General features: G+C 39.0%; 1 protein-coding gene across 1 annotated transcript; it reads right to left on the reverse strand.

Moving 5' to 3' along the window:
- Positions 1–9,221: 9,221 nt before the first annotated feature.
- CCDC6 (coiled-coil domain containing 6) lies at positions 9,222–60,469 on the reverse strand. The gene is made up of 9 exons (XM_062001546.1): positions 60,161–60,469; positions 39,604–39,753; positions 31,261–31,389; positions 28,441–28,544; positions 27,163–27,323; positions 24,762–24,918; positions 21,391–21,491; positions 16,935–17,059; positions 9,222–14,627 (listed from the first exon to the last, which is right to left on the reverse strand). The coding sequence occupies exons 1-9, from the start codon at positions 60,467–60,469 to the stop codon at positions 14,436–14,438; spliced, it is 1,428 nt and encodes a 475-aa protein (XP_061857530.1). The 3' UTR covers positions 9,222–14,435.
- Positions 60,470–60,948: the final 479 nt, after the last annotated feature.

The raw sequence follows: 60,948 nt of genomic DNA on the forward strand, positions 1-60,948 counted from the left end.
AGACTACCTCTCGCATCTAAGACACAGAGTGAAGCTTCTGCTTTGAATTCAGAAGGATTTGGAGATATTCTTTTCCCCCCTGAAGCAAACTCATATATTAAAGATAAAGAACGTTCACTTTCAGCAGGAATCTAAAATGCTTTCTGAAAGAAGGAAGCAGTTCTATCTTGAACTGTGGGATTGCACAAGTCAGACCCATGACTATGACATGAGACTGAGGGCCAAGCCAAAGTTCTGCAGTGGGTGCAATTTAGGTAGGAGTAGGCTGGGTTTCGAGCAAGCTCTTCAGATTCTCCAATACCATTAGAGGTGAGTCTTGCCTCAGAGAAAGGTTATTTCTCTATTGATTCATGTAACTTCAAGGTTACGAGAAGTCTCTCAGAAGAGGCATAATATCTGCAAGGATGTTAAAAGGATTTGAATCAGACAAAGGAAAAAGTGTTCATGTGATCAAATAAAACCCCACAGTATTCTTATCCAGCTATAATTTTTACATATATATATATATATATATATGAAATAATAGAGACATTGGAGAAAGTTTGTTTTAAATATCTCTAGACAGGCTTTGAATTTAACACACAAACCATTCCCATACGAGATGTGCAAACCAACACATGAATTTCCTCTTTCATTTTCCTCCTCATCACTGTTCCCTCCACCCTGTGTAGCCATTAGAAAAAGTCTCTATAATTTGCAGAGGAGGGCAATTGTCGCAGACTTCATATACAACTACACAACATCTTAAACACAGGGCCAGAGTCTTTGTAGACAATGCCATTGCTTCAAGTTGCAAAAATATTACTTTTTTTTACAGTATTATTTTCTATATCCACCATTAAGGAGAATAATCTTAGAGGGGATTTACCTTTCTTAAAAGAGTTGAAGTAAAGCAGGTAAGAGAGATTAATATTAAATCTGAATAGGTCAACAGTGAATTAAAGCTGCATTTGCAGAAAATCATTATTGTCCTTAAATGGAAGTTTTCTGCTTTAGGTTAGGCTGACAAACCACCTTAAGTTTCGCCAGTCTAGAGATGGAAAACATCCTTAATGGCTTCCTTTAACATATCTTTGAAGTCCTGCAGTAATTATGTAAGTGCTCTGGAAGCAGAAGGGGCATAGCCAGGATCCCCAGCCTCTGAGCAGAATGCTTGGGAGAGAAAAACAAACAAAAAACTTTGCTGAATCCCTGTTCTTTGCTAAGACTTCCCCCCACCTCAGCCTAAGGCCAATTTGGATGGGAGAGCTGCAGCAAGTGTCAGGCCTTTATTGTGAGCTCTATTTTTGGGCATTTGTTGTGCAGCAAAAAAGTGAAGACTCAGCATTATGTGGCCAACTTTAATATAAGGGCGTAAATGCCAAGACAGCAGTGCCCTCTCTCCTCTTGCCCCTGTGGTAATAATGTTGCTGTGCCTTTCATTGAACTCTGAGATCTGAGGCTTGGAGGAAGCATTCAGTCCAGAAACCACTGTAAAATTCTCAGGAAGGTACAGAAGACATCAAAACAATTTTAAAACTCACTCGTCCATTTGGAACTTGCGATCAAACTCAGTTCTCACATCTGATTGTCTAAGTTCAAAATAATCTCTGTTTATTTCACCAGAACAAGAGCAACAGTTGACCCACAATATCTAGGTAAGTGCTAATTTCAGCCTACAACAAATCCAAGTATTTTGGGGAATCGATCAAAAATTCACTGATTTTGTTGATCTATAAACGATTTTTTGCATTAACACATTTAAAATAAGATCAGGTGCCAATCTGTAAATTAAGTGACAGTGCTGGAAAAAAAAACCAAAACCACAATCCCCCCCCAAAAAGCATTAAAAACTCTTTATTCCAGAATAGGAGTTTGGCACATAGCAAGTAAGTGAAAAGCATGTGAGAATATGGAAGTTGTACTCTCAGCAGCAGGTGAGACTACTACAACAGTTAAGCTTAGCAGGTTCATTGGCATCTGTAAATTATAGGCTATTTGTGTCATTAAATTAACAAAAAAATGCTCAAAAATATTTCTGCAGTTGGTGAAGAAAAGCTGCCCCAACTATTAGAGGAGATTGCTAAAATGCAGTATGGACCCAAGAGCAAGATTTGTAAGAGAAACAAGTAGCAGACAAATAAACCTGGTAGCACGTTAATCAAAAATACCAAAACCAAACAACAACAAAATAATTCAAACCCAAACAATGAAGTCAAAAGGTTTAAATATGTTTTCATTATGCTGCATAAACACACAAAAGAACCAGCCTACAATTCTGCCAGCTTGTGCCAGTATAAACTAGTCAAGATGTGAATTTTGTAGCCTGAAAGATTATCTCTGTCAGAACCGGTTTTAACAGTGTACAGTTACTTCAACATTTAATGGTCTGACCTAGTAAATCTTTAGCAAATCTTAAGCAATTTTTTTTTTTGTTGTCATGAGGCATCCTGACTCTGACCAATTAAACATTATGACTCTGGGAAAGAAACTAGCTTACTTTTATGGTTTTCTTCAAAGAGGTAATGGGGGAAATGGAGACACTTTCTTATACACAATAAAAGCCTGAAACAAAAAAAAAGTTTAAGAATCAGAATACTCCAAATACTTCAAAACAACTGAGATCTGTAAAGATTGAGTAAAGTGACAGTATTTGGAAAAAACAGGCTATTCGATTCCATCAAAAGTACCAAAACGTGTCTGTTTCCTGTTGGTAAAGTTGGATGTCTCCCTCAGTCAATAGGCAATATAAAGGCAAGATTTCTGTTCACACTGTGCCCTCTGCTCTTGTTATTTCCCTGGTGCATCCAAACTGGCTTTATGTATTACTCACAATGATTTGTTTCATTACTCAAATCAACATTCTGTAAAACACCAGAACAGAAGCAAAGTCTTTGTTTCCTTGCCTGACAGTCCTGCCCTGGAAACTGTGCTCCATGTCAAATGTTAGAAGTTCAAAGTGTAAAAACCCTTCACGGCTTCTCGCTCTCAGCAGAGGGAGTTGGCATTCACAGAGCCCTCAGGAGCCACAGGAGCTGGTATTCACAGGGGCCCATCACTTCCAGCATGTTTTTCTTTCCGTTTTCCCTCCGTACGTCTCTCCCCTCGGACCCTTTGCACACAAAGGCAGGAACAAGTCTGAACCAGTTTCAAGCTGAAATGAGAGTAGTCTCCATGCTGGGCTCCAGCCTCCCCGATGCAGCACTAAAAATGTGCTGTAGTATTCAATCTAAAACGAGTGTGGTTTTGCCTTTCTCTTACAGATCAGGCAGATGGGTAGGGCTGAGATAGGTGGCAAAACCAGCAGGATGCTAATGGTATTTCTAACCATGTGTGCTCGTGCATGGAGGTTTCCTTAGCAACACCTCTCTCCAGGAAAAAACCTCAAAACATTACATTCCAGTGAAGCTTAGCAGTGTTATTTCTGTCAAGAGACCATGTTTTCCCAGGAATCTAGGTTAAGACTTAGGCTGAAATTATAGTTAACACAAATTTTAGTGCAAAGGCCTATTCTTTCAGTTAGGTGGATTCCTAAAACATACCATAAAATAAAAGTCAAAGCTTTACTGTGCAATCTTGACTCATGTGGATTGTTATTGCAAGGCATCATCCCTTAAATCAGGGAGACTGATGGAAAAAAGGGCACAGCCTTTCCAGACCATCTCTGGGAAGCTCTTGGGGTGTTTCAACTAAAAAGAGAGGTTCCACTCTTAATTCAGATATTCATTTCAGTTACACAGAGCCAATGTATACAAACTTAACGGTAGGAGATGCTTTAGTCTACCCATAAGTGGTTTTTTTAAAGAAACTTAATGACTTTTCACAATATGAAATGGTTAACTTGAAAATCCTTAATTATCTTCAGGAATAAACAGCATTAAAACCATTCTTAACTAAACACTCAAGATAACAGCCAGACTTACCCTAGGGTTCCTTAATAGCATGAGGAATGCAGTAAGTTTTAACAGGTTTAATTCCTTAGTACGTTGTCATAGCTAACTCTTGTTTTGTAAAGAAAACCCAGGAAAACATATTTGAGTAAGAATTAGGACAGTTCCTGTTCACTAACCCTGCTGCAAAAACCTCTGTGCAGAAAAAATAAATAGATTATTTAAAAATGATATAGAAATATTTCCTCACAAGCTAAAGCAACACAGGAGTATATTCAGTTTAAAACCCTTAGTAATTTTAATCACTCAGCCACAGAAAATATTTTCCAGCTCCAGCTTCTCTGAAAGTTAAGATTTTGATGATATCTTACACTGCAGCTATGGATCTGACAGTATTTAGGAATTTTGAATTCTGTGATGTCAAAGGTATGCTGTATTTTTTGAGGGCCTAGATAACTGATAAGATTAGCTCTAGAGGTAGATCTAGATCTACTAAACATGCAATAGCAGGAGAGTGACCTCAAAACTCACTGTCAGTATCTTCCTCCTCCATTTGCTCAAGTACTTACCAACAGGTAAATTAAACTATAATCTCTATCTCAGGCAAAGAAGGGTTCTTCATTGCCAAGGGTTATATGCAGCCTTTTAAACATCCCAGAAACTATGCCCTGGCTCCTGTCCCACCGTTCCCAAGAGCTCAGAGTCCTTTGGGGTATCTGAGCATCCCAGTAGCTTCCACAGGGCTCCTTCCCTCCCTTTCCCTGCTGGTAAGTACTTCTACACTCCTCTGCCCAGCATTGCCCTCCTCTCTCCTATCTGCCTCCAGCTTTCCAGCAAGATAAGTCTCTCCAAAGTTCATCCGGCTCTCACTTCTCTGATCCAACTGGCGTTTGCTTTGCTATTTTCCGTTTACACAGCACAGCTGTGTAAGAGAAACTCTATGGTCAGTAAGAGAAACTCTATGGTCATTGTTCGGATTAGGGCTGTTCACAGCCAGTAGAGAGTTGGTTTTGTAGTCCCAGCTAGGCAGAGAGAAAAAGGCTAGTTAAAAGATATTTGAATACCCATCCTACTTTTTCTCAGCCCATTAGCCTCCAACACCACTCCTCCCTTTCAAACCAGGTCCATCAGTTCTCCCTCTGCTCATCACGGCAGCACAACATTCTAATATCCTCCTTCAGTCACTTATGAGCACCACACACCTGTATTGGACACACTTTTAGATATAGGATTGGGTCTAAAGCCATTTTCAAATCACCACGTACTTTCTTTGCCCATGATGGCATTTTGGTTTGTTCTTAGATTTCTAGGATGACCAGACAAGTCTGTGCTGTGGCACAGAGCTGCAGAGCACAGCCCATGGGGAAGGGCTGCTGAGCTGGCCTCTTATCTGCAAATTGCTACTGTTTCAGGTTCTGCAGATAGAGCGCTGCCAAGAGCTGGGGAAGTGGGAGGCTCTAACCTTCACAGAATCACAGAATCTTAAGGGTTGGAGGGACCTTGAAGTCTTAGAAGGTCCTGAGGACAACAGCCCACCTTGCAGTAACTAAGCATGGTGCATCTGTCCCTGGGCAGGCAGGGCACAGAAAGAGGAACAGCAACACTTGGAGATCAGTTACTTTTTTCAACTATTAAGATAAATAAATACTAAAAAAAAAGTAGCCATTCATGCCTTTTCCCATCACGACTGCAAAAATTCACATACAACTGATCTGAGACAATTTGCTTCATTTGGTGCTGCAGATCAGCAAATCTGCATATTCCAAAGAAAGTCAGGTACCAGCCTTAGATGAACTTTCAAAATTACTGTCAAATTACTTCATATTATTAACCTTGTGTCATGGTTTGACATGCTGCTGTTTCTGACAAGGGGGAAGGGGCTGTAAAGATGGCTCCTGTAAGAAGTAGCTCAAAACTCTCCCCAGCTCTGAGCCAGACCCACTTCTGGGGCTGAGCCAATTAGACATCTCCATGACCACTTTTTAAGAATTAGCCAGAAGAGGAAGCTTCTTCCTGTTTCTTCTTTCTTGTCTTTTCTTCTTTTCCAGCTGCTGGTGGTGCGAGCCCTCCCTGCCCTTGTCTTAATCCACAACAACCTTGCTTATCTTTTTCCTCCCATTTTGCTGGGGCCTCTGCCATCCTAATGAGGGTGGGGGGGAATGGGAGGGCACCGAGCGAGAGGCTGTTGTGGTGCTTCATTGCTGGCTGGGCAAAACCACACCACCTCCTCTCTTTCCCTTGCTAGAAAATAAGCAAAAGTAAAGAGCCTGTGCTGAAAAGCCAGGGAAAAATTAGGACTATTTTTAGGAAGCATGAAAAAAGGCCACACCAGATCACAAATTCCAGTCTCCAGGCAGAAAGACAAAGTACTCATTATTGACCTCTTCTCAGTTTATTTTTCACTGTTGACAGCCAGGACAGCGTTAAGATTCACTATGGAGTTACAACCTGTTTCGTTTAGCAGTAACAGTCAAAATGCACTCTGATCCAGACTGGCTAGAGCCCGTTGGCAACGCTGCTTCTGCATGCTGGGACCTTTAGTTACAGGAGAAAAGCCAGAGAGTGACTGTAGCACTGAAGAAGAAAGGAGGGAGGTGTACTTCTGAAGTTCAGCCCCAAAATCACTCCACGTGATTACTGGGCAAAATAAAACTCCAAGTAATGTACTATAAAGGGTATTTCAAGCTATAGAAGTGCTCTCTACCATTCTGTGATCCCTGAACACAGCTGGCTATACCCAGATACTCCAGGAGGTTCCAGTAATTTCTCCATCTCATCTCTAGTATGACAAAGAAAGGCATTCATGCTGTGAAGTTTAAATCAGCCCCACTAGACATCAGTATTTCCCTCCTCATTAGGAAGGATAGAGATACAACAGATACTTGACACTCCCACAGATCATTGTCCTGGTTCCATTAAATTCACAGACTAGATTATCTTCAAGTCTTAGAGAGAAAAAAAAAAGTGGAGTATACTGTACAGCATTTTCACTAACACAAAGAGTTTGGAATGAATCTTACTCCATTCTGCAAACTCGAGCTGTATCTAGCTTCCAGTTCTTATTCTTCATTGTAAATTCTCCTACTCTTGATCTATAACTCAAAGGGAAAGAAGTTTGTCACAGCAGGTATCCCCATCAGCAAACTGGGTAGCACAAACAGACAGGAGTAGAGAAAAGCCACAGCTGATTTATCACAAAGAGCCCCAATGCTCAAAAGCAAGGTTCCCATCTCAGTCTCCTCAGTACTTGTATTTAGTGTTTTCTGCATTTGAGTGAACTAATGCTCTTCTTACATACCTTCAGTCTTCATCCAGGAAATGCAGGACTGCTGTGAACTTCTTGTTGCTCTGGGCTGGAGGGTACGCTGTACACCTTGAAAGGTATGGAATGGCCTCAAAAGGATGTGACACTGACTGATATCGAAGCCAACATCTTTACATACAAGAAGGATTGGGCTTATTAAAATGACAACACATTGTTTTTTCTCTTGCTCTCCACAGCTCACCAGAATTTCTAAGTTAACTCCCGCGATGCTGGGAACTTGCTTTCCATTATAAAGGGGAAAAAATACAAAAGAACCATCACCTGGACAAGGCAAACTGGAATCAAACCCATCACATGCATCATTTTTCCCTTCTCACCTGGTCTTCTGAAAGTGTTAAAGTCAGTCATTTCTGTTCAAACAAATGTCAGAGAGAAAACAAACAACATGAAGACAGACAGCATCAACACAAGCTCATTCATCCAGTTCACAGACAGACCCACTGGCTGTGTCTGCAGCAGGCAAGGTATTCACAAGGAGAGAGGCACAGACCAGTATTCACTGAACAACTTCCACAGTCCAGTGCCCAAAAACTTACAGCCATGATAACAGAGGTATTTTACTTGTCAAAATGGAAGAGCATGCCTTATATTGCATGCAGAGGCCTGTGCTGAGGAGAGCAGAGCCTCCTCTCATATAGATACGCCCCAGTGGCACCTAAGACAGACAGCGGGTTCAACCAAGACTTAGACACTGAACACAGGACAAGCACAGGTAAGTGCTACTGGGATCAGAACCTTGCCAATACAGCCAGACACAGCAAATAATTCTTCCAAAAGCTGCTGAGTACACCACACAGGTGAGCTCTCTGCTCAGTGGATGAATAAACACACACAACAAAAAAGTGACACAACCAGAGATTTTACAAGGGAGGACACAAAAAAAGGACACAGAAAACTTTCACAAGCACATATCACTGTCTGTAGGCATCTAAAGTTTACAATTCAACTGTGTAAGTTTACCATTCAGCTATAACAGTGGTTATGGCACACTACATCTGCTTTTCTCCTCTCTGTTTCTATCCAATGATAGTTAATTTGATGTCCCAGGATCAAGAAAACACTCACTACAATTAACAAAGATATGAATAAATTGAAATTGGTTAATATGCTTGAATATTGATTATTAAATAAGAAAATACGATAGCAGAAACCAGGGCAGATTGAGACAAATCTCTGTTAGAAAATGACTGAATCCATCAATAGAAGAACTACTTAACTGTAATCAGGTTCAATTACAAGAAAAATCGAGAAAAGCTGAAGTAGAGCACCAGATGTCATAACCTTTACCACTACAAAGAAAAAGCAAAGGACCTCGTTACTAAACTACAAGACATACAGCACACTCCTTAATGCTGGCAAGGAAACAGTTTTTTCCTCTTCTCTTCCTCTCACACTTAATATCAAATTAGGAAAGTAGCTGAACTGCTGCATATTGCTTTTTACTCAAAACACTTCAGAAGAGTTTTCCTATAACTTTGTACAAATACACACCTCTGTCCCTATCAGATTAGAAAAACTGGAAAAAAGGTGAAACTCTGTTCTTTTCCTATCCTGATCATCAGAAAATATCCCAAAGGTAGGCAGGCCTACTAACACCAAAAGATAAGTGTAGTGGTAAAAAGAAAGCCTGAACTCTCATTGGAAGGCAGCTGTAGAAGGTTAAACACACATGTCCAATTCAGGGGAATCTTCCCACAATATTATCTCGAGAAATATCTACATTCTTCTAAGAAGCAAAACTGATTCATGCATGATTATGCTTTGACTATTCCCTTAATCCAAAGCAAGAAGCATCTCCTATTCAAACTTTATTATGCAAACAGGATGACCCCCAGATTCCCCATTCAGCCACTGAAGTAAAAACACCAAAGATGGCCCAACTAGAATAAAAAACATAACTTCCCTGATTTCTAATTCTCATGTTCTTCCTCTTTTTTCTTCCCCCAGGCTGACAGATAGAAGGAAATATACATGCACCCATAAGCTTCCATACAAGTAAATACAAAAAAAATCAAGTGTTTATTGGAAGTCTGCATGAAGGCACAGATGAGCTTGATTACAGACACATCGTAACAATTACAAATACATGTAAACACCTTGAGATATACAACAAAGCAATAATACAGCTAATACAGGAATAAAATGTAACCTGCTAAAAAAGGTCTTTGTAACTGAGGTTCTTTCAACCATAAAAGCTCCAATTCACACCAACACAGTGTAATGCTTTTAGTCATCACTTGGGTTCATGCTCAACAAATCTGCACTTTGACCATTGTTGTTAGCCAGTGGATGTATAAATTTGATCCAAATTTGAACAGGCTTCCTCCACTAGGATCAGGAAAACAGAAATTACCAGCTAGACACCCAGCCAACCTATAATGAGGCTTTGTAGATTCTCTAAATACACAAGAGCAATCACCAAGGTATTGAAATTAACTGTAAGCTCCAGAAAAGCTCAAAGATACTTGTTCCATTTGTACTTGCATTTGAGGAAATTGCTGTATTTCTGCAGGAAAGGAACAGTCTACAGCTGTCAAGTGATTTTTTTTTCTTCCTCCACAGGAGGCTTAGTTTTCATCTGAAACACCTGCCAAAACAAAAGTCAGCAATCACAAACTAAAGTGCCTTGGACAGTTTATGTTTTACCACTAGAATAAAACACCTTTCTTCATAGATACAGCATTAATTTAGGTGGTGAGAAAACCCGCCTCTGCACACAGACTACTTCCAGTATTTCTGTGGAAAGGGGAGTCGCTTTTTGTTTGTTTGTTTTGAATTAGATACTAATACCAGGAACTTCAAGAACTGCAACAGAGCACTTTTTGAAGAAAGGAAACCACAGAGAAAAACTGTAGTTTTAGTACAGGCAATCCCCAGGCCTATTCAAAGAGTACTCTGGGTAGCAATTTGCTACATGGACATACAGTTTTCTCAAACTCAACCGTCAACCATCTGCCTTGACTTCCCACTCCTCTACAAAAGCTTTATAACCTCTGAAGTCCAGTTCCAGCGAGGAAAGACTCTCAGCCAGGTAATACATGCAAAACAAAACCTAGTACACCATCGACATTACTCCTGACCCTCCAGCCACATCATTGCAAGCTAAAGACGAGGTAGTACTTTCTTTGGAGCCTAAGTAGCTGAACAGGACCAAGTACTATTCTCTCTAACATAGCAGCTGTCTGTTAAATGCAGCGTCAAACTCCACAGTTTCATCTCCTCTTCAGGGCACACAACTAATGCTCAACAGCAGTAGCTGGCTAAGAGAAAAAAGGCATGATATGAACACACTCTCCCACCTAAATTACAACTGCATTTAAAGGCCACAGCCTGGCAGATTCAGTGACTTCCTCCAGCGCACAAAGTGGCAATGACTCTTAACCTTTAGCTGTACTGGGACTAGTGGTTATTACCCAAAAAGGAACATGAAAATCTCCTGAATAATTATTACAGTGAGATGTGGAATTTCAAAAGAATTATAAGATTAGGAACTGTAGATCAAATCCAAAAAGGGCTGGGAGGGAACTGAGGAAACCAGATTGTCTGTATGCATACAGTCCACTTGATAATTAGGGGCTCTGTTTTCTCTCTCTCTCTCTTTGAGAGAACAGATCTTTCCCCTCAAGGAGGCTGTTGTAACATACACATGTATCATAATTGTATAGCTTACACTCATAAACCTTCTGGTTTCTTTTGAGATGCTTGAACTGGAGGAATGTGTTCCGCATAGTCCAAGCTCTGTAGACTCCCAAGGATCAAAAAGAAATAGATTGCCATGGCTGAAACGAAAATATCAAAAAGAGCTGAACAGTATTAGAACTCACACTGCTTGAACAAAGCACTACAAAGTACGGTCCCTGCATGCATTACCTGGATTGACAAAGAATTCAAGGCTCTTATTTGTCTCCATGATCAGTTTCCATTTCTCTAGCAAAAGATAGACAGTCTATATTGTTTCCTGTCAGCAGTGCAACTCACATGGATCCCAGGAAGCTCTCTTATTTTCCTCGCTTCCAAGACTGCATTTTTCATTCAGCTGAAGTGCACAGGGGCCTCCCCCAGGCAGATGGATTCCTGAACATGAACTCTTTAACAGGAACAGAATTCTGTTCCGTTCAGCTCCAGTACAGTGACTGCTAATAGGAAAGCACTGACACTTTCTTGAAACAACTCTGATAGTCCTTTCTGCCATTGGGAACATGCTCTCAGAAGAGTACATGCAATTGAAACAATCTTATCTGTCTGGGAGCTGGAAGACCTCTTCTTCTCAAGAATTTCTCTGGAAAAAAACTGTGGATAAAAGAAGCTCTCAATGTTCTACAGAGTATCAACTGCATTCCACTGTCCAAGGCAGATCCCTTGGGAGAAAAAGCAAAAAGAAAGCTGCTTGATTGTCAGAGAGGAAAGCACTGTCAAGACAGCTAAAACATTTATTTAAAAACAAAACAAAACAAAACAATCTCTAGCTGTAAAGGCATAGGGTCACAAAATGCTCATCACAGCCAAAAGTTGCTCCTGTGGCCTTACACAACTAGTGATGACAGTGTGCAACTGACAGGCATTAGTAACAGAGAGGAAAACAGAAACCCCCCCAGGGACTTCTGAGATAAAGAAGCCAAGCACTTAAGCCCTCATTGTAAGCTGTACCTCACTGTCAAGTGAGTTCCTCCAGTCTACAGGAGATCTGTGGAATCATGACTATAATTCACAAGGAAAACTGAAAATCCATTTACATTTATTAGGAGATGGTTGTGCACAGTTTCTCATCTTATTCAAAAAGTCTACAAACAGAGTTTAACACTTCTGATTGCAAGCACATATTTGTTCACTGTTCTTAGTTCAGTAAGGCCAATTCAGCGCCTTGTTACACTTTCAAGATTAGGTATACATTTGTCAGTTCTTTACTTTCCTCTGGTAACAGTCCCATTGGAATAGTAAGGAGAGTTCACTAAGACACTTTGTAACAGCAGCTGAACTTGGGTTACACAAATTCAGTTTTGGAATACGCTTCAAAGGTAAATTAGACTAGGCAATTTTCCATTTCAACATCTTAACACTGCCAAAGGCTTTCCCCCCTCCCCTCCTCTCTCTCATACCACCACTACGAGCTCGCACTCTGTAGAGATGTAGAGACGTAAGTCCAAGAATCTCAAAGCACTTCAGGAAGGAGGGCATAGTTTCAAAGAGTGGTATACTTGAGCTGGAATCCTACTTATAAAGGAAGATTATTTTTTTCTTTGTCTTACGTTTACAAAAGGACAAGCATCAAACCAAACCAATCCTATCCTGACCTTAGTCCCATATCTGACTGCCTGTAATTTTCTATCATTCAATCCCACCACTGATTCAGGAGCTCTGTTTAATTGCAATGCTCAGTGCTGAGTTTCCTCTATGGAAAGCTGAGCATCTGCTATAGCTAATTGTTTTCAGATGGAAGCACCGGTCAAATTTCAGGTTTGCCACAATCTTGAGAATCACTTGATTGAAGAGTCACTACCATAACTAACGTAATTTGATAATGCACTTGATCCCATATTGGTTTAAGAAGTATAATAGGCTATATATGCATTTCTCTAAATCTTCTCAGAGTTGAAACTACACAGCTACAGTGAAGAAATTCTAATTTTGCTTTAATCAGAACCTTTTACAACATTATTTTAACGTACGACTTGGATTTAGAGCACTAATTTCATGACGAATTTCAGTTTGCAATTCCTACTGAATAGGTGAGAGGCAAACATGAAAATATATGTCGAAGTGTTAGTATTCTACCAGTATGCTGTTATTTTCTTCTTAAAAATGTCCTTAATGAGGCATTAGGCATGTCAAACAAACTTTTGTAAACAAAAGATAAATTACTCACGTTCTGCTCTGATTATAGCCAGATACATATTCTCATAAAATAAACATTCTCTTGTCATTTTCCATGGCCCACATATCCATATATATGAGGTAAACCACTTAAAATCATCAATAATATATAAATTTCAGTACTCAACAGCAACCTCAGGAAAAAAAAACCATTAACTAAGTTGTCAATATCAAGAAGTGACACTTTTGTTCCACTGCAAAGTGAAACCAATTTATTTGTGCTAGATGAATGGAAAGAATGTATTCAGAATACATTTCTTCATACATTGTACCGGCTTAGGCTGCTAAACAAGCATTCATTAGTGCCAAGTTGTGCTACTTTCTGGTACTCTGTTTCTACCAAGCAATACAACATTTCGGCTGTTAGGCCAATGTATTCCTATATGCTCACATCTTATGTTCTAACAGATTTTGAACATTTAGAATGCCTGCTCAAACTTTGCTTCAGGGGAATCACAATTAAGATATTTTAACAAGAAAAAGAAAATATTATCATCAGCTGTTCTCTACAATCACATTGCCTTCTGCAGCAAAAAAACAACCCCAAGTCAAAGAGCACACTTTAATCATCCGTCAGTAACCTGTGGGCGGGACCACACTTACCGAAGTTAATTGTGAGATATCACACAGTATGGGCAGCTTACAGGTTAACAAAAATGTCAAGTGAAATCATCAAATCTTCAAAGTCCACTAATTGTACATTCCACAGACTCCAACAAGCCAGTTCCCTCACTGTCAAATCCAGACTGTACCATACATTTGAGGTGCTTTTAAACAGGAGAAATATGGACGTGTCCTGTGTGCTGAATTAAGCTTATTTGCTACACAATACAACAGAGTATGTGTCTTGGGCACTGATTATGGTGTCTGACTCACTTTTGCACTAGAAGCTGTTATTTCAAATGACTGAAATGTAGTGCTGACTTTCCATAAGCTTGGTAAACATTGTCATATTTCAGAATTTATTGTAGAGCCCATCATGCCTTTAATTTTCTGCAAATTGTCATGAAAAAATATAAAAAGGTATCCCTTTAATTTTACAAACCTAAAAGCCAGGAAAATGAAGCTTTGGAGCCAAGCAAAAGGACATAATGCCGTATTACCAAACAGAGTAGCAAATGTTCCAGCCAGAGAATGGACACACATGTAGTTCAAGTAAACACTGATGGAAAACTTTGTTAAGTTAGTGTTGTAGACCCACAACACTGGCTGCATTTTATACAAACGTTTACAACACAATTAACAGTGAAGCCTATATAACCTCAGTGCAAATAAGTCAAATCCAAATATGCCAAGTAAGCCTTTGGCTTTTAGTAAACTGCTCTGTGTTATGAGTCCACTTGTGACATACAGACTGCTGAGCACATGCACTAAGGTTGAGAGGAGGGATGCACTGAATGTTGAAAAGTGGCTGACTGCGATGCTGCGGATTGGACCGTAGGTTGCACAGGTGGTGGAGGTGGTGGCGGAGGTGGCTGCACTGGGGTCTGCGTGTTTGGAGAAGGAGGAGGAGTGGGACGTTTAAATTTGTCAGGGCTGTTACTTCTTCGTGGTGAAGGCCTCTGCAGAACAAATATTGAAATTATGTTTAACACACTCCTGAACAACCTTAGGTGCAAGTCCTCTAATCAATTTATTGAGCTTGGCAAAGGAAAAAATAACAACACAAGAAAAATCTCAACAGTTACGAGGGAAGAATCCATCTTAAAGCATTGTAAGAATCACAACACAACTTTTACATAAAATAAATGTTGCTCTGAAATGGTGTAGCAAAGCACAGGGGAAGTACTTTCGACATCAAACAGAGCATCCATTCCTTCCTGTCAGACTGTAGCAGATGAACCCGAGGCATATGTCCTGAAGATATGTTTACCTATGAAGACCAGCAACCTAAAAAGAAATGAGATGCTGTAGAGACAGCACCTCCCAGCCATGTCTACCCAACTGGTACATGCTGATGAACCGTTAACTTTACACTGCTGCCGTACAGAGTTCAACTACAGGATACCTGAGCGTGGGTGGAAATGTCTTGAATGCCATAGTCAGCCCAGAACCTCCAGCTTTCTGAAAGACTCTTATCTTGCATACTGGACTAAAACCAAAGCATAATACAAGTTGTTCTTTGGAGAACAAAAAAAAAAAGATTACAACCCTCTAAGCTGTAGGAGTGAAGCAATTGTTAAGAGAGCTCCCCTCAACAGAAACCACGAAGATTTAAAATCCACTTCATCTTTACAAGTCAGTGAAGAAGGGGAGAATCTTCCTTCATGTTAGCAATGTAAAAAACACAAATTACACAACACAGCTAACTTTTGAAACCAAAATGCTCACTACTTACCAATCCAGATAGAATTAACCAAGAATCTCATGGCATGACAAACCACTCACCCACAATTAATAACCAATCACAGGTGATCACTGGGGAGAAGCATGATTACAGTGCTATACCAAATGTACTACAGAGAAAGACAATTTATTCTGCAATGGAGATCAAAAATGAAGAGTCAAGAACTGAACTTCAGTTTAGTCAAATAACGTATATTGCATCTATTTTTCTGCACAGCTGTGTACAACAGATCAATGTTCTATGCAAAAAGGCAAGGGATTCTTGACAAGTGATTGATGTTTCTGAGACATTTAAAATCATTTATTGCATTTGTATACATCTAACAATATGAAGGGAGCTGGTGTCAGTATCGAGACAAAGCCAGGAGCTACTTATCAACACCTTTCTCAAAACAATTAGTACTTTGTCCTGAAGATGATCTTTTTCACAAGGACAATGATGAATTTACAATTTCATGAAGAGTAGTACTTCACAGAGATTGAACAGAATGAGTTCCTTGAAAATTTATTTATGAAATTAGGTTCCAGGTCTTCCAGAAGCATAAAGATCTTCCTGTGAGTAACTCATGTGACACACAACAGTGAGGTGAACCCTGACCAGGATTCTGGCTTTTTGCCGAGCTACAGCTTTCCATCTGTTCTACCCACCATTGTAGTGTTCCCACTGATCTTTGCTCAATTAAATCAACAACCACCTTTGCATGCTCGCCTAAACTACTTCAGAAGCAGCTGTATTTTAGCATTCTATTAAAAACATGTTTTCACACCTGAGAATGACAAGTATATGCAAAAACCTTGCAGGATATTTACATACTACCATACCTGTAGAGAAAATACTAAAATGGTCTTGATAAAACAACTATAAGGCATTTTGCCAAATGGTAAATATCTAGGCTCTGTTTGCTCATGTAACTCCATAAGTATGTAGAAAAAACATGATTAAGTAGAAATGCATCAAACATCACAGGTAAAAAGGAAATAAATCCAGTTGAAAGATAAGAGAAATCGCCCTAAACAAATGTTTATATTAACTTTCTTCTTTGCCAATTAGAAGAGAAAATAAGAGTTAACTGCCTGTTACAGTGACATGATGGTAGCATTGTGTGTCATCCTGAAGAAAACCTGAGCTTGGAGCAACCTCAGATGACTCATCCGTCAGATGGTGGAGACTAGGAGAAAAATGAAAGCAATGTTTTTACTTCCTGGGACAGGCTTAGTGGCTTAGAACATCACTTCTCACACCCTGCCTGCTGATCCATAAGATGATACCTATTTACTGTCCTTAAGATGATAATACATCCTACTCTTTTGCAGAAAATAAGGTTCTCCAAAAAGAATCAGTTTCTGAAGGGTGAAGAGGAAAATCAGGGTTGAAGAAAGCAGCAATAGATATCTTGGAGTAAGGAGACAAAAAATAACATTTACAAAAATGTTTTGTAAAAAAGTTTAAGGACAAGTAATTATTATTTTTAAAAACCAAACTGACATTGGTAAAAAGTATTTAAACTATTTTAAATACTTACTGTAATACCATGGGATGGTCCCATATGTTGCACATGAAGGCCTGGGGAGTTGTAGTAAGACATTCCAGCTCTAGTCAGTGAAGTTGGTGGTGTGAAACCAACTGTGTGACTTGCATATGACAGACCTAAAAATGGTTAAAACAAGGTAACATCAATATTCTTGGTTATAATACAAACTGAAGTTTTCAACACTTTTTCAGTTCTGAATCAACGACAGATTAAGAAATGGTAACTGCCTTCAGACCAGAAATCTAAAAGAAACAAATGTACTGAAATAAGTGATGTAAAATTTATTCTCTTTCCTGTAGTAAGCTACTATGTTTCAAAACATAAGTGATAAAACGTTAAACACAACTTTCACTCAACATAAACAGTGTAAGGCTCTGTGGGCAGTTTAGTTTTAGTCTATAGGTATTTCCATCCCACCTTCCAGTTCTCAGAAGAAATGGCTCCCTGAACGAACTGCAGCCTGAAGCTGAGAGGCTGTGCCTGCAGAAGCCATCTATCACTGGGTCACTACAAGTTTCCACAAGGAAACTGAATGCAGGTGGCTCCTCCAAGGCACACCAGGCTTCCACATGTTTTGCCTTGGCATTGACAGGCAGGGACCCAAAGATCATTTGTGCTGTGGATATAAAATATTCTGGGATTATTAGCCTAGTCCAGCTAGCAACTAACTAACATTTAAAATCACAATTTGCTTTATCCACACTAAGGAAAGCCTCATTTCTCAAAATGCAAGCATCTAATTATTCCGCCTAAATATTTCCTTCTGGTAAGAACTAATTTATAACATGCAGAGTACCTATGTAGCTAATGAAAGCAAACAGAAACTTGAAGTTCAGACCTTGAAGTGTTCTGAAAAATGTGTTTCTCAAAACAGCAAGTTTTCCAAAACCTTTCGTTCATTACTGCTTTCTGACAAAAATATCAGTATGGTATGAGACAAGACTTTTCAGCTGTTCTGTATCAAGATACTAGTGCTTTGGAAAATTCTGACCAAAACATTACTAAAAATTTATAAAACTTTCATAGCACCAGACTGGATTTAGCACAGGGCCACCAAGATGATCAGAGGACTGGAACATCTTTCATACGAGGAAAGGCTGCGGGAACTGAGGCTGTTTAGTCTGGAGAAGAGGAGACTGAGGGGAGATCTTACTAACATTTATAAATATCTAAAGGGTGGGTGTCAGGAGGTTGGGACATCCCTTTTTTCTATAGCAGAAAGTAACAGGACAAAGGGTAATGGGATGAAGCTGGAACACAAAAAGTTCCACTTAAATATAAGAAAAAACTATTTCACTGTTGAGGTGAGGGAGCCCTGGCACAGGCTGCCCAGAGGGGTTGTGGAGTCTCCTTCCTTGGAGGTCTTCAAGACCCGCCTGGACATGTTCCTATGTGACCTGATCTAGGTGACCCTGCTACTGCAGGGGGGTTGGACTAGATGATCTGTAAAGGTCCCTTCCAATCCCTACCATGCTATGATTCAATCAGTGCAAAACAGTGCCACTGGAACTACAGTGCGCACCAACGCCTGGCTTTGTCAACTCCATGTATCTGCATTTGTGCAGACAATTGGTGAAACACGATCTGCCACACAAAAACCCAAGCCTCAGGTTGCTGATAAAGTCACATAAGAAAACACACTTCCTTTGCTACCTTCAGTTTTAAGTTTCACTCTGCTACATCCCCAACGCGCATATTCCAAGTGACTCCAATGGTACCACTGTCACTTTAGTTAAACAATGCACATTAACAAAATGAATCTGCTTTTTCACTACACAGTTTAACTCTCTGTACAGCATGTGTTTCATAACTACATGCTTTTGTATGCACAAAGGCAGAAAGAAGTCAATATTCAGGTAGGTGACAGCATGTTACAAGGCAGACAAAAACCCAGACCAATAAAACACAAAGACTAATTCACCTTTGCAACATTACAATTTTGGACTGATTAGGGATAAACCAGCTCTAAAAGTTTTCAAATACAAGTGTATGTGGCAGTCAAAGAAGAGATAACAGAGCAGAGCACATGCATCCAAGGTAGCTCATCTCTGCAGTCTAAAATATCTATCTACCCTAGCTGCAGAAGCAAAGCATAAAACTGTTCATCTGCTCTAAAGACTACTTGGTAGTAAGAGTAACTAATTCCCAGCTGCCTAGGAGCAGCAATACTTCCACAATCTTCAAAGTTCCACACACTGTACTCAGCAGTATCTCAGTCTGAAAGAGCCTTGAAAAGCAGTACCTCAAGCCATGTAAACACAAAAGGCTCTAGTGTTCAGAAGCCAGATCAGACCTACTACACCTGAGAAGCTATCCATATGAAACGACAGCATTTGTAACTGGACTGGAGTATCTTCCTTATGAGGATAGGCTGTGGAAACTGGGGCTGTTTAGTCTGGAGAAGAGGAGACTGTGAGGGGTTCTCATTAATATTTACAAATGTCTAAATGGTGGGTATCAGGAGGTTAGGGAATCACTTTTTTCTGTTGTATCCAGTGACAGGACAAGAGGTAATGGAAAGAAGTTGGAACACAAAACTATTTCACTCTGAAATTGAGGCACATGGTTTCCTAAATGAAACATTCCATGCCATACAATTATCTGATGCTAAATATAACGATTGTATTATTCTCTGCTGATACTTTGGACACAGTCTGACTGTACTACTTGAGATATAGTCTCAAAAATAATTTCTTTTTAGCCATTACCGCATTCATATATCCCAGACAGATCTAAAAAATTCCCTATTGATCTCATCAGTTCCCTAACAAACTGCAGCTTCTATTTTTTCTGAAGTCCAAAACTTCCCAAGTGTGGATATTAATTTATCAGATGTCAAGGGGAGTAACGTAGCTGCCTGTGCAGAAGTTCTAGTCTGGGATACTTATTGTACCAACATTACCAAAATGTGAACTCTTGTTAGAAACTATCATTTTTGCCTGTGCTTCAAGACTGTGTTTCATATTCCACAGATAGGGGATGCTAATTCCCACTAGAACAGAGCACTCTTGTATCAACTACTGACGGGAAGTGAAGTCCAGAGGGAACAAGAAACATGCTTCAGTCCCATTATAGGAACAAACTCACAGAGTAGTCCTGCAGCCACATATCAGCATTTCTTGGTAATCTAAGATGCAAGCCTGAAAGTTATCAGAGAATTTTTCCTACACATACTTCTAATTACAATCACTGCAGAGGCAGTGTGCAGTTGAATGCTGTATTCTTAGAAAGGCTGCGTATCTAAAGCCATGAACGTCCACAGTAGTTACTCCAGAACAGCTGTTAGCATGACTACATTCCTGTATATAGAGTTACAACAAAGGATAAGGAAACATATATTGTTTTCTTGGTAACATACCTTGCAAAACATTGAAAGCCAAGTGATTTTGTTCATTTCAGAAGCCCCAAAACCTCTTGATAAACTCTATCACAATGCTCATCTCTAACACTGTAACATGACTTAAAGCCACAGCTAGTTTTCACACATGCTTACTCCTTGTGACAGTTGGATGAAAACTATTTTGACTCCTGAAAAACTAAAGTTAATTTTGAAAATTGAAGGCTTTAAAGAAATGTTACACGTTCTAGCAGACCTGTGTAATACAATGCCTTAATTTCATCTTGCAGAATGTGTCAATATAGAGAACATCTCATTTTCCCTTATCATAGGACTCCGTTTGACAGGTTCTAAACTCAGGAAAGCAGGACATGGAGGATCCGCTTCATTCTGTGTAAGTGACTTTGTGACTGTCATTTAACATCCACGGCCAACAACTTACAACATCCAAGAACAATTTGAAAGGATTTTAAATTTTAGCCAATAAATATGTAAGTAACACAAATACATTTCCTTTGACTTAAAAAATACATTCAGTAACGAAAAACTCAGAAAAGGTTTACTTTGCCTTTGCTATACAAAGTAGTAGACACAGGAATTCTTAATCTTGTAGTTACTGTTTTCAAATAGAAAAATAGTAGCACAAAAGACATTTCTTTACTAACAAGAAACAGGAATTGACTTTTTTCCCAACATGTTCAAGACAAGGCTTCTGTAAGAAGTGTGGATTCAGAGCACAAAAGCAGTTTCATTACTAGTTCATCACCAAACTGTAGAAATCTGTTTGAACTACGCATCCTGTTGGGCAACTTCTATGGAGTTGAAAAAAAGAAGAAATAGCAAGAGAGAAAGGGAGAGAGCAAAAAAGAAATAAAAGTTCAAGTGATAGCTACTTAAACTGACCTTTAATATCTGTTCACAGTGTAAAGCAGAACCATCCAAAAAACATGCTGCACTAGAAGACATCTAAGGCAAAGTTATTCTTACATTTATGATGCAGATTTTTTTTTTCTCCAGACTAGCTTTGAAAAACTATCAACCTAAATATATTAACAGGGCACGTTACTATGTGATGCATACAATAATTTTAGAAACTGGGTAAATATTTACCAGGTGATATAGGTCTGCTAGAACTTGGTGAGGGTGTATAAGGGATAGGACTGGACACAGTGCGAGGTCTTAATCCTTGTGCAGACATCTCATTAAAATATCTAACAAAAAAAGGTAAAGAATAATTAGAGCAAACCTTTTAAAATGTGCCATGTTTTAAATGTTTCACTGTGGTTTTTTCAGTTCCCATAAGAATCACATCAGATTAACAAAGGACCAGCCACCTTTAGGAAAGTCATGACAGGAACTCTTGTCATTGCTGAAGGCTCAAATACTGGCTTAACTTTCAAGGGAAATAGTTGGACTTCTCTTAGTCATTTGCAGTTAAAACCCTAGAAGTTCCATACAATTAGGATTAGTACACATTAAGGCCAGAGGTATAAATCACGTCATGTCATCTGACCTGCACTACATTCTTTCGTTTTACACATCATTTCTACATTGAACTCAATAGCTTGTTTGGCTAATCTTCCAGAAAGGCATTAAGCACTTATCTAAAATCATGAAAAGGGGGAGAGGTATGGGCACTAGAATCATTAAAATATTGATAATTTGTTCCAATAAGCCTTATAGTTAAAAACATGCTCAGTTTCCTACTTAAATCCTCCTGGTCTCAGCATTTAAACATTTACTGATTGTGTCTTTTGCCAATGAAAAAGTGAGACATTTTGAACCCAGGACTTTCTCCCACTAAAGATACTTCTAGGTTGTGTTGCAAGACACCTTCCACACTTCACTGTGATAAATGGAACAGATTAGAACCTCAAGGAAGGCACTTTCCCCCACTTGTAATGACTTTAGATGTATTTATTTGTACCTTACTCACTGAATACAGTGAAGCTTCTTCACAGGAATCAAGTTCTACATAAAAGGCAATAAAAATCATACCAATTGCACTTACTTGCTACCTACTGTTTATATCCCAGAAGTAATTTGATGTATTTTTTCCACAGCACTAGGCTGGCAGCTTTCAGGTTGAGTTGCTTATGTGTTCTCAACCTAGTTTTCAGTCACTGTCTAGACTTCGAAATTTTCCTGCTCACCTTCTCCTGCACGTGTGGTTGCAAGTCAGTGCACCTGGGTTTATATTATTACACCTAGCTGCGATTCTTTACTGGACACAGCAAAGCAGCAGACAAAATTAGCTACCTAATACAGCCCTTTGACTCCCCCTCTACTACTGCGGTCTCTGAAATTCTTAGTAGCTACATTTACTTCCAGATCACAGGAAAACCACACAACATGGAGCAGCACTACAAATATTCCTACTTGATGGAACTCACAGTAATGACTACTTCAAGGTCTGTGAGCCAGTTAATAAACTATCTAAAATATGTTTGGATACTGTATGTTATTGATATTTAAGCAGGGTGTTCAGAGTTACTAAGCCACACCACCTAACACAGGCAGTACATGGTACTGATACCAGTGTTGGTTTAGATCAGCTAATAAAAGGAGCTGAAACAGAGAACAACAGAAAATTAACAAATTAGCAAAATAAAGTTGAATATTGATCTTCTAGAGAGTGGCAAGATTTGTGAAACTGAACTCTGCAACACACAGTAGCTTGTAACGCTGACAGCATCTAGTCCAGCAAAGCACTGATCTTTTTGCAGAATAAGATGAGATTAAATCACGATGACAATTTTCTGTTGATCATCCTAGTACCTGGAGCAGGTGACACGCAATAACAGCACACCATTTGTATGCCTCCTGGCTTCAGGTATTTCCCTACTACTTCAGAGAACAAGATGGAGGATTAAGAAGACAAAGCTACTGCTAGTCAGGAGGAAGAAGTTTTGGGATAGCTATATATTTTGCATCCAGTAAAGCATCTTCATCTATCCACATCTACAAAAATTAAGTATCACCAGCTGAAAAAAGAGAGATATCTGATCCATCACCATCATTATTTTTAGGAAGACAAGCTGACAAAAATTTGTATTTTAAAATCATTACTGAATGTAGTTCCACAACTGGTTCATCTACACATTTCTCCTAATATCAACCACTCCAATACTTGCTTCATCCTTCCCTTTACTTTATACAGGTCCCTTCCAGCCCTGGAGATTTTGCAATTACTTATGCTGCAAATAACTGTTTGGGAGCGATTCTGTCATGCCTTTGGAGTACCAAGAAAATCAATGTGACAATGAAATTTCTTAGAAGTACCCTATGGCTAATAAAATTTTCCTGTATTTTATTGATTATCACTACATATAACTAGTTGAGAAGAAAAATATTAGAACACTTCATTTTTGGACTAATACTGATAATTCACATAGTTTTAAATTTTGACTGTACTTCCATTACAATGTAAACCTTGTCAGAAAAGATCAGGCTTATAAAAGTGGATTCAAACACTAGAACTCTAACTATTTAATTTATGTATCATTCACTACATCTTAAAACCAGATGTTATTGCAATAAAAGTTAGTTATCTAGTACTTCATTAAAATGAAAAGGCTACCTTCAACTTCAAGGGTGCTCCTTGAAACAAAATATCTGGTACTTTGTTTCTGACAACTTGTGGCTTATAACAAATATCCTGATGACTCAAGAAGAAATATCACAATATCAGATGAATACATAGGACAGGGTAACTCTAATTTTTTAAAGGATCATAATAAAATCAAAATAAGATAAAGCAGTAGGACAAAATAATGGACATTTGACAGGAAACAAAAATGTGTTATTCAAAGCAGACTCAAAAACTTCTTTCAAAATATAGCAATGTCATATGACTATGACGTGAGAAAACACTAAAAGGCATCACATAAAACCATGAAAAACTCAAGATTATCTGTAAGGTCAGTGCAAGTAATACAGTTTGCAGTAGAGAAAAAAAACCAAGGATGTTATGGTTTGGGTATCAAGAACAACCCAACAGTTCTGGAAATGCTTCCTCTCTAAGGCTTTACACAGTATCCCTTTGTGTGAACTGTGGCTGAACTGTAAAATATGTCTGAACACATTTTATTTTCTGCAAAGGACAAATCACCCCAAGTAAGGATGCTGTTGATATCTCACAGAATTCCTTGTAGTTACCAAGTTAAGGGCAAAACAAAGGTACTGCGATCAAGTTATTTTGAATGTCAACTCTACAGGTGCTTATTTCAATATACATTACGAAAACCCTAAGCTATCTTCAGATATAAATATTTCCTTTCTCACTGTTAAAACTAATGCCATTTCTACACAGCTTTGATACAACTCTACTGAAGATATTCCTGAACCACAATGAAATTTGATATGTACGTTAAACCCATATACAGGTTATTTCTATAACTATTTAGTTCTACAATATTCAAAATTAAGTAATGATTAATAAGCTCAATGTCAACACATCTGGATGGCTAGTGAACACAAACCTTTCATCATCCATTTCTAAGCTGGATTCGCTTTCTGACAGTTGCCTGCAGAGTGCTTCCCTACGTTCCATTTCCCTCTGTAATTTTCTTTGAAGTCTCAAGTTTTCTTCTCTCATATGTCGCTCCTCTTCTAAATATTGTGCCATCTTCTCTGAATCTGAAATTCAGAAATTTTGTTAAAATCTCATTAAAATTCAACAGGCAAATATGTTGTGCCTAATTTTACTCCAATACTTCAAGAATGAGGGCGTAGAAATTGCTCAGGATGGAGCTACCAAAACAAACTACTGGTTGATGGTAATTTTAGAAAAGATAAAAAGTAAAAAGTCTTTTAAATATTTACTTAAATTGAGAAGGAAGGAAAAAAGTCAGGAAGAAAATAATAAAAACAAAACCACAAAGGAGAAATTCCTGCTCCATTAAAGTAGTGCTATTCCATGTTCACAAAGATATTACCGCAATACACAGAAGAAGTGATTTTAAAGGTGTATTTCCATTTCAAAGGAGGAAGCACAAAACAGGTTCTGAAATCCAACACATTCAAACTTGTATTAAGTTGCTATCTTATACATACTCTGTACCATTCTTTCAATTACACACTATCCCAGAGACTGGCCAGCAAAACATGTATCAACATTGAAAGGCAACAAGTGGTTGACTCTTTACAAGGTAATTTGAGTTTGGAATTCTAAACAAGTTCAGCCAACATTGCTTAAACGGTCTGGTACCTCAGGCTATTAACTGATAAAATCATATTATGCGAAAAGCTATGAAGCATTTTGACAGATTATTTAAATAAAATGGAACACATGATGAAGACTTATGACACACATCATGTATTTTGGGAAGCCTTCTAATGTTTGATCAAGTTTACAGTTAATTCCTTCATACTAAAAAGAATTATGGTTCATTTTGCTTTGCAATCATTTCTTTATGCAGCACTCTTCCAGCAAAAGAATATTCCTCTTTCAGAAGGCTGCTCCCAGACTGTCACACACAATGAGTCATCTCTTCTATGCAAATATCCTTTCTTAATGTAACAGTATCATTTATTTAGAACTTACTATTATACCAAAACAGTTCTTAGACTAGAGCTAAGTGCTTCAGAAACACAAAATGTTAACAATAACATTAGAATTTTGCAAGTAGATTTTTTTAAATATATATGAAGAATACCAGAGGTTTTCTGATGTTCACATATTGCAAATGCCAAACTGAAAACTGTATTTCAGTTTCATCTTCTGCTTGCAGGTTATCACATCCATCATTTCTATCAGTATTGCCATTCCTATTGCAACTGCTGCACAAAGGAAGAATACTTTTAAATGTAGATCTTATTTCAATGAAAATGACTTTAAGAGCATCTATGTTTTTTACTCTAATTCAAAAAGCTACTTAAAAATAATAAAGACTAATTTAAATAGAATTAATTAGGCTAGAATTGTACTAAAAGTACTTTAAAGAACCTCTACGGCCTTGCCCTCATTATGAAGTTCAGTAAGAGAAGGCTGCAGTAGAGAATTAGCAAGTACAAAGATGAGGACTCCTAATCTTCTCTTAACTGACACTAATACCACAAACTTGAACACAAGGCTTTTGCAACAGAGCACCCTCCCACCACCTCTGGCAAGCTGTATCTCTAAACAAGTTTATAAATATTTCAGTTATTCTGTGAGGACCAGCACACCAGAGGGGGAGAATACTGCCCATTTCCCCAAATTTTTCTGTCTATATGGTTAGGTATCTACTTACTCATCAATTGAAATAAAATGACACTGAGTAGGAACTAGGCAGAATAGATGACAGTCGGATAGAAATTTTACTTCTGGCCTGAAGGAATGAAAGGTTGGCATTGTAAAGATCATGGAAAGTGCCTTCCTGACAGCTGAGGCAGTGTGCTCAGAGCTGTAGCCCCTTCTCTTAAAGGCAAAGCAAAAAGCAGGCCTTCCACTTTTGGTCAAGAGTCCATGACACTTTCCACAACAAAAATACAAGGACTTCTACACAGCTATTTATTCTGTCCAGCTTCAAAACAATCTTTCATGGGTAAGAACAAAATAAGATTACTTGTTCTGTTATACTGTGAAGTCAAATAGCTGTCTGAACAATTAGTCTAACACAGCTACAAACAATTACTTAAAGGTAGACATAATCATTAACAAGTGAAAATCTTCTATAAAGTGGAACTTTATGTTTTGAAAAATCAATACATTGAAACACTGCAAGTCTCTAAAAACTAAATACATCAATGAGCAGTAATAGCTGCAACTATGCAAGTATCTTAATCCAAACCTGCCCTATTTTTTTCAGTTCTACCTTAAATGCAAACTCATGAAAGTAATTATCTAAAAACCCTACATTACACAAACTTTAAAAGATTTAAACCAAGTCATTTACTCACGCTGTAGCTGTGCAGCCCTCAGTTGTTTCTTCAATCTCTCCACTTCGTTCTTTAGAAATCTGATATGTCTCATCATATTTTCTGGAGAATCTATCTCCATTGATATGTCTCTGGGTGATGGTGGAGCAGATACTGGCTGGTCTAATTTCTCCTGCAAAATTCTGTGTGAGAAACAGTTCAAACTTTACTTTCAATTCTAATGTAAAGAAAAATCCCTAAACCCTCCAGAAAACTACTGCAAGGATTCTGAATGGAAGATTTTAACTATTACTTCGAGGGAGAGAATTTTGGGAGGATATTTAATGCTTTAATTCATAAATAATATAAAAAATATTTTAAAATATTATAATAACTCATTAAAAAAAAGTAAAAACTTGTTGTCCAAGCACAGATGGATTTTCTACACTATTCAGACATTGACATTCCCAAATTATTTCTGCATACAGTTCAGGCAAAATTAATTCTGGACTACATTCAGTTGCCTCAGTTTTATATTCAAATACTACTTACTCCACATAATAATTCCTATGTAAAATTCATGGCCATTAGTGGTTCATCTCACTACAGATTTACCACTGTTGAATATCACCTGTAGCACCTTCCTCACAGTAGTGTTCTGTAAAATAAACCTACAAAATTGCAGTTCACCTAGGCTCGGGTGTCTTCTAAGACCCCAGTCAAGACACACACTAACTGTCCTTAAATATGCAGAAGAAAGTAAAGTATGAATCATTTACTGCCTCCAAAACCAGAGTTCCTATAATACAGCACTAAAGTGAGGGCTGCTTTAATACATATTTTTAATCTTAGCTTTCCTAGGAATATGAAGTTTCACTTCATAGAAGTCTTGACTTCTACTGAAGAAGTGGAATGTCTCAAGGACACGAGTCTAAACCACTGAGAAAAAAAATGGAGCTTCTTTGAGCAGACAGGAAAAACCAAGAGCTTCTCGGGTAACAAATACAAACACCACAGGAGTTTCTCTGGGCCATGAATATAAAGTTGACTTCAAAACAGATGCTTTAAAAAGATTCTATCAGCAGTTGAAAAAAATAAGCAAACTCCTTCCAGCTTTCCCAGGCCATTTCTTACACTATTTAGTTTAATCTACTTTAAGCAATCAAGGATGTGACATCACGTAAACAAGGAGCTTTAGAACTCCAGGTTTACATAGATTAAAAAACTGTTATGGGACAGTGATGAACATATATAATCCAGAAAATTATGTATTAAATGATCTCACTCCCACAGTAACAGATATACTGCAATGAGACAAACCGTTTTTCTGCTTCAAGCTTATCCATCCTCTTCCAGAGACGATTCACTAGCGCTTCTTGTTCTTGTTCCAAAGTATTTTCAAGGTCAATCTTCTCACGCCTTAGCTGGAGAGGAAAAGCAATAAAAATGATGGAAATTTATGTTTTGCAAGATCATTGCTGTTAACACCACTATCATGACACATCATGATGTCATATGATGACAAGGAGAAGGTGAAGAGGAGACAAAAGTCAGGCACAACACATTGGTCACAGCATTGGTGAAAGATCGAGATTCAAGAGTTGTGCAGCTGTTGTATTCTTAACAGACATTTTTCTCACAGAATTTGTTGTCTCTAGCCAACAAGGAAGAGCTTGAAACCTGAATTCCTGGTCAGTGATGACATAAGCCTTTTCAAAGACATCTCCTATTCCATGTGTCTTAAGTTCAAACTGCATTTACTATTCACTGCATCGACATTTACTCTTTTGAAAAATGTTAAGACTTCTTTAGTGAGAAAGGCAGAAATGGAAGAGAAGCCTTAGTTAACCCTCACTGCTTTCCTAATGGGCAAATAGTAGCACATGACAAAACGAAGACTAAAACCAGATGAAACGATTTCCTCTAACCTTTACTGTGTCCCTGGGTGAAGTGCTATTACAGCATCTAAATCTCTAAGGGCTCTGTGATAATCACTAAATTAAGATTGAAATACTCACACAAAACTTAAACTTACACACTTCGGGTAATAGTGCCAGTTTAATTAACTTACAACTTTCTTCTTTAAAGCTTAAGAGTAATTAGTTACTGTGAGTAAAAATGTAAGATATATACTGATAATAGGAACACAATTAGAAAAAAGGAAACACTCTTTAGTAAACCTTTCCATGTCCAAGTTTACAGATGTGTACTAACAGTAAAGGGAACTAACATTTCAATAGAAGTCAGGAGTAAGATGCTTCATCCTCACAGAAGGGACAAAAATTTGGATCCTGACCAACACTTTGTTCCCCACACCAGCAGGAACTGGACTGACATGAAGGTAAAGGGCTTAGCCCCAGGAGATATGGGGCACTTTGCCTTAGGGCACTGCTCATCAGCCAGTTTGGCCTGTGCTTGGGGCTGACAGTATTCAGAGGGAAGAAAGTACACAAAACGTTCTAGGAATCTGTACACTGTGCTCCTACATTACCAACATGTAGATCTTCACTACATTACACAGATATCTAATAAAACACATGATGAAAAAGGTTTGACTGCAGATCACTACTTCTGCAACAATGGTTTTTTGCATGGCTTCCATGCAGCATGGTTTCCACTCACCTGTGCTGACATAGTCTTTTAAAAAATATGTTATTGATCTAACACCAAAGAAACCCACAAAAATATACTGGCGAAAAGAAATCTATTTCATCTAATGGTAGGAAGAAGAGCACACTGATTAACTTACTGTAAGAGAAAACATAGATACATATTGCATTACACGTAAATATGCATGGAATTTCTAATTAAGACTGACAATCCAATTTAATGTCTTCATAAACGAAGTAAGTTTTGAAGGTCAGGAATCTGAGAGAAAGACTTATGTGTGTCCATGTTTTTATAACAATTTTTCACTGATATTCAAACGTAGCAAATAGTTTCAAATTTTATGATTTCAAAAGTCTGCCCAGAGCAATGACATGAAACTAAACAACATTAGGATTTCAGCTGTCTCTCTCATTAACATTTCCAAGACTACACCAGATTAATACATACACTTCCTTCGCATTTTTATTAAGTGGCCACCACCACCACCTTGTGGCTAAGAGAGTTATTTCCATCTCGTGTTAACCAGCTTGGAAATTAAGGATTTGCTGGCAACTACACCTTCCCATCTTTGTATATTTCAATCTGTTCCAGAGATCTCTCCATACAGAATGTTAGCATAAGAATCAAGAAAACTCTTTGCATCAAGATAGACATTAACTTATCCGTGATGTGTGGTAGAAATTCAGATGACCAGCAGCAAAAAGTTCCACATCCGATGAGAACAGCAGAAAAATTTACTGAGGTAACATATTATAATTACATCACCCAAATTACTGGGCTTCCACAAGTCGGAAATACTGAAGTTCTTTAAAAAACTTGTATATTTAATCAGTTTGCCTTTTAAGTTGAAAGGACTCCTACTAATGTCACAGATGCTTTGATGTATGTGCCTGAAATCAGACATAAGAGCAGCCTTAATGTCTAAACTTCCAGTGGAAATGTGACCAAAACAAGTGGTGTTTTATCTCCGCAATCTTCTTAACTGTGTAGGCAGAAAGGGAGTTGGATGCAGTCAAATTGCAAACTCTTTTAAGTATACACACAGCTGATATCTCACAGTTTGAGTCCTCTGCTATCCAAGCCACCACAAAAAGGTGACCTAGAACACAACTAGAGCACATACATATTGTTTACTGTTGTGCTTAACCACTGTCAGAAGCAACTGCTCTCACCAGCAGCATGAGGGTAGGAGCTGATCAACAGCAACAAGCAGTACTTAACAAAAAAGTAGCATTTGCTACTCAGAGCTGTTCAGCAGACGTGAAGGCCTGCAGGAAGGCCATGAAAACGCTATAAAGGCCATGACAAAAAACCTGATCAGCGTCTCTCATCATAAATTATGTTAATGATTTATTGCTTTGAAAGTCAAATTGCCTTTTCTAGATTCTTGATACTGTCCAGCTTCTTATATTCTTTAAAAAAATAAGTCAAATCTAATACAAAAGAAGTTTGGATTGATTTTGGTTTGCTGGGGGTTTTTTCCGAACCTTGTGTTTTACAGCCATGTAATACTGAAAATTAAGACTTTACCTGCTCCAGGGTGAGCTGCTTGGAAATGGTATCATTTTCCAGTTTTTTAATCTTCTTCATCAGTTTATTCACTTGAAACTCCTGTTCCTGCTCTAAATGCTGCTCCAGTTCAGCCTTTTCATGCTGAAGCTAAAAATTTAGGAGACATGGAAGTATTTTAAATACATAAATAAAACCAGAAAAAATTATGCACCTTTTATACATTTATTGACATGTTTATTCTTACTGTATGTTAAATTCTCTACTGATAATTCTTCTCAAAAGACTACAAAATGAGTAACCCACCCAACAGCCCCTCAAAAAGCAAAGTTTTCAACTGTGTTCCTTTACAAAGCAGATGGAAGTAAACCACTTATTTAAACCAAATAAATAGAGTCAAATCAAAATAGATATATTATCAATTGCATATAAAATAACTGTAGACATTTCAGAAGTAAAAAAATCTATCATGATGTTTACAAAAGCATTAATTTTAACTTAAATGCATCACCTCAAGAGCACCCAAAGCATAAAATGTAGACCTTAGCACATCTTTCTCCCAGGCAGCTGAACAATTAAAATCATGAATGAAGTCATACTACTGAAAATGCTACACAACAAGATAGTTAAATAATTGTAAAAAAACAATCCGATTTCCTTTCCTATACTATCAAGATCAAAAGATTTTGATGATATAAACACACTGGTTATTTCAAGTTAATATTATAAAGTTTCTTAGCACTCAAGGGAAATTTTTTTCTGTTAATATTTCCAAAGAAAAAATCATTACTCTTAAAGCTCTCAAGCAGATGGAAATTAAGAAAAACCTCCAACATTTTAACATAAATTATGGCTTGGAGTAGAGTCACTTTTAACACTGAAGTAAAAAAAAAATCACATCAGAATCCCTCTGGAATAGGGATCCAAGTCTTCCTGTGGATAAAAGTGTGACTGGCACCACAGTACAAACACATGAATCTGATTTAGGGAGAAGCAAATGTCACCAAAAGACAACAGTGTAATTACACCATGCTCTGGCCCTCCACTGAAAACTGCAGGCACTTTTTTCCACCTGCTGTTTTGGACACTAGTTCTTCTGGTTATCTCACAACACTACACAAGATCACAGCCTTTACACGTGCAAGGAAAATCAGAGGAAATGGAGACAAACATTTCAGTCATGGACACATCTCAAGGTTTCTGGATATCCACAGTGAAAAAATATACTTTGATTTCAAAACAAGCTAAAACTGATAGTTCATTAATTCAATTCCTTTTGCTGCTATTTAGAGAGAAAATGGTCTTTGAAGTGCAGCCTGGCAGAGAGTTCAGAGCAGAAAGGCTTGTGTGAAGGAAGCTCTAGGCAGACAGTAGTTACTTAGCAATGTACATATGGGAGAAATTTGGAGTTTAAATGTATTTTCAGGGCTTATCAATTTCGAAATTTTATTTTTCACTAATTAAACACCAGAACAGTAATTAAAAAGTAAATGAGATTTTTTTTTCACTTAGTAAGTTTCAGTATGTTTTATGAAAACCCTGACTCCCATGACAATATGCAGGCCTGCTAAGTGAGGGTTTTTTTCATCAGAAGACAAATTTATATTCACACTTTTAAAATCAAGTTATTGTTTGTGTTGTTTTGTAATCTCATTTTAGTACTGGAGTTAAGCTTGGTTGGAAAAAAAACAGGTTTATTTAATATGAAATTATTTAGTCTCACAACTACCTAAGCACCACCCGTTTCCCTCCTCACCCGTATACAGCAGCCACAGTTTAAGACTGAATACAAAAAGCCCAAGGAGCAGGCAGCACGTGGATTACCACGCAGCTCAAGATACTTGTTTTACTTTCATCAGTCTTCATTTTGATTCATTAAAAAAGCTAGACACTTTTTTTTCACCTATGACTAAAAATTAAGACCAAAGCCAGTTGTTATAATCAGCTTATATTTAGCTAGCAAATTAAACTGTGTAAAAAGGCACATAGCCAATATCTCTTACTCAGCCTAAAGCCAGATGCTGCTAAGAGTGTGTGGTTGGAGACTGCTAGCTTTTGCAGACAGTCCAGGGAGTCAGGCAGATCACACAGTCATACAAAGGCATCTCAAATCAAGTTAACAAATAATACCATTTATTGCTTTTGTCTGCTTCACGTAAATGCAACTTCTTTATTATTTAAACTGAGTTGCAACAGCATAACCTGACTTGTCAAATTCTTCCTATTAAAGCTTGCTGGAATTTCCATCACATGGGAACTGCTGAAGCTTACTCATTAGATTTGTAGCTCTTGTGTAGTATCTACTACATCCTACCTTGGGAATGTGAATATCCTGTGGGCAAAGGATCTGGTCAGAAAGCTTTTACAGGTATATCTTCTATTCTGATTTTAACCTAAATACACACCAGAAAGCAAAGTGACTGGGAATAAAAAGAAATCCACAAACAAAGGGGATTGCTAAAACGGTTTATAACATGAAAGCCCTCTCTGATGGAACTTCTTTCATTATATAAGTACTTCCCTTCACCTTTTTGGCTACTTTATTCAAAATGAGAGGAAAATATCAATAACACAGCCTAAAATACATATTAATGGTTTCTGTCAATCACAATTGTATATTTTTTTCCCTTTAATTTGCTTTGGCTACCAAACTAAACCAAATAAAACCCAGTTAACATTCAAACTCTTAACACTGGAAAACATAACTGCTAACAATGAGAAAATATCCACCAGTAAAACATCAGTGGATACTGTTTATTTTACTTAGTAAATTAAGGGAGTATTTTCAAACTGTTTTTATTTGTATGTAATTATTCTGACAACAATTTATTGATACACCTAAAGCTGCCAGATAAAGAAATGGGAAGAAAATGTCTTAGAATATCATCTTGATGATAACCTCTTATAGACCTTGAATTGCATATGAAAATTGTATTTGAAATACTGGGGGAATTTTCAGTTACAGAGGGTCAGAGATGGGTTTGGTGCAAAAAAGACAGATAATACTTTAAAGTGAGGGCAGGGTCACCAAATACAAAGCTTGGCAGCAGGAAGAGTGCAAGCATTCAAGTAAGTCCTATATGGCTACAGCAATATCCGCCTCTCTCTACAGAAATAAGTTTCCTGATGCAATGTAGGACCACATTTACCTGACTTCCTTACTGTAGTGGCTTATTCTGGGAGATAAGAAATTTTTTTAACAAAATAATAGAGCTAATGGATGAAATTCCCCGTTAAAAAACAACTCTCATTTATCCCCCAGACTACGACCTTGTGCATTGTACTGAACTGTCTATTTTTAGTACTCCAGCCCTCACAAGATGTCCAATTGCTCCTTCAAGCATCCTGAAAGTCCTATTTATTAACAAATTTGTATCAGCAGTTTGTCTCCTCTTTATGTCCAGATGTTCATCAAATAAATGATAGATGAGCTGACTGTTTATTCTGCACAATCACATTTGCATCCTTGAGCTGACACATCGTATTTTGGAGAGCAGGAAGAGTAAGAGCTTATGTTTACAGACTTACAATTTTTGAAAGAATTGTCAAGAAACAGACTTGCATGAGAAACAGTTCTGCATAACCTCCCAATTACTTAATCTGCCTGACTACACATTATGCTATTATCTCGGTATGTCATAACATTTTACTTTCAAGGACAGATACTTGCACCAATTTGTACTTCCAAAAATATAAGGATATTGGGGAAAAAAACCTCTTTGATTTTGAAAGGGACTGTTGAACAATTTAAAGAACAACGTTCAAACAACATTAAAATTTAATTACTCTTTCTGAGCAGCCTAGTTTCACAAAAAGATACATTTTCAAGGTTTACTACTTTAAATTTTAAAACTAATTCATCAATGTCCAAGGCTGCAAGAACAGATCCTGCATCACAACACCTGTAATGATACTCTGTAAAACACTACTACCATTCTATAGGGATTGAGAATCCTGTAAAAGTATTATTCCAAACTTTACAGAGACCTAATCAAGTAGACAAAAATATAATTAGACTAAGTACATGGGAAAATATAGTGAATGTATATAAAACTTATAGGAACTTTATCAGGAATGTATGTGATAAAAAGCTTTTGTTTACACCAAAGCCTCTACTGAGTTCCATGTACTCCCTCATCTCTGCAGCACCCAGTCTAGAACTTCAAAATTATGCTATGGAAAGGAAATTTAAACTAGTAAAAAAGGATACACTTATTTATTGGGCTTATGGAGGCAGTGAAAGCTAATGTCACCCAGTTATAAACAGGTATTATTATCAAGCAATGATATGGCACCAGAAAACCTGGCAACAGGAAGACTATTATTCCAGTGACATTTTCTTGTGTGTGCTACTGCGTATGTTTAGAATCAGACTAGTATGTAGTAAAATGTTTCGAAATCAATTTCTTACAGTACTGAAAACCTGATGTAATACTGTGTTTTATAATACTAATTCACATCATGCTGAACTGGGAAATTCTTGTCAGGCTGTTAGCAAAGAGCACTGCAGCTTGTGCTCTGGCAGACAGCTTTCCCATTTAAAACGTTTTAACATTCTGGGAGCTCATTCCAGATGCCACTCTGAATGTGATGCTCAAGCCCCTACAATTGTGACAAACAAAGGTTTGACCAAGTAAAAAAAAAAAACACACTGGCACTATGAAAAAAAGTCCCTCTGCTAGGTGGCTTTCAACTGAATAATGTGGCAGTATTTTTGACATAGCCACAGATTAGTAAATGCTTGAAAAATTAAGGGACTACAGATCACATGCAGTTTACCAGCAGTCCACCCCTCCCTCTGTTCCAAAAGGCAAAGTCTTAGACAAAACACATTTGTATGCATTTTTCCTTCCCTTAGTCATACAAAAAGCAGGAAGCCATTTGATGCACAATGTCTGACAGCATGAATTTTGAACGTCTAGTTCCAGGTCAGATCAATGTTGCCTGGCAAATACAAAGGTTAGGAGTTTAACCCTAAATAGCAAAGAATGGTAGAGAAACCAATTACTGCCTACACTTCCACTGGAGACTACTGTATTTCTGGTTAAGTCATCATCCAAAGTCTGCATCTATTTAGATGGAATTCTCTCCAGACCAAAGAGAGCAGAAATGGAACTGGGCATTTTAAAAAATTCATTATTAGTCTTATAACTGACTCATCAGCCTTTCATATCGTAGCATTTAAATATTTCCTAACTCTACAGGAGAGCTCTTCAGGGTAAGGGATCATTTGCTTGGTATAATTCATAAGCTGCTGAACATGTTACTAGTGTCTAGAAGAATATATTAATATGCATTTTCTGCATTGTACAGCAAGTTTATCACATCAAAGACATAATGAAGACATGAAAAAAGATTTGTGTGCAGCATACACACAAATGGAATAATAGTTTTAATGTTAAACTGTTTGCTTTCGAACAAACAGGTCCTCCACTTGTACTGCTAGACTTGAGCCACTGGAAAGGTATGGAAAGTCATCCAGATGCAAGGACTACAAAATCTGCTGCTGAGGCAGATTTCTCTGACACAACTTAAAGCTTTGATAAATCCCTCACCATCATCTCCTCTGCAGTTAACAGGTGAACCTGTGAGCAAGATGTTCCATGTCACTCATGTTTCACAGGCACAACTGCTACCAACATTCACAGGACAGCTGTTCTTTTTCAAGTAAGCTGGGTTAATACTGAGAGGAAAAACTCACAATACTTCCAAAAAATGCTATCTAGTGATTTTGAGGGAAATTATAGTTTTAGAACTAACACTTTGGAACAGAAGTGCATTTAAGGATTGTCACCTTTAAAAATCTGCTGGTTGACATGAAATGAAGTGTAAGGCTGTAGGCTGAGACACTGTTTAATATAAGCAAGTGGTGGCCAGAATTTTACTTCCATACCATTGTAGTTACGACTACATGTTTACTTTCTGTCAGTAGGAACCTTCAGCTTGCCTACTGAAAGCTGGATAAACAATTTACAGTATAATGTTGACTCCAAAACCTGGGGATTTTCTCCAGATGCTGGACAAAAGGTGAGAATTACCACCAGTTTTATGTCTGCATTCTGTTTCAGGTATACACGGTTCTCTGAATTTTTCTCTTACTAGCAAGAATGAAGTTACTAACGTCCTTCATTATTTCATACATTGCAAGGAGCCATTCCTTGGCCATTTTGAGAGTAGATTTTTACTGTTGTCAAAGGATACTTTCTGCAAGTCCATAGCAGAAAAGAATAAAAGTTAATTGCAGTTTTAGGCTGACAAGCAGTTTGTATTTATCTTTGTAATGTACAAACCTATTCTGTATAATATTAGTAATTTAAGAGCTGTTAAAGATACAGCTTTTAAACAACCTCAGTTGAATTCTACAAGATGGGCTAAGCATATTTTAAGCAAAGACTAGATACAGCAATTTAATTGCTGAGGAACTTGTGCAGTAGAATTTATGTGCAAGGTCATTATGTGAGTTCAAAACCCTTCAGCCAAATCAAGTGTAATTCATACTTTTACTTTTAAAATAAGTTACTTTGCGCTACACACTGTATAGTACAGTTCCAAGTAACCTGGTTCTGTAACAGATTTCTTCATACTCTGCTCAATTAAACAACATTGCTTAACATACTATTTCTCCCTTTACTGGAAGAGACTTCAGTGGAAAGCCTTTTCTATAGTGCTATGTAGATGTTCAATTAAAAAAGAACACTCGATACCCCTATTTTACTGCCATCTGCTTCTCTATGTTTCATAAAAATTTATGACTTGCAAACGTAAGTCTTGCTCAGGAACATTCTTGTCAGTCCTCAAGAACAGCAAGGGCAAACACTAATGCCAGACTGAGGATATTTTTAATTTATACTGAACTTGCTATGTGTTAATAGGCATCAAATAACAAAGTCATAGAAGTCCTGGTCTTCAGTAATAAAAGCATCAGATGGGATTAGCTGTAATGTTGTTTCTAAATAGTGTATTTCCTAACTGCAGGGCTAAACATGCCTTAAGGCTCCAGCTGCAGAAGAAATGCTTATAACATGCAAATTAGGTTCTATAAAATTGACTATTTTTTTGACAAAGCTTATGAGTAACAGTATGAAAAAGCCACAGTGGATCACACCAGACACTCAGTTTCATACCCTGTCTCCTACAGAGGCCAAAAGCAAGTATTCAGGCATGTCTCTCAGAACAGGGCAACCATTATACACCACTTCCAACAAATACTTCCTCACTTTCAAAATATCAGCAACTAGAGTAATTGTCCTTGTTTCAGCCGGGACAGTTAATTTTCTTCCTCGCAGCTGCTATGGAGCTGTGGTTTGGATTTGTGCTGAAAACAGTGTTGATAATACCGAGATGTTTTGGTTATTGCTGAGCAGCACTTGCACAGTGTCAAGGCCTTTACTGCTTCTCATCCTGCCTTGCCAGAGAGTGGGATGGGGGTGGCACAAGAAGCTGGGAGAGAGTATGGCCAGGACAGCTCACTCCAACTAGTAAAAGGGCTATTCCATACCACAGAACATCATGCCCAGTGTAAACTGGGGCGAATTGGTGCAACAGGGCTGATCACAGCTTGGGTCAGTGGGTGCAATGGCATTGTGCACTGCACAGAGGGGGTTTAGTTTGCTTTGGGTTTTTTTTTTTCCCCACTCTCTTTTTTCTATCCTTTTTCATATCTATTATTAATAATAATTATTATACTTTAGTTATTAAACTGTTCTTATCTCAACTGACAAGTTTTACTTTGCTTTCCTATTCTCCTTCTCATGCTACTGCTGGGCCTGGGGCAGTGAGGGAGTGGCTGTGTCGTGCTTAATTCCTGGCTGCAGTTAAACCATGACAGCAACAAAAATAAGTCTTTCCACCATAAATTGTCCCAGTAACTTCTACTTGTTAGTTTAAGCAGCTGACTAAAATGTTTTAACTCCTATTTTGTTAAAAGTATGGATAAACTTACATAAAAAGTCTCCTTCAAGCATGACTGCATATTCTTGTATATAAAGCTTAATGTTTTCAGGACTTCTGTTAAATATCAAATACTCCTGAAAAAAGTATCTGTTTCACTAACATTTTAAATTAATCAGTAACTCTCTTCTGTAAAGTAAATGTTATCTGTCTTAAGATGCATCAATTTATCTTCATCTCTGTACAAACTTTCAGGTTCTAAACACTACAAGTTTGCAGACGCAAACTTTAAAGCAATATATTACAAAACGCTTTATTTGCTACACTACTTGTACTTTGTTTTTATCAAGTGTCAGCTTTACAAGGGATACAACCTGACCACATACTTCTAAGTACAGTCATACCAACAAAAAAGTTCATCCATCAGTTGCTCCTGAGGCTCCTGGGAGAAACATCAGTAAAGGCACCAATTACCTGCATCAGTTTTCTTGAGAGCTCATTAGTGAGAAATTCCTCTTCCTTTTCATAGTTTACTGCAAGTGTTTCCTTTTCTTTCTGAAGAGCTTGAATCTTCTTGAACAGAGTATTACTGATGAATTCCTCTTCCTGCTCTGCCCTTGCTTGCTGTGAAGTAAAGACATAGTTTTAAGAAAAAAGGTAGCAAGTTTCCACATTAAAAGCTGCAATTATACAATTTCCTTTTAAATACCCTCCCCTTCTTTTATCATGCCCATCCTCCTAAAGAACAGCAGGTTCCATCTAAGTGCTGTTACCCTCCTTTTTTCTAATATTATAACATTTTTCTTCCCTTTTTGTGCTCCATCTTTCAACTTTGGAAACTACAGTGGTGCTTTGCAGTGGCGTCCTCCCAACTAAATGCATTGAATAGCCAACCTTTTAGAACCTAGAAAAGCCCTATGGATTCACAGATACCTGCTTTTATCTACTCACTTCCTAAAGACAAACTCCTTGCAATGTTCTCTGTTAGAAGCTGATGTACAGCTCAGATTGCTGCATTCAGGACTGTGCCTTTTTTCCACACTCCTTAGATTGCAGCCCTGCCTTCTAGGGGTCAAATATTGTGTTCATTGTTTTTCACTCAGATATGCCTTGCTTCTGAGCTGCAGGCAGCACAGCTCATCTCATAAGGATTCCCACCCATCTATCAGCCCAGGAAAAACATATTGTTTCTCAGAACTGTTAGTTCCCTACATACAACATCAACCTTAAAAGGCGCCACGTGGTAACTTTACCCCAAGGATTTCCTAATTTCACCAGAGGAGAGCTACTCTGGAAATCTTCCCGATGAAGAATCATTTGAGAAGGCAATTTCCATTCCAGCTCTCCTCTAGCACCTAGGCACTGCTCTACAGAAAGCCAGCCCATGAGCTCAAGCCCTCGCACTCCCAACAGTTCAGGCGTTTGTATCGTTTTTTTTAAAGTACATATTAGAAACTTGATAAATGGAACATAGAAGTTATCTTTTGGAAATCTGCTCTAAAAGGCTACAAAAAGTATTTCCTACAGGCAAATGAAAGATCACAGTTACAAACTGGTAAAGTCAACTCTTAATTCCACAGTCCAAACAGTGTCCAGAGCAACAGAATGACAGAAGCACAGAATTCCCAAACGATGACCCTTAACAAATGAGACCATGTAGTGGTGAGGAGTATTTTCAGCTCTGCATTAAAATCCACATGACTTGAACTGCAGACTTGCAATTTGCTTTGGTTCTAATAAAATGATACCAGCTTAGAGCTTACAATGTAAAGATTCAGTAAAATTTGATAGAGGAGAACTAAAGAACTGAAACAGAAGCATAACTACAGTTTTACTGAAAGCTTAGCTTCCATAATCCTCTGCCCAAACCATCTCTTTGTACATACTGTACATGGAAAAATGGGACTTACAATTACATCAGTGTTCTTTTAACTCAAACAACATGTTCCCTAGTAGTCCAAGAAACAATTACCTAAATGGAGACAACTTCCATATCTGCAAGAAAAGTCACTTAAGAACATAAGTGTCAAATTTTAAAATTTGGTGAAACAATGGGACAATTGCAAATTTTCCTCATGATATCACCAGTATCATAAACTCTCAAGTAGGGGTTTGGAAACTTCTCAGTTGAGCTCTCCTTCCATCAAGTCCTCCCCTTCATGTCTTTATCTCCTGCTCTGGCAGACAGGTTGGACTAGATGATCTTTCAAGGTCCCTTCCAACCCTTAACATTCTGTGACTCTTGTGCCTTTTCCCATCTCTACTGCTTTCTTTTCTTTGCCATTTCCTACTGTCTATCTGACACCAGCTCCTCTCTCTCTGTGTCACTAGCAAAGCTGGCACAAATGCAACCTGAAAAAGGAGAAAGGAGAAAAAAAAAAGAAAACAGAAAAGAAGCCAGAGAAAGTCCTGGCACAGTTTACCATCTCAGAAGCTCAGGTCCTACACAATACCACCTCTCTAATGTTTGTGCATTTCAGTGGCAGACAATCACTACTTCAGCATGTTCAGCATTGGTATTCTGGCTTGTCACATTCAGATAACAGAGTTGTCCAAGAGCTCTGAAGAAATGCTAAATTGTCAGCTCATATCTCAGAGGATTAAAACTCAAGGAATCTAACTGATCTTAATAACATCATCTATCACTTTTTAAATGTGCCTTTACTTAGAGCTATTACTGATCTTGCATCTTTGAACACATTTTGTAACTAAGTAAACAAGTCAAATTGCAAAGGTTCATTGTCTTCAAATCGTTAAAATGCATGCATGCTGTTCCAAAATCAACTCTCTCACTGCCTTCACTACAGGGTATTTCTACTGGTGTCTGCTTTTCAGTAGTTCAGACAATAACACAGACCAAGCTTACCTAAATGAGAAAGCACTTGGTTCTAAAGAAGAGAGAATCAGTGCTTCTACTTTGTTGTTCATGTCTAACTGGCACAGATTCGTTCTGCTCGTGCTTTGCACCAGTCAAAAGCTCTAAAATCACATTATTACAGGACTGAGCCTACATAACACTTTGTAGACAGATCCTGGTGTTGCATTAATGATGGCTGCTCAGGCAAATGCAAAGACGGGCTGCCAAGATCCCAGCCCACTCCCTGTCAAACAGCAATGCCCCTCCTTTGTGCGCGCATGGGTGCTCGTGTGGCCAGGCAGAAGGCCAGCAGAGGCAGAAGAAAACACCCAAAAACTAATCCTTTCCCCTCCTCCTCCCATTTTTCTTTCCTGGATCTGTTTCTTAAACTGGCGTACCACACAGGCAGTGTGCTGGCACGTGGAAACGAAGCATGAACAGCTTCAATTTAGACCTGTTTAAACTGTTCTGCAACAACCCCTTCTGCCTACACCATGCAGGACACTGGCTGGCATTCAGCTGGCTCTAAGGAAAAGCTTAGTATCATTACATCTGCCTCCAATACACAAAGATTGTATTTCTCAACTGAATAAACAAAAGGAACCCTGTAAATCTAAGCATGAACTGCAAATACCAGATATCCAGACATCATATTTAGTACAACGAGTGTCCACTCAAATTACCAAAGGATAAGCAATTTCAACACAAACTTTTCTGTCAAAAAATACTGTACAGTTATTAAGACTGGGTACAAAAGCACATGATGCATTACCCTATTTCTCCTAAACCCACTTAATTTCATTATGAAACTTTTCCTTCATTTTGTTACTCATTACTTGGAGATAGTTCAATTATCTGAAATAATAAAATTGTTCAAGTTAACTTCAATATTGTCTAAAATCTTGAAATGTTACACAGTCCACCATCAAATTGAGGTTGTAAAACAGTCATTAAAAAAAAATCTGGTTTTAATACTATTTCCTGCATAGAATCTGTCACTGCAATATTTCTCTGGATCCAAATGTATTGTGTTTCCATATGGATAATGTGTCTTTTTATTAAATATCTGCTTTTGAAAAGAAGCGTGATATGATTAGCAAAAAAACAGAAGCAGAGCATAGAAATCTGAGACAGGAGATCTACAGGGTTCTTGGCTTTTCTCTATTATCCAAATCACATTCAATATCCAAACCCACTAACAGCAATTCACTCTGATTTGTGTACCATTTAACAAAATTAATTGCTAAAGCACTGAAGGATACAAAATGATAACACCTGATCAGTCTCTGGAAACCTGAAACAAGCATTCTATTTCCACCACAGATTTTCTGCATAACCACAGTCACACACCTGTTTCCTGTGTCTCAAATCCCCACGTACAGCTGACTCAGAGCATTTCATGGATGCACCCACTACCGAAAAATCTGTAATTATTGTGGTCAAGCCCAAAAATGGCAAAGGCTGTCATGTTACTTTGCAAGAAGTCGAGAAGGAGAAGGAGGAAACAACACCTCATGCACATAAAACACACTGTCATATTTTTCTAGGGAGAAAAATCCTGATATTTCTAGTGCAGCAGCATGTGAAATCCTGATCACTAGTAGAACTGATACATGAAGTGTTGCAAAAACCTGACCTTGTGAACTTACAATGCAACAAGCTAATTTAAAAAGAATGATGAAAGATATTTTTCCTAAACTCTATCTAGTAATTTGGTATCATATTAGGAAGTGAATTGCATTACAAGTTATTTTTCCACATGCTGCATATACTAGCATAAACTTTGAGAAATTTAGTGTTAAAATCTTTCCAGGAAGAAGAACTGAGTGCAGAAAATCCACCATTAGCAGATCAAGTTCACACTGCTAGATTTCCCTCTGCCCTCTTGCTTCTAGTACAGCTTCTGCTTACTTATGGGATGCTCTCTTTCTGTGTCACCGGACCATATCTTAACCACATTGCTTTAGTGGCACTATTTCATGAAGCAGCAAAATCCACTATTTACCATGAGGCATCAGCTTGAACACAGATCAATTTTAAAAGTTTGTTTTTTTCTTTTAAAACACAGCTCTCTACACTCCCTTCTCCTCCCCAGCTAGTGCTTCTAAAAGCTTCACAACGCCTCCTGATACTGCACAGCACGCAGGTTCAACAATCACAATTAATACCTGCTCCTTAATCAGTATCAGTACAACATTTTCAGTCATCTGACAGGAACAAGTTCTCCCATTTTAGCTTCAGCTCTCGCTTCAGACACCATTTCGACAGCATTTCACAAAATGCTTCAGTCACCTACACTTGACCACCTGAAAGACCGATGCCAAGATTGCCTGGCTTGAATGGTGACAAAATGTTATCTGTCTCCAGTAGCTCCTAGTGTAGAGATGACAGTTTTAGAGGATCTTGGTGGAAATAGCCTATCAAAATCACTATTTTGATCTCATACTCTCTTGAAGTTCCCTCATCTTTAAGGAAAGAGCCGCCATGACCTCTTCACTGTTCACCCATCTGTTTCATGGTGCACTTTCTGTTGACAGGACCCTATGGACAATACAAGCCTGCAGATGGAGCTGAAGAGCAGTTTGATCTGGTTGCTGTACACAAGAAATTCAATCTTTGCTACTGAATATAGACTGAAAGGTTGGAGCAGCTTTGGGAAGAGATTATGTCAGTTGCCGCACATGTTGTGCTGAACTAAAGCTGTCACTTCAGAAAGCAGACTTTCCAAAGGTGTTACTAAAAAATCCGATGACGTAAAAAGGATGTAAAATGCAGAAAGTTACGGTGACATGGTTTTTAGAATACACACTTCTTGCAGAAAATAAAATCTAAGTTTCCTAGTTCACCTGAAGTATGCATGCCTCCTCTAGCAGTACTAACTCAAGTTACTCCTCCAGCTGTACCTCCTGGTACCAGTTTGGAAAGGTACGGATACTGGTCTACAAATACAATAAATATTCCAGTGGGCTCATGCTATTCCCTTTCAGGAGGAACTTTTGCAGCTCTTTACTCCTCTCTCCTCTTTTACACTGCAGGTTGGAGCTATTTTTTTCTTGCAGACCTCCCAGACTCACCTGAAGCGAGCATACTGCATGCAGTAACCATTTCAGACAAGGAGAAACACCGAGTAACTCTTGAGACTAACAGCTCACACCACTGCTAACCACGACTGCCCAGAAGCACGCTTCTGTCTATAAGGCCTGAAGGACTAGGAAGTTCCACCAGCATCCCAGTGTGACGTGGGCACAGCTTTCTCCCTAAGTACAGGTATATTTTCAGCTGGGTGGCCTATCTTCAGAGTGAATGCTCTTGTGGTTAAAGCGGTAAGCTGGAATTCAAGTTCTGGGTTCAATTTGTAGTGTGATTTCCTGTTTAACCTCTGACAACCCCCAGGGTCACTTCCTCAGTTCTGACATAAAGGTACTTTTTCTGTATCACTTTTTTTTTTCTCCTTTTCCTTTCTTTACAATGGATTTTCGGGAATAACTGAGCAACACAAACAGCAGAACAGCACATTTTTATCTTTGGGTATACAGTATCTCCTAGAAGCCCCACACTTTTGAAACAAGCAATACTACTGTGGTATGTTTCCTTCAGAACCCCAAACTGTTGGGCTTAAAAAAAATATATACACAAACCTGAAGAGGAAAGAGGTTTAAATTTGCTTAAAAAACAAAACAAATGCACAAAAAAAGGTAACAGGCTTATCATATGTTACTTCGAAAACACAGTAACAGAGAAAAAAAATTCTGCATTGAACCTCAGTCTGGTAACTTCGACTACTCTAAATGTTACCTATCATATAACATTAAAGCCACATGCTGAACTACTTCAAAACACAATTTCTATTACATTCCAGCTATTCAGTAGATCAGTTCTGGTGGAAGAGGGGGAAAGGGTATCTGGTTTTTACAATAATAAAAGGAATACCTGTATAATAAGCAATTATTTAAAGTGTTAAAACACAGTTCCTTTTAATCTCCACTTACAGTTGGAAATTCTCTCCCTTTATCCCCCCACCCCCTTGTTTCTAAAAGGTCAGTTACGTTTTGTCTGGACACATGAAAACGCTTGTGTCACAGCGCTCCTCCTGCTAACTCCAGTCCCACAAAGTTTTTCACTCCTTGCCTATCAAGTGATCCAGCACACTGTCCTGTGAATCTGCCATGCCCACAGATTGACTATAGAAATAAGCTGAGACAAATGCCATAAGACAGACCTTTTCCTCCCAAGCCAGTTTTAACCATGACAAAATGTTTTTAGCTTAACATCACTCATGCAGCCTTATGAGACCTTCTATCAAAAATTCAGTTACCTTCACGACATGAGTGCATACATTTTGTGGTTTGGAAGGCCACACAAGGAATAGCACTTCAAAAGACTCCTCAAAATTGACCAGCTTCCCAAACACAAAGCTGTGGTAATATTTGAACATGCTACATCATGTCTTCATTGCGTCAGCAATGATGCCAACTGTTTGATGAGATGCAATTCCATTCTACTTCAGATCTGTAAATAGTTTCCCTCTCTGCATTTTGAAGCTCATCTGCAAGAGTTTTGCACAGCCGAAACACACAAGTGGGGAAAATGAAATAACCTAGTTATGAAAACAGGCTCATTTTACAAAAGGTATAATGAGCTCTGTAAGAAATTCATAATTATTATAATCAATTCCTGAATATACTTAAATAATTTAAAAATAATTCAAATGCCTTTCTTCAAAACAGATGAATTAGATCAAACTTTCTTCAATTGGCTTTATTGTCTCAAAATACAGGCATTAAATAGCTAATACAAATGTAGCATGTGAAAAAGTTGCATTTTCTGTGACAAAGAAAATGTCAAGACAGGGTCTAGAAAAACATTATCAAACCTCAAATAACTTTTACTTAGCAGCTTAACCATGAGCACACGCCATTATGCAAGTCTTAATGTAATTACAGACTGTATGGTAACAAAGCACCACAAAGGAGAGGTAGCAAGGTTGTACAGGCAAACATTAAACATTTCCTATTTTGAGCACTCAATGTTACAGCCTTAACAATCTGACTACTCATTAGATATGTGCTTTATAGCATTTCATTTTCAGTCACTTAAACATCATCATGTAGAACAAGCTCCCAGACGGTTATCAGGGCTGAAGTCTCTACTTCAGCACACAAGAGCTGTAACCTGAGCTAACAGAAGTTACAGGCCAAGGCAGGAATGACCTAGCAGGAAAATTAAATCTAGCCCGCAGACCTTTCCAAATGGCTCTATTTCATGAAGCTGTTTCTCCATTTCATCACTGTACATTCACACCGACTATACATTTCCTGCACCTCTTGCATTTTCAGTAGCAATGACTTTTCACTGCAGGTGTAAAATGGGCACAGCACATACAAGCAACAAGCCCAGCTCCTCTAAGTCCTCCAGCTCACTGTGTATACGCAAAAGATTTCTTCAAAATACACACTAAATGTTCCTCGGAAGGACCATAATGACCACATGTACAAACACAGCTAGGAAGGCAGGAAGAATGGGGCCATAATACACAGCTGCCCTCTCACCTCAGCAGAGGCAAGCAACCATCCCAAGCACAAAGGTTAGACAACACTGCTCCAGTAGGAGACACACACATGCTTTGCTAGGTTCTTCCCCATGTTCTTTAGTTTTTACTTGACTGAAGATCTACATTGCCAAAGACAGCCAATACAGAAAACAAACCTACACCGTCATATCAAACACTGAACCAAATTTTGAAATATCTCTCTGTATTAATCCTTTTCTGATGATTACTTGAAAGAAGTTTTTGCTTTACTCTTTGTCTGCCAGTCAAGTTGTTGTTTTACTGGTGAATTTTTTGTACTATAAATAGTTTGCTAGTTAATCAATAAGTATAAAACAAATAGAATACAGAAGCATGTGGAACAGGTTTTGCTTTTGTTCACTTTCAATATAAAAGCTGCTGAAAAAATAAGGATGCACATATACACATCACTAGGTTTGCATTTTTACATTGTTTGCTTGAATTTTTGAATGCACAGGTTTCTGGACGTGAAAGGTAGGAAAAAAAGAGATCAAATTGCTTACAGCTACATTGTAGCACATACTATTTTGTTGTTGGGTTTGTTTGTTTAAAACTTATTTTCTCTAGCCCGCATGACCATTTGAGATACTATCTTTTTGTAGTGCCATGGTTTTTGTTTGACTTACATCTAAAACGCTCAAGTTTAACAATCTGGTTGTGTCATGCTACATAGATCAGCTTAAACCTCAGCAACATCGCCACTCAGTACTAGAACCTACAAGAAAAGCAGTACTGCACCAAATCAGTCCAAAGTATTCTGTAATATCAGATATCTAATGCATAAATGCTTCTTAGGCCAACATAGTTTAAATACTTTTTTTGCCTCCTTTCCACCCACTGATAAGTCACCATTTATCTTGGATGCCCCCACATATTAACTGCTCCACTTTGCTGGACCGATCAATTAGCAAATTTGCACACTCCCAAAGTTTCAGAGCAGGAAAAGAGAAAAGATTTAGCAGAAGAATAGACTACTAGGTGACTAATTTGCTACAAAGCTTCCAGTCAGAGGTACGTATGCTGGTGCTAACAGGCACTAGGCTGCATTTAAAAATAACAAACTCCTGCTCAAAATGCAACCGCAGCAAACTATTGTTAAAAGTAGCTTTTCCACCACAACTGTTTCTCTATTCAAAGACAAAAAAACCCCAAAGGCAGGGATCAGAGATTTAATAGTCAACTCTCCAAAAAATGGGGGATTCATGAAAATCTCACTTCATGTAATTCAGGTAAACCTTGGTAGGTACGTAAATAGGAAACGCATTTTTTCTTTATCAGAATATATAATAATTCTGCTATACTCAGCTTGTCTGTGACCACTGCTGCAAGACATCCCCCAAGCATCGTCACCAGCATGCCCAAAGGTATCAGCAACACTCTCTGTTCCCAGGCAGAAGACCTCAAGATTCCTTGCTTCTAGACTGGGTTCTGAACTCAAATGGCCTGTGTACTCATTATCCTTCCCTTCTAGATCCAAGCAGCCCTCAGCACTTGCAGATCTCTCTTTCAAGTGTGTATAGCCTGCAGTATACCTCCATTGATCAACCTGCCTTCCTTTACATTTATTAAAATTAAGGAAGAAGATTACCATATCAAAATCCGGTTCTGGGGTTCCCAAACTACAGCACGAGATGCTCACCATGTAATTTCTTTACTCACTTCCTTTAAAAACTTCTTTTTTTCAGTTAGGTTTCTGTTTGTTTTAAATGACCAGTTTAAATACAACTCAGCTAATCACTAGGGATGGTGATATTTTTCCTCACATTAGCAAGGTGTCCCTAGTCAGTCAACATAACTACCCTCTTAATATCACTCCTTTTAAAATCTCCCTTAATTTCCTCGTACACACATTGGCTTTATAGAGAAGCACTTTCCCAGTGATCCACCAGTGCTGGAGACCAAGCTTGTCATTGATTACAATCACACCTTGTTCCAAATCAACATATTCACAAAGCAAACACCACTATCCATCCCACTGTTAAGACACATTAGGTCTAACTCCATCACAACAACCAAATGTTTCTACTCATCCTTCCTAGGAGTCTGTGAAAGCAGTAATATTTTGTTTTTTCCTCTCTGCAGCTTGGACACCTTACAGCACACACCACAGTATTCTGAAGAGCTCTCTCTTTTCAGGCTTTCAAGGCAAGGGACAAGTCTATCAATTTAGTATACGAAAATATGAAGAGGAACATGAATAAACACATCTTTTGCTCTGTAATCTCCATCTCTAACCTCTAAAAACAGATGTTTGCAGGATGTGGGGGGAAATACCAGCATTCTTGAATATTCATCACATTCAGAACTGGAGAAATAGGTCTAACACAGGGAAATTTGTAGGAAATGCCTACTCACCCATTCCATCCACAGATCAAGAACTTCCAGTGACATGTTTCAGCTTTCAGAGAAAAAGGAAGGGGTTTTTTTGTAGATCTATATCTCAGGCTCAATTTACACTCAGGAAAAAGACTCTGGAGGCGTCTCTCCTCTTGACCCAACCAGGACTTCAGGGTCTGTGAGGACAGGGCTTTTGCCTAATGAATCAATTCCTGGCAACAGTAACCAGGACAAAATTTCTGCTTAAACAAAGATGACAAAAACATATACTGTTTAAAGCTCTTGGAAAACTTGCCATTAAAATACCCCTACATTTTGCAAAACTTCTAGTAACTGCTTTTGCAGTGAAAGTGAAAGGAAACAAAGTGGAAATCCCACCATCAAATAAAACCCTGAAAAGCCTTCCAACATCCTCTGTTTGAAGTCGAAATTAAACTGTAAGGCACGAAAAGAAGCTTAACTTCATACTAAAGCCCATTCAACATTGTTGGTTTTTATCATGCCTAAGTTGTTAAGTTACATTTATAGTTCCATTCAGGACCAAAGCATAAAACTGTAGGAATTATTTATATATGTGGTAGTAGTTTTACATACAACTAGCACAAACAACAATAAAGGAGCTTAAAAAAACCTTCACTTTACAGAAATAAGAAAAAACATCACATTTTTAGGCAGTTTAAAGAATGAAAACACCTGAAGAAACTTTACAGATAGCTGAAACACTACTAGGCTGTTTCGATCTACAGTAGAGATGAAGAGCTAGTCACCTACCTCACTAAGCCTATCCCAAACTGAGAAACAGATTGTGGGTACTGGATTAATGCACAGAAGACTACATTTCCAAGTCAAATTCATACTTGAGAGGGGTAAAAAAGGCCTTATCCTAGGAGTTACCCATCAGTAAAGAGTCTCGGTTGATAAGATGGGAGAATACCTTCTTTTTCAACAACAAAACTGCTGCAATGAAAGGCATGAAGTGACAGAGGACTCTCAGGAGCTGAAAGGACTGACCCCATAGGCAACAATTAGCCTACAATGTCTGTATTTTAACTGAAAACTTGAAAATTATTTCAATGTTTCTGTAAATATTTTGGTTTAGCTTATGTGAAGGAGTCTCTGCACCCCACAGAGAGATGTGAAACCTGCACATGTGTAATTTGTACTTGGAGTTTCCTGCTTGCACTTGCACTTTTGCTATAGAATAGCCCACCTCAAACACCTTGCCTTCATTTTTACTTCATTCTCTCATCTTGTACATTGAAATGGGACAATAGCAGATCACCTAATGAAAGCTCTTCAGCCAGACAGAAGGACTTGACTGAAGAAGCAGAACTTGAGATTTTCCCTTCTGGACGTTCCCAGGCTGCTGCACTGGAAGCAAGACAACAGAGGAATGTTTTCCATTACAGACCCATGGAAATTCGCTTTATGTTGTACTTTTTGCCTCTCTTCTAGACCATGTCTTTGTCTCTTCCATTCATTCTGTTTAGATCCTAAGTCCTGTGCATAATTCAGTACATTTTGTGCATAATTCTGTACATTTTGTCCCTATTTTTCTCCTTCAGTTTTGGTTTGGGTTTTTTTTTATTCTTTAAGAAAATGACAGAAAGGATTCACCTTTTGCTCTGCTGCTAAATGCAGCAACTTCTTCCTATCCTCCAGGCCAAAAAAGAGCAGTAAAGCAAATGTTTCATTCACTTTTATCAGGCTAACCTGAAATACATCAGACGTTTACTGATGACAATTTTCTCTCCATTGGAGGAGAGCACTATCTTGTTTCTTCATTCCAATCACATTTCAAGATCTGTTTATGAGATCCTCCTGCAGACTTCCCCAGAAGTCCAGTTGCCTGACAACTGAAGTTAGTATCAGCAGTAGAAGGAAACAAGCAATGAGGAAAAGTAAACAGAATTAACAAGTGCAAAAAAAACCAGACTATACATCTACTCTTGAAAAAAATGATAAAAAATATTTTTAAAATCACTTTCCCTTATCCTTTGAAATCAGCATTAAAATTCAAACTTCACTATAATCAAACCCACAACTAAAATGAAGTACGGAACTTCTAGATTTTGAAATTTGTTCAGAAATCTTGTTTATACTAGTTTTCCAATGCTGGGATTAGCAACAGTGCTAGAACTTATAAAAACCCTAACGTTGTACTCTACCATCTAAACCAGCAGATGTGAACAATGCAACACTCTTGTTGTTGGGAACACTCATTTGGACGAGCAACATGTACTGTATTAGGGAGGGGAAAAATAAAATTCATTAAAAATTTCCAGCAGATATAGAGCAGCAGTATACAGGAATATTTTTTTATGAGGAAAGGTTACAGGAACTGAGGCTGTTTAGTCTGGAGAAATAGAGACTGAGGGGAGATCTTATTAACATTTATAAATATCTAAAGGGTGGGTGTCAGGAGGTTGGGACATCCCTTTTTTCTATGGTAGATAGCAACAGGACAAGGGGTAATGGGATGAAGCTGGAACACAAAAAGTTCCACTTAAACATAATTTTTTCTTATTTCACTGTGAGGGTGAGGGAGCCCTGGCACAGGCTGCCCAGAGGGGTTGTGGAGTCTCCTTCCTTGGAGGTCTTCAAGACTCGCCTGGACATGTTCCTATGTGACCTGATCTGGGTGAACTTGCTTCTGCAGGGGGGTTGGACTAGATGATCTCTAAAGGTCCCTTCACCCCTACCATTCTGTGATTCTATGATTTTTTTTTTCCCTTCAATGAAAGCAAACCTGTTATGTGCACAATGCAGAAAAAACTAAAACAACTCTCTCCTTCAAAATATTTTTAAGTAACCAGAGATACACTAAGAAAAAATGGCCAGTAGTCTCAGTATATGTTCAAATCTGACATTAAACTGCGTTCTTAAAATAAAAGCTGATGACAAACCCATTCTGACATACAAGTCAAGATACAATCTCAATGAGGAAGTTCTCTTAAGACAAAAGCAAAATTACTATTTATGCAGAATACTGGGCCCACAGAAACATCAGGAACTTTGCATTATTAAAAATTCACAAATGTACTCTAAAAATCTCAGTTCTTATTACACTCTCATATCTAAAGTAACTGAGAGTAATATCCTGGTATTCCTATGGACATGCCACCATTAAACACAGGAACATCAAAAAAGTAACAGAAAAAAAAGAGTAGAGCTGTTGTGTAATATTTAAAGGCAAGCAAGACAGAGATGGTAATCACAGTTCGGTATCAACACAATGTCAACACTGGAAACAAATTAATTTAGTGTGTAAAGGACAAACATAAAAATGGTCATTCAGTGTGGTTTTACAGAGAACAAGTTGTGGCAGATAAGCATAGAATCATCTTTAAGCCAGGGACTATTTGTAATAAAGATAACCACAGAGGTGTGGAATGTGTATATGGCATCCATATGACTTCCTTGTTTAGTAATACGTCACACATTATTTAAAAATAGCTATAATCAACATATAGAGCAGGATTTCCAGAATGGCTTACTGAACTCAAAAATACTCCTTGGTAGAAAGTGTTACTGGAAATTTCACATCAACATGTACTAAGCATGTACTGTACATTATTCTTCAGTGTAAGTACTCTTCTTATCTTATGATAAACTCTGGGAGCCTGAGATGAGCAAGATGGTAAAAGACAACCACGCAGAACAGATACTTTCATGTTTTGTTTCATTTGAAATAAATTAATTTAAAACAAACTAGAAAAAAAAAAGGCCAACTCCACAACCCAAGGGATTCCCTCAGAGAATGGACATGGATAGAAGGAACAAAGACCACTTCTGTATTAGCTTCATGTATGATGCTGTGACACGAACTGGTACCCCAAGGTCCAGAGAGACAGCCTACTTTTGCTTCTGAACATAGCTCTGGTGATATTGATATGGAGAAGGGAGGGGCACGCAGAAACTTAAGGGGCTGGTACCATTCTGCAAAGAAAATCAGGGGTTACAGAAGACAGCCTCAAAAAAATACCAGAACTGGGGAAAATATCTTTCTCTGAGACTATGGCTCCACAATTATTAGCACCAAATCAAGTGCTTCTGGACAACCCAGCGGTACAAATCAGACCTGGAAGAGGCACAGGCATGCTACTTGATCTCTGCCAAAATAGCCAGAGTACACAAGAGTAAGCTCATGGAAGAAACTGACAATATGAGATGAACACAAATAAATAAACGAGTCAGTTCCAAAATAAGTTATCAAAAACATTTGTGCAAATTTTAAAGAGGAAAGAGTGTTTAGACGAGATCTGTATATTATCTAAACACAGCATTTTTTGATCCAGAACATTTTTCCAGCATCTTAGAGCCTGAAAGCAGGAACCAACAGCTTGGCCTTGACAAAGCAGATGGGGAGAACCAAAGGCAGGACATCAGAATCATTCCAAGCACAATGGTTCTTCAGCTCTGTGAGTCTTGGAATTAACAGTGGATATGCCTCCCAAAGACACATTTCAATATGAGTTATAAGATCCAGTGCAAGAATGACTCAGGAAAAATAAGATGTGACACAAATCAAAGCAGATGACTTAATAACTCTGAAACCTCAAACTCCCTGAAAGTACAAGCATGCCTGTTTATTAACTATTGGAATCAAGTTCAGAAACGTTATGACTTTTTCTGTGGGTTTTTGTCTGTTTTTTAACCAGCATTAAAGACAGCCTACAACACAGACAAGTGGTAATGTGCATAACCACCACATCAACAATGTTTTTCCCTGGGAACTCAACGTGCCAGTGGCTGGACATCACTACGAAATGAAAGCAGACAATAACATACTTTACTATTAGTTTGCCAGCGGTGCAGCAAGGAGCACTGCTTTTAGCATACTCATCTAAGGGCCAAAGCAGTTAACACTAAAGTGCATGATTACACCTCCTTTTTCCTTTACAGACTTTGTGTAGGAGCTCAACAGAAACTTCTTCAGAACCTGAGGCAAATGTAAAACTGGAGTGCAAGACACTCATTTCCTATGCCTCTGCTCTTCCTGAAAAATTCTGGAAGGAGTTTCATTGTGCATGAATTTGTTGATCTTAGCAACAATGTTGTCTTTACTCTAAAAAGTGGGTAAGCAATGAATTTCTAAAGTTCTTTTTGAGATATTTTTTTATTCAGTCTGGCTACAAACTACAGTTACAAGCATCCAGCTGGATATAAAAGCCCTAAACAAGTTTCTTTCACCTACAGAAGACAATGCCTCTCTCACACAAGCAAGATCAACTTTATTTTAAAGAGGACATAACACTTACAGATACCTCTTTCAATACATTAATTTCTTTGCTTTCTTGGTTTGCTTTTTATTTCTAACTGCTAATTGATCTCTTTCATCCATCCCCATGCCCTTAAGTGAGGTCCTTTCAGAGGTCTGTACTTCAATACAGTTAAGATTACCCTGCCCTTTCTTCTACTATTAATAGGCATATTCTGTACTGAAACAGGTGTTCTGCTGTGAAATTCTGGTGCAAACTTCAGGAAAGAAAAAGAGCTATTAAAAAGCACTTTTTCAGGGGATTTTCAAACACAGCACACTCATTCATTCACTTCCCCAAGCTATCTATCCAGGCTGACATTTTCCATGAAGGCTCATGACAGCAGACCTCATGCAAACATCCACACACAAAACCCAGTACACACTTCCTTGCGATCAAAATGCTAAAATCATATGTATTTCCAAGATCTAAAGTTGATTGTTTATTGAGAAAGCTGTAACAAGTCTACAATACCACACAGGATTTTTTCCAATCTGCAGGTCCCAGAAAGTCTGTTTCTTTTCAGGAGATGGCTGTTATTGAAAGCAAAAAATTTCTTCTGGATTTGTGAGTAGCACCAAAGAAATAGGAGACGAGTAAGGTTTTTTCTTCCTTTGTCTCTACCAACTGGTGGGAAGATGTTCATATAGCTCTGGAGCAACACAGAGGAGACTAAGAAGACAGGAGATGCAACTGCCCTCTGTCAGAGCTCAGGGAATAAAAACAGTGAAGGTGAGCACGAAGGTGCAGAGGTGCAAGTTTAACCACAGAGATAAGGGCAGCAGAGGTTTCAGAGTAAAATCCTGCCAGCCATAAGCCATGACAGCATCCAGCAGTCCCACATCCCCATGCCCCTACAGCCAGTGCTGTAGCAGTCTTTATCAGACACTGATAACTCCTGGCAAGTCCACAAAAAAAAGAGCATCCCAGTGTTACTGTCCCAGGACAGTTACTTATGACATTAGCATTTGGAATTGGATTGTCTCATCTGAATTGATGATCCTGTTGGGCATCCACACAGCACCACAAAATGGGATTTCTAGGATAATTCCATTCCCTACAGTGCAAATTGCTAGAAGAAAAACACTGAAAAGCTGTCTCGTGAAAATCCGTGCTACAACACACTAAAATTGCTACATTAAGAATGCTGGAGCAGGACCATTTTAAAACAGAAGTTTCTCAAATACAGTAACTTCACTACAGTTAAAAAATTAAATAAATGACAGAATAAGACCTTTTTCTACTTTAATTTTCTACCACAACAGAAGATGCCTGATTAGGTAAATTTACATGAGTTAAATTACTGAATATAATATCCAGGAGTAAGCATGTATGTACCTGTAGCAATCAGGGACTAAAACTCTCTGTTATTAAAAGCGTTCTGTTTGTATGAGCCCTGACAGTTCAAAATAGTAACAAAGAAAACCAAAATGCTTCAGTATCAGTTAAGGGATACACGGCTTTCTTTTAAATAGGATGACTTTGTTACATCAAACACTGAAAAGTAGGAAAAAAAGCTGTAAGTCCAAGTTCTATCAACTGCAAAAGAAACTTCCTGACCAAGATATAGCTACAACCAGCTGAATCATTTCATCTTTTGCCACACGTGACAATTTGATCTACTGAAAAGCAGTCACCCCCTCGCCCCCCACTAGTTTTGAAAGTACTCTCAGTTAATTAGAGAAGTTGTGCTGACCCAAACTTAGTCTATTAAACACAACATGTCCTATGCAGACCTTTTTCATAACAAAAAAAAAAAAAATCAAGAGGTTCACATAAAAAACCTGGTAATGCAGCACTATATCCGAAATTCACTACTTCACATCTCAAGTATATAGCATTTCAGACCTTCAGGTGTTTTTCCCAACCCAGGCACCATCCGTTGCACTTCCTAAAAAAGGCCTTGCAGAAACATACCGTGAGATCAGACAATTAAAAATTGCAAAATACATAACAAACACTGAAGTCTCTGCAAATGGGTCAAGTGATCTTAGTTCTTTCTTCTTTATACTTGATCTGAAGCTTTACATCTTATAATGCTCTTGCACTGCTAGATAGCACTTGAAATTTACCTTTCTCCCCACTTTGCTCCTTCCCTCACAGTTTGGTACCAATATAGTAAGTGAGATAGTGTTATCACATATATTTACTTAATTTCACAGTCTTCCAGATCAGCAACACCATCATTTCATTTGCATTTCGGGCTACTGGAAGGAGTAGAGTTTGCATGTCCTTTTTAGAGGTACACTTAGTCCAAACTAGTTTTACCAATTTCAGTATTAAAGCAGCATCTGTTTTCACATGTTTTAGATGACAGTTCTTATGAATTTAGCAAGCATAGAAGCTTGCCACGTCAATATCTTTTCTCAGTCAATTTTCCAAGTGCAACTACCTAATGTAGGTCTTCTACACTTAATTAATGCTTATTTTCAACCCTCTGACATAAGGGTTAGCAACAACAGAGACATAAGAGGATACTATGTGGCAAGCTATTAATTCCCAAACTCTACACATCCACACTGACACCAATGACGCTATGCACAAACACAGAGATGATGTCATATTAACACTTACACCAGCACAGACTCAAGAGGAAAGAGGAAGATGATTGCTTTCTACCTGGTGAATCTAAAAGGGGAAATACTCAAAACCAGTAAAAACAACAGTAAGCACCACAGAAAGTGAAGACAGAGCATAAACAAAAAGCCACGTGGTGTGAGGAGTCACCTTCATCTGCAGCACACAGGTTTAATCATTTCACCTGCTATTTTGGCTACCTGTCAGTTTCATTTGCGCTTCAGAGCTCATCCTCAACACTTGATAAAAATCAAAGCTGATTCGCGACATTACAAGGTCTACAACAGGAAACTGGCATGAAACACCTGTCTGCCAGCACAGTGAATAGCTGGAGCTGGCTGGCGGAGGAGTAAGTTGATTAGGGTTTAGAATCACAATAGAGAAAATCAGAAAACTTTCTATTTAATTACATTTACATGCAAATGGCACATATTTCAACATTTCAATAAAGTTCATCTCCAGTCACCTGTATTCCAGAGCGAGACAAAAGTATTTTGACTGCAAATATGTTTACATTACCGACTATGTAAACCACAGCACAAAGACTCAGTTGCCTAAAAAAAAAAGTTATGTTTTGCATTCATTATTTCGCCACTTGCTGAATTAGGAGTGGTTTACTCAGTTGCACTCATAGTTTAGGATACCAAAGACAGAGCATCTGCTAAAGATTCCAGTTTTCCAGACAGCCTACAGGTTGCTATAAGAGTCTAATGCCTTTTCTCCCTCTATCAAAGACGTCAAAACCACACAGATCGAGTTTTTGATTTAAGAAAAATACATCCTTTTTACAAATTAAAATCTCATGAAAATCTAAGATAACCAGTCCCTAGAGCAAGTACCTGAGGAACCTTAATGCATACAAACATGACAAGTTGTTTACAAACAATACACCTAACGAGGGGTTCAGAATAATGCCTTTCTAATAGGCAAAGAGAAAATGTCTGACTGACAAGATGCCTTAGCCCCTTTCAACATTAGAAGGCACTCCACTGCTACCAAATTAAGACACATTCTCTTCTCGTAAAGTATTAACAAAGCACACGTTTCCCCAACTGGCACTATTTGTCATCCTTGAATAAATTACTTCTGTATTGTATTTCATGCATTCTTCCGGCCCACATCCTGCTAGACACTGAATGCCTACAACCGGGAACAGATGAGAGGTTTGCCCAGACAAGCTCCATTTCTTTGCTTGATATATTGACAGTGAAAAAAAAATATTATCAATAAAATAGGCATTATGTTTGTAACAAAGTAACTCCCATGAAAAATCAGATGAGAAGCAAACCAGCATATGGAGGTAGAATCAGTTTCCCTCCAAGCATCTCCATCTGCACTGGCAAGGATGAACAGGAAGGACAGTGTATGCAAGTCACACGAGGGGTTACCTTGAATTGGTCTTTAACATGTTACCTACTTAGTCTGAATGCAAGCCATGATTGTTGCACCATCTAAAGATAACCATAACCACTGAATTTGCAAAAGCCCCCCCGCTAACCTAAACTCCTAAACTCACAACTCATAGAAGAAGAAAACAATGTCATATTCACTGCATTTTCACACACGTTTTACTGAGGATTGATGCCTAATGGCATCATACAAAATGATGTTAAATTCTAAGTTATCCTTGCAGTGCTCCAGTAGCATTTCCTGGGACACAGTAGAGTGTGATACTCGCATTGTTTTTTTAAATAAGTTGGTAAATAAACTCTTGAAATACCGCAGCTACGAAACGGTACCAACAAATCACACTTCCTCACGACTGAGACGCTATCCCGCAACTCGCTGTTTCTGCACAGCGGCCGACGAGGTGACGGCTCAGGAGATAATCCGTAATCTCCGCAGATTACCTCCACTGGAAGAAAATCTCTACTTTGAGAAACTTCAGGGAACATCCAGCATCGCCTTTCCTCTGCGTGGCCCTCATTGCTCCTTACCTCAACACCCTGCCGACCCGCCCCTTCCTGAGCCCTCGCCGCTCGGGCAGGCGGGCGCAGGGGCGGCACGGCTGCTTCCCGGCCGAGAGCCGGGCCGGCCACGCGGGTCCGAGGTGGCGGGGGAACCACCTCGGTTCCGCGCCGGTTTCCCTTCTGGTTCTTCCAGGCCCCCGATACCCGCTGAGGGCCCGGGGACGGCGCGAAGGGCGCGGGGTGACCCCACCTGCCTCTCCGCCCCCCCTACCCGGACGGGTCGCAGTGACAGCCGGGCCCGCCTGAGGTAAACTCGCCTCAACCGCCGCACCCGGAGGGAGCTGGAGGGTGGCGAGCGGGGGCGCGCCGGGAGGCGGCGGGGTGGGAAGGCCGGGGCACGGCTGAGGGGAGGGCGGCGGCTGAGGGCAGGGCCCGCCCTGCACGGACACCCCCGCGGCGGGGCACCCCCGTTCCCCCGCCCGCCCGCCGCCGGGCCCGGCGCGGCGCCGCCCGCACTCACGATGGTGACGCTGGCCTTGCGCAGGTCGCGGTTCTCCTCCTGCAGCGCCTTGCACTTGAGCTTGTAGGTCTCCAGCTCGATCTTCAGCACCTTGTTCTCCTGCTGCAGCGAGGCCAGGCGGTTCGTCAGCTCCTCCAGCCGGAACGGCGAGATCACGATCCCGCCCGCCTTGCCCCCGGAGCCGCCGCCCGCCGCCCCCGAGCCGGGCCCCGCCGCCGGGCCGCCCGCCGTCATCGCCCCCGCCGGGCCGCCGCCCCCGCCGCTGCCGCCGGCGCCGTCCGTGTCGCTCTCGCTGGCGCTGTCCGCCATCGCCGCCGCCGCTCCCGCGCGCCGCCGCGCCGCCAGGCGAGCAGGGGGCGGCGCCCGCCGCGCGCCGGCGCCGCGGCCTCCCCGCGCGCCAAGAGCGGCCGCCCGCGCGCGCCGCCCGCCCACAGCGCCGCCTGGCGGCCGGCGCCGGCAGCGCCGCCAACCGAGGGCCGGGGCGCGAAGCGAGCGCCGCGCGTTATGCCGCGGGCAGGTGCCCCGACGGCGCGGCCGCCGCGGGAAGGACTTTGTGTAAGCGCTACATTGCCCGCGGCAAACGGCCTCAGTGTATGGGCAAACACGCTCATCTCTCACACCTGCGACTGGTGGGGGAGATCCCTCGGGCGACCCACAGCGCTGTGCTGGAGCCCCGGGGTTCACCTACACAGGATCCAAACAACTGAGGACCTCTGGGTCACGTTGGAAGTGATTGTCCCCCTGTACTCGGCACTGGTGAGGCCACACCTCCAATACAGTGTTGTTTT

This window comes from Colius striatus, chromosome 8 (assembly GCF_028858725.1).
Source record: "Colius striatus isolate bColStr4 chromosome 8, bColStr4.1.hap1, whole genome shotgun sequence".
Classification (NCBI taxonomy): Eukaryota; Metazoa; Chordata; class Aves; order Coliiformes; family Coliidae; genus Colius; species Colius striatus.

Excerpts from the sequence above, each read along its gene's own strand:
- CCDC6 (XM_062001546.1), bottom strand. The coding sequence starts at position 60,469 with ATGGCGGACAGCGCCAGCGAGAGCGACACGGACGGCGCCGGCGGCAGC. Across the intron at positions 17,060-21,390 it reads TAGCAGACCTATATCACCTG|GTCTGTCATATGCAAGTCAC; the intron begins GTAAATATTTAC and ends AACCATTTTTAG. Across the intron at positions 14,628-16,934 it reads GACCATCCCATGGTATTACA|AGGCCTTCACCACGAAGAAG; the intron begins GTAAGTATTTAA and ends TTTGTTCTGCAG.